The sequence below is a fragment of the Oncorhynchus kisutch genome, linkage group LG14, assembly GCF_002021735.2.
Source record: "Oncorhynchus kisutch isolate 150728-3 linkage group LG14, Okis_V2, whole genome shotgun sequence".
Lineage (NCBI taxonomy): Eukaryota > Metazoa > Chordata > Actinopteri > Salmoniformes > Salmonidae > Oncorhynchus > Oncorhynchus kisutch.
Window position 1 is genome coordinate 28,515,943 of NC_034187.2, and position 61,851 is coordinate 28,577,793.

Genomic DNA, 61,851 nt, shown 5'->3' on the forward strand with positions numbered 1-61,851 from the left:
CCAAAAAAAGTGTAGTAATCATGTAGTAACCAAAAAAATACATTTGAGATTCTTCAAAGTAGTCACCCTTTGCCTTGATGACAGCTTTGCACACTCTTGGCATTCTCTCTGATGCAGCACTCCATCACTTTCCTTCTTGGTCAAATAGCCCATACACAGCCTGGAGGTGTGTTGGGTCATTGTCCTGTTGAAAAATAAATTATAGTCCCACCAAGTACAAACCAGATGGGATGGCGTATCGCTGCATAATGCTGTGGTAGCCATGCTGGTTAAGTGTGCCTTGAATTCTAAATAAATCACTTAGTGTAACCAGCAAAGCACCTGCACACCTGCTTCACGGTGAGAACCACACATGCAGAGATCATCCGTTCATCTACTCTGCGTCTCACAAAGACACGGCAGTTGGAATCAAAAATCTCAAATTTGGACTCAGATTTCCACCGGTCTAATATCCATTGCTCGTGTTTCTTGGCCAGTCTCTTCTTATTATTGGTGTCTTTTAGTAGTGGTTTCTTTGCAGCAATTTGACCATGGAGGCCTGATTCACGATTGGTTGTGATTGGGAGTCCCATAGGGCTTCGCACAATTGGCCCAGCGTCGTCCGAGTTTGGCCAGAGTAGGCAGTCATTGTAAATAAGAATTTGTTCTTTACTGACTTACCTAGTTAAATAAAAATTCACGCAGTCTCCTCTGAACAGTTGATGTTGAGATGTCTGTTACTTGAACTCTGAAGCATTTATTTGGGCTGCAATCTGAGGCACAGCTAACTCTAGTGAACTTATCCTCTGCAGCAGAGTTACCTCTAGGTCCTCCTTTCATGTGGCGGTCCTCATGAGAGCCAGCACTTGATGGTTTTTGCGACTGCACTTGAAGAAACTTCCAAAGGTCTTGAAATGTTCCACATTACTTTAAGACATGAAGGTCAGTCAATGATGGACTGTTGTTTCTCTTTGCTTATTTGAGCTGTTCTTGCCATAATATGGACTTGGTGTTTTACCAAATAGGGATACCTTCTGTATACCACGCTACCTTGTCACAACACAACCGATTGGCTCAAACGCATTAAGTAGGAAATAAATTCCACAATAACTTTTAACAAGGCACACCTGTTAATTGATTTGCATTCCAGGTGACTACCTCATGAAGCTGGTTGAGAAAATGCCAAGAGTATGCAAAGCTGTCATCAAGGCAAAGGATGGCTACTTTGAAGAATCTCAAAATATATGTTATACCTCAGTATACAGTATACATAGGTGTTATTTTATAGTTTTGATGTCTTCACTATAGTAGAAATGTATAATGTAGAAAACAGCAAAAATAAATAAAATGAGTAGGTGTGTCCAAACTTTTGACTGGTTATGTATGTATCTAATATCTATGTAACTGTAAGGGATTTGGTCAAATGTAAAACAGTAGAAAGTAAGTTCCTTCCTTCAGAAATGACTTGAGTAAGAGTACAAATACAGCCCACTGAGAGTAACTATAAAGTACGAGTTCCTGCAAAAAGTCAAAGGGCAGTGGGCTGGATTCAAACCCATGACAACTCTGGCATATGTGTGATGGGGTCAGCAGCTATAACCACTGGACTACACAAGCACAGAGGTAGCTGCTAATTTATTCAGCCTATTTGTTGCCTTGAAAATATAAAAAACAGTTGTTAAAAAAAATCCTAATGACAAATACATCTACCCCCTAGAAATATGTAAATGTACCTACAATTTATACGAATTCACATGAGCTGCACCATAGCCTGCACGTAGTCTACATAGAGACCCAAAGTGGAGGTGTCATAATACCCATAAAACCTAGCGGTCAAACAGAAATGGTTTCAATAGTTTTCCCACAATTTTTTCCCATAGGGGATTTTAGAAACACTTAAAATAAGGGCTGTGTTTCTTGTAGGCTTACCCGGACGTGACGTTAATATAACCACAATCTCTCTTAGACAAGGTGACTTATCAATATACACGTCTATATTTAGTCTCAGATTCGAAAAATGCTAATTAGCATCAAAGACTACAAATCCCTGCAAGCTCCTGCATGTCATTTGTAGCTGACACCTTTGCTAACAGGTACTGTGTCAATTTAAAACTTTCCCAAGACAGGTCACAGAATTGTTCATTAAAGACATTTTGCCAATACATTCTTGACTACATTTAGCTAGAGATTTATTTAGCTAATCCAGAGATTCTTACCTTTGCCTTGATTTGGCAGTCTTGTCCAGATCATGGCATTTGTAGTTCTTTATGATAGTCACATTAGCACTTAATTTTTGGGCTGTAAATACAGGCAAAAATATAGATAAGTCACCTTGTCTTCGAGAGATTTACAGGTATCCAAACGTCACACCAGTGTAAGCCTACACAAAATACAGCCCTTATTTTAAGTGTTTCTAAAAAATGTAAAAACACCATGGGAAATGAATGATGGAAAAACGATTGGAACCATTTCCTTGTTTGACCACTAGGTTTTATGGGTATTATGACTCATAATGTGGTACTCTATTGGCTACTCGAACTGACACCCAATGGACCAGCATTCTTAAAATGTAGACTATGCAGAAACCCCTCTGCCATTTCCTGGTTGCTAAAATTCTAATAGTTTGCCTAATATCAGTTTATGTGAAAAACAAGTACAATGATTATCTACACTATACGCTTCACCACAGAAGACTAATTACCTACAGAGACCTCAGGTCAAATATAAATGCGAACACAGCACTAATTATGAGCAGCAGGCTATTGACCTACAAGGGACACAAAAGATAGGCACCAAATGTACAAACTATCCTCTTGCGAAAGTTCTTTCTTTCGCTTATTATTTACTTATTATTATTATTAATGCCATATAGGTGGTCAATCTCACCTGTTGACTGTAAAGGTGGGGCCTTATTGTTCCATTTACATTTTTGTCATTTAGCAGACACTCTTATCCAGAGCGACTTATAGTAGTGAGTGCATACATTTTCGTACCAAACCTCTGAAGGCGAGGGGGTCTGCCCCTTTAAGAGCAGAACCCCCTGCCCAGGCTACCTTGCTCATGTTCTCTAACATTATGGAAGGACTTTCTTCTTTTCCTGTTAAACTTCCCATTAACCACCAACTGAGGAGGTAATGGCACTGGTTCACAGCTATTCTGATGAGGTTGAATAGAGAATGGCATTTATACAGCAAATAGTATAGTTACTATGAGTGGTGCTTTCTATTTTAGCAAAGTTGACGAAAGCAAAATAAAACTAAACCATCAAATCATTATGAAAGCAGGCAGAGTGGTAGGCTATGCTGATATTCTAGTGGGTTTAGTGACCCCTAGTGGAACTTAGTTCACAGCTACTGTCAGTTCCATACTGTGAAGGTTCCATACAAATGAAGAAAAAATTGACACCCACCGAGTTACAAATCTCACCGAACATGATGAATAGAGAAAATGTCTTTATTATAACATTCATTATGACAGCAATACTGAGAGAGGACATCTTGAGAGAAACTACTGGTACAATGGCACCACAATATATGATATGCTTAGGTTATTTACATGGTATGTCATTGGTGAAACATCGAAAATTATGTTATTTGCTACTATGGACCGCACTGAGCTGATGAAATATACATAAGAACACTGTGGTTGAATGTAGTCTTTTTAGAAAATGTCTTCTTGCACCTACCTACATAAAGACTAAAACAATGATTTATCTATATCTATATCTACCTGTATTGTAGTGTTTTAACAATAAATATTGACAGTGACATTGAAATCACATGGATTTACAATATGCAACCTTGTTATTACTTAAGACAGGATAATAACTACACAGTACACCTGAATGAACTTGGCCAGTGTCCTGGCCATACTGTGTGGAATTCTAATTGTCAGAGTCCCCAACCCAAAGTCACACTGATTGGCTTTGTTCCATAATGGCTGGTACTGTACTTTGACTGGCTGTGTCCTATTCAGGACGGTACTTTCATTGGCTATGCCTCATAACCCCATATTGGCTGCAACTGGTAATTAGAGTGGCTGTATGTACCGCACTGTGAGGTACCCATGGCATAAAACAATGTGAGTAACAGTGTCTCCTCACAGGGACGTTTAGGTCCCTCTGTGTATCTTGATTGTGTGGCGCTGTGGTCCTTTAAGACAAACGGTACTGTCAGTGGCTCTGGAGAAAGAGGGCTGAGCATCACCTGTGATGTCATAGAGTGGGTGTGTCTGACCTGCTGAAGGGTGTTCCTGGCTAGGAGGAGGAGGACGAGTCCTCCACCACAGGGTGCAGGGCGTGCCTCTTCAGAAGTGTCTGCAGGATCTCTACCTCGCGCTGCGTCTCCCTCAGCTTCTTACGCAGCGTTTCGTTGTTCTTCTGAAGCTTCTGGTTCTCCTGAGAATCATTCACCATCATTGTTTATTTATTGGAATGTTTAACCTTGCGTTCAAAACTCTAGAAATTAGAATATAGTGCATTCAATGTACACAATTGAACACATATCAGTAACCCAGAGGTAGTGGTGTCTGAATCTCACCGTTTCCAGAGCATCATAGTTGGGTTTTAAATCTTCATCCGGCTCCCTGGGCTTTAGCACTGTAGAGGTTCTGTTCTCCCACTTGGCATAGGCCCGTTGTTTGCGTTGGGGCACCGGACTGGGGCATGGGGTGAGGGAGGGGGGTACGGGGGCCAAGAGAGAGGAGGGTACAGGGGCCAGGAGAGAGGGCTGTACTGGCTGTAGCCGACTGGACTCTGGCGGGGAGGCAGGGGTGGGAGGGCCCTCTGTCTGGGTGCTACAGTGGACCCCCACAGGCATGGGCAGCTTAGGGGGGAGCCTCAGATGGGAGGGGGGCGCAGAGTCAGGGCTCCAGTCCCTACATTCCTCTGACGGGTAGGGGAAAGGCCCCTCTTCTGAGCCTAGCACAAACAACACCATAAAGATAGGCAGTCAACTCTGATCTGTTCAACCCATTTCAATCAGTTCTCTGGTTTTGAAGTGATATGTTTGCAAACAGTCAATCTCATAAGGTTAAGGAAAAGTCAACTGAGTGTTTGTCTGACCACAGAAAGCACATCCAGTGTTACAGTAAGTGAGGCAGGTCCTTGACTTTAGAGAGCAGTATGACAGTCCACCACATAGGGAAACTACCCAGATGCTGTGCTACTTTTCCATAAACTAGATTAAACCTGCTCTCTCACCTGCAAAGACATACCTTTCAAATAATGATTTGGGACTTTATATTTCCTGTGTATTTGCAATATATGTGACTCCTGTCAATAATGGTTACCACATGGAATGGTATAGTTTAGGACTATCCAAGATTAGGTTTTACTTTGCATACAGGTAGTAAGCACAAGTAGAGGGATATATGGGATGGCAGAGTAGCCTAGAGGTTAGAGTGTTGGACTAGCAACCAAAAGGTTGCAAGATCAAATCCCTGAGCTGACAAGGTAAAAATCTGTCGTTCTGCCCCTGAACAAGGCAGTTAACTCACTGTTCCTAGGCCGTCATTGAAAATAAGAATTTGTTCTTAACTGACCTGCCTAGTTAAATAAAGGTAAAATATTACTTCTAGACCTAGAGTGATGTATTACTTCTAGACCTAGAGTGATGTATTACTTCTAGACCTAGAGTGATGTATTACTTCTAGACCTAGAGTGATGTATTACTTCTAGACCTAGAGTGATGTTTTACTTCTAGACCTAGGGTGATGTATTACTTCTAGACCTAGGGTGATGTATTACTTCTAGACCTAGGGTGATGTATTACTTCTAGACCTAGGGTGATGTATTACTTCTAGACCTAGGGTGATGTATTATTTCTAGACCTAGGGTGATGTATTACTTCTAGACCTAGAGTGATGTATTACTTCTAGACCTAGAGTGATGTATTACTTCTAGACCTAGAGTGATGTATTACTTCTAGACCTAGAGTGATGTATTACTTCTAGACCTAGAGTGATGTATTACTTCTAGACCTAGAGTGATGTATTACTTCTAGACCTAGAGTGATGTATTACTTCTAGACCTAGAGTGATGTATTACTTCTAGACCTAGAGTGATGTATTACTTCTAGACCTAGAGTGATGTATTACTTCTAGACCTAGAGTGATGTATTACTTCTAGACCTAGAGTGATGTATTACTTCTAGACCTAGGGTGATGTATTACTTCTAGACCTAGGGTGATGTATTACTTCTAGACCTAGGGTGATGTATTACTTCTAGACCTAGGGTGATGTATTACTTCTAGACCTAGGGTGATGTATTACTTCTAGACCTAGGGTGATGTATTACTTCTAGACCTAGGGTGATGTATTACTTCTAGACCTAGAGTGATGTATTACTTCTAGACCAGCAGATGGCGACCTTCTGCTGCCTTAGATTTCTAGCACAACTAGCAATCACAACTCTGGTTGGTTACTGTTACACTACATGTGGTTCATCACTATTTTGGTAAATAATTTAGTATGTGTGACTAAAAAAATATATCTTGCTTATATTTGTGCTATTTCACACATGAATACAGTGTAAATTGGAAATGTGTTGTCCACCAGAGACACCCTCAGAGAGTGGGATCGCGGCCCAAGCATATTTACTATGCATTTACTCCCTCCTCACCTTCTGGCCCACCTGTAGTGCCGGGTGTGGAGCCGGGTGTTAGTGGACCTTCAGAGGTGCTGCTGCCTTTGGCATTCTTCTTACACTCAAACGCCACCTGGTCCTTACACAGCCTGTGGCAGTTCATCCCACAGTCTGTGAACAGGCCAAGAGAATGCAGACAACGTGTTAGAGCAGGCAGAGGTGGAAAATATATATATATTTTTTTTATAGATTCTTGTATGGTCATGTTGGGTTGCACAGAGAATGCATGTTTTTGTTTTGTTGTCAATAGCACCCTACTAGATAATGTAACTTCCGTTCCCCTCGGTTGCCTAATGGTGCCTGTGGAACAGAACCGTTTTTAGACCTTTGTGTGCATGTTGCCATGCAAACAGCGTGTTTCTGACTGTTTCAAGGGGAAGAGAGTAAAAAGTTGTTTTGTGGTTGTGACTTTCATGTGCTGCAGGGTTCAGCTAGCAGTCTGCATGATAGAAACCACACAATGCACCTTCTCAAGATAGCTACACATTACCTGCTCCTCGCAGTCTCCCCATTATCAGCAACCTCTGCTAACATTGTATCCTATCAACAATGTACTGAACTGTAAACTACGTGCAGAATAACATTTATGCAAACATGATGGAATATTCTAGTCTAGACGCAGCAACAATAAAAAATAAAAATAATCACCTCTGCATCTGTAGCCTTGTTTTATGACGCCCCACAACTGTTATGGAAAAGAGGAATTTGAAAAGGTTGTTTGGAGATAACAGAAGTAATGCATATTTAAGAATGAGGAATGTGCATGTTTAAATAGTCATTTAAAGCCGTAACAGCATTGCTATTGTTGATGAGCATGCTATAACTAAGCCCCAGAGTCTTTCCTGATCAGGCGACAACTTCAGGAAAAACTCCTGCCCATACTAATGAGACCGACAGCTAAGCTAAAGACAGATCAGGACATAGTGCTGTAATGTACTGTCTTGACTTACGAATCCGGAGCAATTGTCACAGAAGGTGGGCTTCATGTAGGTGGTCTCCTGAAAGTTGTGGACAAAGCCAAGACCCAGCTTGGAGCAGATGACACTAGCGCGCATGAAATAGGCTGTGATCTCCTCTCTACTGATGAGGCCTTCCCTGGAGCAGGACAACACAAAGCATAAGAAAAACATTTTATGTTTGCAATGAAATGTTATGTTTGCAATGTACTGTATGTACTATATTGGGCCTAATTTCATACTTCTATATGTCACATTGAAATAAGAGGAACCAAAACTAGCAGGCTTCCTTACTTCACTTCAACAGTTTCACTCCACCAGCTAACTGGTTAAGAAGTTTGTGATTTAACCACAGTTGACCACAGTGAGAGTTGACTGCTGAGACATATGGCTAGCTGATACTTATGTTGATATTTCTGTTTCCTGTAGCTACATGCCCAGATTCCACTTTAGTTTCCTTTCTCTGCAGTTAAAAATGTGCCCATGCTGTTAGTGTGAACTGTCAAATGTGCCAAAGGAGAGCCCATGCAGCCACAACGGAACCATATACATACTTCTCTTTGTCCATAACACAGAAGGAGAATGGAAAGCTAGCAGCGATTTTCTCAAAGTCTCCTTGAGAGATGTAGCCATTCTCATCATGGTCATAGTTTTTAAACACGGACTGTTGAGGACAAGAGACACAAGACATAGTAATGAGATACACGAAGCACAATAGATCAACTGGAAAGAGTTCTGTTCAGTTTGATCTGGTAGAGTATTAAAACTACAACTTTCAGAGAAATAATGTATGTAGTATACATTAATGGAAATAACATAACGGTAATGACAAAACAATATTTAAAACATGATTTACTGCTTTTATGAAACAGAATACAATGCTTATGTCTATATTCCTTCCCTTGGTATTTTCAACTTACATCCACCATTCTTTGCACATGTTTGCTGATGGTTTTGGGGTCAGGTTTTGGGGCCACTCCTGATGCCCACTCCACAACCACTGGAGGTCTAGATGGGGTGGCTGGCTGATGTAAAACAAAACAGATGATCAGAACATTGTCAGCAGATGTAGAATAGACTGTGCTGATGTTAAATGGGCCAATTAAAGAGCTCCAGTGCTCATTCTCTTTAAATAGGTTTGTTAATGGGATATGCAACATCAGACATGATTCACTGGAGCTAACTGGGTTTTTGTCAGTATTATTAAACATGTTTGAAATTGAAAACACCCCTAGCCATAACACAGTGAACTTGCTATGGCTAGGAGTATTTTCTATTTCAATCATTATGCAAATCGTTTCATTTCCCACTGTTTTTCATGTCCCCTTTTTACTCACGGGTGCTTTGCTGTTCTTGGGCTCCCTGGTGTAAGAGAGCTCATATATCTCATCATCTGTGTAGTAGAGGTCTAGGGACAGCTGAGCAGTAGAGGACAACAGGGTCAGAGACCAGGGTCATTTACCAACAGTCACAGTAGTGTGAATTACTGTGTACTTAGGTGTATACTAACCGTGAGAAGGTGGACCAGGTCTTTATTGGCATCGAGCTGTGGGGTGATCTGCTGTAGCTGGATCAGCTCGTTGATGTGGTTGTACAGAGCCTGGAGCTTCTGAACATTCACCTTGTTGTCCTCTACGTAGTCTGACATGGCCTCGTTGACTGAGATCAGGTCCTTGAGGTGGACCCCCAGGATGGGGATCTTAAAGCCTGCACACCTGCTGTACACCTGACGGTAGTTGTCATAGTTCCTACAGGAGGACAGGAGGTCTGTCATCTCATTCAGCACCTGTGGAGAGAAGAGAGAGTGGAAAATATAGTGTAGATTATTACCTTGTATTGTATTTTAGACATACTGATCAATATAGATCATGTTATGATAATGTTATAGATAAATGTACCTTGGTGACCTCGTGGGACACATGCAAACTGGTCTCTTTAAGTCTGGAGATGGAGCTGTGGCACAGGCCCCCCACCACAGCCATTAGTGTGTTGAAGTTGTGCATAAGATGGAGGCTCTGGGAAACACAAACATTCTAATTGAACCTTAAATCAGTGTCAACCCACAGCACTCTCCACAAGCAGCACTCTAATGTTGGTTGCATTAGGCATTCATAATACTGTTGCTTACAATCTTAGATAATACAGTTGTACAAATCTAGTTGTTTTCTTTTAACCGTTATTTAACTAGGCAAGTCAGTTAAGAACAAATTCTTTTTACAATGACAGCCTAAGAACAGTGGGTTAACTGCCTTGATCGGGAGCAGAACAACCGATTTTTTACGTTGTCCGCCTTGGGATTCAATCTTGCAACATTTCAGTTATTGGCCCAATGCTCTAACCACTTGGCTACCTGTCGCCCCAGTAAATGTTTCACCAACTTTTCTCAGTTCCCTAATTGATCATATGGCCCTGCTGTGGGACACTGGAACCCATTTTATTTTATTTATTTTTATTTTTATTTTACCGTTATTTAACCAGGTAGGCAAGTTGAGAACAAGTTCTCATTTACAATTGCGACCTGGCCAAGATAAAGCAAAGCAGTTCGACAGATACAACGACACAGAGTTACACATGGAGTAAAACAAACATACAGTCAATAATACAGTATAAACAAGTCTATATACAATGTGAGCAAAAGAGGTGAGAAGGGAGGTAAAGGCAAAAAAGACCATGGTGGCAAAGTAAATACAATATAGGAAGTAAAACACTGGAATGGTAGTTTTGCAATGGAAGAATGTGCAAAGTAGAAATAAAAATAATGGGGTGCAAAGGAGCAAAATAAATAAATAAATCAAAATTAAATACAGTTGGGAAAGAGGTAGTTGTTTGGGCTAAATTATAGGTGGGCTATGTACAGGTGCAGTAATCTGTGAGCTGCTCTGACAGTTGGTGCTTAAAGCTAGTGAGGGAGATAAGTGTTTCCAGTTTCAGAGATTTTTGTAGTTCGTTCCAGTCATTGGCAGCAGAGAACTGGAAGGAGAGGCGGCCAAAGAAAGAATTGGTTTTGGGGGTGACTAGAGAGATATACCTGCTGGAGCGTGTGCTACAGGTGGGAGATGCTATGGTGACCAGCGAGCTGAGATAAGGGGGGACTTTACCTAGCAGGGTCTTGTAGATGACATGGAGCCAGTGGGTTTGGCGACGAGTATGAAGCGAGGGCCAGCCAACGAGAGCGTACAGGTCGCAATGGTGGGTAGTATATGGGGCTTTGGTGACAAAACGGATTGCACTGTGATAGACTGCATCCAATTTGTTGAGTAGGGTATTGGAGGCTATTTTGTAAATGACATCGCCAAAGTCGAGGATTGGTAGGATGGTCAGTTTTACAAGGGTATGTTTGGCAGCATGAGTGAAGGATGCTTTGTTGCGAAATAGGAAGCCAATTCTAGATTTAACTTTGGATTGGAGATGTTTGATATGGGTCTGGAAGGAGAGTTTCCAGTCTAACCAGACACCTAAGTATTTGTAGTTGTCCACGTATTCTAAGTCAGAGCCGTCCAGAGTAGTGATGTTGGACAGGCGGGTAGGTGCAGGTAGCGATCGGTTGAAGAGCATGCATTTAGTTTTACTTGTATTTAAGAGCAATTGGAGGCCACGGAAGGAGAGTTGGCGTGGAATGCATTGAGAGGAGTTAGAGGAGCGGCAGCTGACTAGTGCATTAATGTAACCCAGAGAGATTCTCCAGACTGCTGCCTCTTCATCCAACTCTCTCAGCTCCTCATTACTCTTCAGAACACAGCTTTGCATGTGAATAAAGTGATGAAGAGGCATTTGATCAAGTAGAGCCAAGAGTTATTTTGCGACCATGTTGCAACGTCTGGGCACCGCCATGGATCGTGTGCTGCAGACGATGGATCGTTGGGAGAGAGGAGGTCTTCCAGCACCTCCACCAGACCCACTACAGCAGGCCCCACTGTCCACCCCTCCTTCACCCGGTCCCAGCGGGATTCGGCTCGTGCTCCCGAGGGAGTATGATGGGACGGCTGCCGGATATCAGGGGTTCCTACTCCAGCTGGAGCTCTACCTGGAGACCGTCCACCCGGCTCCTTCGGGACATGAGAGCGTGTCCACCCTCGTCTCCTGCCTCCCAGGCAAAGCCCTGGAGTGGGCCATTGGACCATTACGCGATCTGTTCCACCTGAGGCAGGGGACGAAGAGCGCGCAGGATTTCTTCAGGGAGTCGAGGCAGCAGGCAGGGCACTATCGTGTCACCCCAGGTGAGTCGGCACCACGCTCACCCAGAGCCCTCTGTTGCTCACATGTATGCGTTTATTAAATTTCCTGAGCATTTCCAGCATAAGGCGCTCGTAGATTCAGGCGCAGCTGGGAATTTTATCGACCATTCATTTGCCCATAATTTAGGGATCCTCTTGTTCCTGTGGATATGCCCTTCCCTGTACATGCCCTAGATAGTCGACCATTAGGTCAGGGCTGATTAGGGAGGCCACCGCTCCACTAGACATGATTACGCAGGAGGGCCACAAGGAGAGAATCAGTCTCTTCCTTATTGATTCTCCTGCGTTTCCCGTGGTGCTGGGCCTACCCTGGTTGGCCTTTCATGACCCCCCTATTTCGTGGCAACACAGGGCTCTCAAGGGGTGGTCACAAAAGTGCTCAGGAAGGTGTGTAGGGTGCGACTACGGTGGAGAGTCCAGACCAGGTCTCCGCCGTGCGCATCCCCTCAGAATATGCCGATTTGGCTCTCGACTCAATTACACCTCATCAACAGGGGGATAAATCTCCTGGTAGACGCAGCACTTCCCAGGAGTCACGTGTATCCTCTGTCACAGGAGGAGGCGGCGGCTATGGAAACATATGTCTCCAAATCCCTGGGGCAGGGATACATTCGGCACTCCACTTCACCTGCCTCCTCGAGTTTCTTTTATGTGAAGAAGGTCTGCGTCCGTGTATTGACTATCGGGGTATCAATCAGATCACTGTGAGGTACAGCTACCCACTGCCTCATCGCCAGTGCGATCGAGTCAATGCACGGGGCGTGCTTCTTCACAAAATTGGATCTCAGGAGCGCTTACAACCTGGTTCGTATCGGGGTGGAGACGAGTGGAAGACGGAATTTAGTACCACCTCAGGGCACTATGAGTACCTCGTCATGCCGTACGGGTTGATGAATACTCCATCAGTCTTCCAGGCCTTTGTTGACGTCATTTTCCGGCACCTGCACGGGCAGGGTGTAGTGGTGTATATCAACGACATGCTGATATACTCCGCTACACGCGCCGCGCATGCGTCCCTGGTGCGCAGCGTGCTTGGTCGACTTTTGGTGCATGACCTGTACATCAAGGTTGAGAAATGTCTGTTCTTCCAACAGTCAGTCTTCCTAGGGTACCGCATTTCCACCTCAGGGGTGGAGATGGAGAGTGACCGCATTTCAGCCGTGCGTAATTGGCCTACTCCCACCATGGTAAAGGACGTGCAGCGGTTTCTAGGGGTTGTCAACTACTACCGGAGGTTTATCCGGGGTTTTGGTCAGGTAGCGGCTCTCATTACCTCACTGTTGAAGGGGGGACCGGTGCGACTGCAGTGGTCGGCTGAGGCAGACAGGGCTTTTGGTCACCTGAAGGCTCTACCTCAGCTCCCGTGCTGGCTCATCTGGATCCCTCTTTGGCATTCATAGTGGAGTTGGACGCGTCCGAGGCTGGGATAGGAGCTATTCTATCTCAGCGTTCGAGCACGCCACCAAAGCTCCGCCCCTGTGCTTTCTTTTCGAACAAGCTCAGCCAGGCGGAGAGAAACTATGATGATGTGGGGGACCGGGAGCTGTTGGCTGTTGTCAAGGCTCTGAAGGCGTGGAGACATTGGCTTGAGGGGGCTAAACACCCTTTTCTCATCTGGACTGACCACCACAATCTGGAGTACATCCGGGCAGAGGAGTGGTACTTCCGGCCTCTTGCCTGGTGGCACCGGTAGTGTGGGAGCTGGACGTGGACATCGAGCGGGCGTTACGCACAGAGCCCCCTAATCCCCCCCCACCCCCAATGTCCAGCTGGGCGTCTGTACGTTCCGCCTGCTGTCCGCGACCGTTTGATCTATTGTGCCCACACGGCACCCTCCTCTGTTCATCCTGGCATCGGTCGGACAGTGTGTTGCCTTAGTGGGAAGTACTGGTGGTCCACCTTGGCCAAGGACGTAAGGGTTTATGTTTCCTCCTGCTCGGTGTGTGCCCAGTGCAAGGCTCCCAGGCACCTGTCCAGAGGGAAGTTACAACCCCTACCCCTTCCACAATGGCCGTGGTATCGGTGGACTTCCTGACGGATCTTCCTCCCTCACAGGGCAACACCACGATCCTGGTCGTTGAGGATCGGTTTTCTAAGTCCTGCCGTCTCCTCCCTTTGCGCAGTCTCTCTACAGACTGCGGAGGCCCTGTTCACTCACGTCTTCCGGCACTACGGGGTGCCTGAGGACATAGTCCCCAGTTCACGTCCAGGGTCTGGAGGGCGTTCATGGAACATCTGGGGGGTCGCGGTCAGCCTCACCTCAGGTTTTCACCCCGAGAGCAACGGGAAGGTGGAGAGAGTAAACCAGGATGTGGGTAAGTTTCTGAGGTCATATTGCCAGGACCGGCCGGGGGAGTGGGCGGCGTTCATCCCCTGGGCAGAGATGGCCCAAAACTCACTCCGCCACTCATCTACTAACCTCTCCCCCTTCCAGTGCATACTGGGGTATCAGCCGGTTCTGGCACCTTGGCATCAGAGCCAGATCGAAGCTCCTGCGGTGGACGAATGGTTTAAGCGCTCGGAGGAGACCTGGGACGCCGCCCATGTGCACCTGCAATGGGCCGTGAGGCGGCAGAAGGCGAGCACCGTCCGCCACCACAATGAGGTCCCGGTGTTTGCACTGGGGGACCGGGTCTGGCTCTCGACCTGAAACCTGCCCCTCTGTCTGCCCTGCTGGGAAGCTGGGCTTGCGGTTTGTTGGGCCATTCAAAATCCTGAGGAGACTGAACAAGGTATGATACAGGTTACAGCTTCCCCCAGATTACCATATTAATCCCTCGTTCCATGTGTCTCTACTCAGGCCGGTGGTGGCTGGACCTCTCCAGGAGTCTGAGGTGCGGGAGGTTCCTCCTCCCCCTCTGGACAACGAGGGGGCCCCGGCGTATCCTGTTCGAGCCATCCTGGACTCGAGGTGTCGGGCCAGGGGCCTTCAGTACCTCGTGGAGGGGTACGGTCCGGAGGAGATATGCTGGGTGCCGGTGGAGGACGTCTTGGCCCCTTCGTTGCTGCGGGAGTTCCACCGTCTCCATCCGGATCGCCCTGCGCCTCGTCCTCCGGGTCGTCCCCGAGGTCGTTGTCGGCGCACCGCTGGAGCCGCGCCTCAAGGGGGGGTGGGTACTGTCACAACTTCCGCCGAAGTCGGTCCCTCTCCTTGTTTGGGCGGCGGTCGACGTCACCGGCCTTCTAGCCGTCGCCAATCCACTTTTCATTTTCCATTTGTTTTGTCTTACACACCTGATTTCAATCCTCCAATTACTTGTTCATTATTTAACCCTCTGTTCCCCCATGTTTGTTTGTGAGTGATTGTTTCTTGTATTGCTGTCTGTTATGTGTGGCCTTGGATTTATTGACGTGTATTGTATATTTGTTGAGTAAATTGCGTACATTACTCTTATCTGCTGTCCTGCGCCTGACTCATCTACACCAGCTACACACAGACGCATTACAGATGTATTGAAGCAACATCTCAAGACATCAGTCAGGAAGTTAAAGCTTGGTCGCAAATGGGTCTTCCAAATGGACAATGACCCCAAGCATACTTCCAAAGTTGTGGCAAAATGGCTTAAGGACAACAAAGTCAAGGTATTGGAGTGGCCATCACAAAGCCTTGTCCTCAATCCTATAGAAAATGTGTGGGCAGAACTGATAAAGCGTGTGCAAGCAAGGAGGCCTACAAACCTGACAGTTACACCAGCTCTGTCAGGAGGAATGGGCCAAAATTCACCCAACTTACTGTGGGAAGCTTATGGAAGGCAATGCTGCCAAATACTAATTGAGTGTATGTAAACTTCTGACCCACTGGGGATATGATGAAAGAAATAAAAGCTGAAATTAATCACTCTCTACTATTATTCTGACATTTCATATTCTTAAAATAAAGTGGTGATCCTAACTGACCTAAAACAGGGAATCTTTACTAGGGTTAAATGTCAGGAATTGTGAAAAACTTAGTTTAAATGTATTTGGCTAAGGTGTATGTAAACTTCCGACTTCAACTGTGTGTGTGTGTGTGTGTGTGTGTGTGTGTGTGTGTGTGTATTTTAGCATGTGTAAATACAATTTCAACACATAATACAATTAATTAAATACACACGTGTACTTGCATATACAGTACCAAAAAAGGTACAGCAATGCATACAATTAGACACAGAAAAAACCATCAAAAAATTATAATAATAAACATCTCACTCATTATTTATTTGCTCTTATTGCCATGAATTGGATGTGGGAATGCCAGATGTTTTGTAAATGATGTGGTCTGCCTTTGATATTATAGAAGATATTGTTCAAAGGGATGTAGCCAGATATTTCATTTAGCCAGTGTGTTAAAGTAGAGGGACTATCTGATTTCCAGCCTAATGTTATAAAAACATTGGCGCACAGACAGATCAATATATTTTTTTATGATTATTGTTCCATGGATCAAGTTCACTAGACCCAAACAGACACAAGGCGTGAGAGAGATAGACATCTGTTAAAACTTTCTGAAATTGTGTTTACAGATTCCCAAAACATTGAAATAAGATTGCATGTCCAAAACATGTGAATAAAAAGTACCCTTTTGCCTCCAACAAAGAAAAGACATTTCAGCATTCATTTCGTGAAGTTTTTCTGGTGTATAGTTAATTCTGTGAACCTGAGAGAGTTTGTGGTTGTAGGAAAATGTGTGTGCTTTCAAACTGTAGAACATATTATCTCTCTGCTTATTTCAAACTGTCAATCTTGTTCCCATTTCAAATCAAAACGTATTTGTCACATGCGCCGAATACAAGAAGTGTAGACCTTACAGTGAAATGCTTACTTACAAGCCCTTAACCAACAACGCTTTAAGAAGTTAAGAAAAAAATAGATAAGTGAGAAATAGAAAATAAAGGTTACAAATAATTAAAGAGCAGCAGTAAAATAACAAGCGAGGCTATATACAGGGGGTACCGGTACAGAGTCAATGTGAGAGGGGACCGGTTATTTGAGGTAATTGAGGTAATATGTACATGTAGGTAGAGTTAGTGACTATGCATTTATTATAAACAGAGTAGCAGCATCGTTAAAAGAGGGGTCTCGGTAGCCCTTTGATTAGCTGTTCAGGAGTCTTATGGCTTGGCGCTCCGGTATCGTCTGCCATGCGGTACCAGAGAGAACAGTCTATGACTAGGGTGGCTGGAGTCTTAGGCAATTTGCAGGGCCTTCCTCTGACGGTAGTTGTCATAGTTCCTAATCTAGTAACATCTGTGTCTACTAGCATATGATCTAACAACACAAACTTTGGAAATACAGTTGACAATTTGTTTTACTATTATTCAGTAAGACATCACATTTAGATGATTTAGAAATCACAAGAGAACCTTATTCCTCAATTGAACCATATGTCAGACTTGAAAACATTGAAACAAATGGTCAGATAGAATACAGAATGTCTCTCATAGTAGTACCATCCTGGAAGAGGTGGTACATTTTCCTTAAACCCTTGTTTTGCCAGGTTGTAAATGTCTCATAATTAAAAGTGGAGGGGGATGCAATGTAACCCAGTCATTTATGAGTTGCTTTCCATATGTGTATTATTGTATACTATTAAAAATGACAGGGTTATTTGTAACCTTATTTTAACCTTATTTTGCAGGCCAAAATAGTTAAGGTATTTCAGCTCATATAGTAACATGTCATAGGATTCTACCCTTGCCCAAGAACTTAATGGGGGAGAAAACCATTGCTTAACTTGGATGAGTTGGGCTGCCCAATAGTACATTTTTAGGTTTGGTCAATTCAGACCACCCGCCTTATAATGGAAGATACAGGACCTGCAGACAAATTCTGGGTGATTCGTTATTCCAAATAAATGAGGAAAATAGGCTTTGCATGTTTTTGATAAAATGCAGAGGGTGAAATTGGAAGATTCTGAAGCAAATAAAGACATTTTGGTAATATTGACATTTGGATGACATTAACGCTGGCTGTAAGATAAATCGGAAGGAAGTCCATTCTTTTCAAGTCATTAGTAACCTTTTTCAATAACTGGAATATGGTTACAAAATATAGATGTCAATTATCACAGGATAGACAACCCTGCACAAAACCAGTTTGGTCTGTGTGGATGAGATTGGGCACTGACTCTAGGCGCAGAGTTAATATTTTAGCAATCAATTGATAATTAACATTTAAAAGTGACACTGGTCTATGGGAGGAGCACAATGTGTGATCTTTATCTTTCTTTTTCAGTAAAGTAATAGCTGCAAGACGTAAAGTATGAGGAAGCGTTTTCGCCAGACAGGACTTGATCATAGGGAGAAAAAGAGGCATCAACCGCTCAGATAATAGCCAGTAGAATTCTATAGGAAACGCATCTAATCCCGGTACCTACCCATAGCATCTGATAGATCCTCAGTATTAGCACTTAGCACTGATAAATCCATTAGTGCTGAAGGCCTGTACTTTGTTAATATTCAGAGCACACGTTCACTGTTAGCCAGCATCTTTGATGCACTAAAAGCCCATCATGGAGCTCTTGAGAGTCATTAGTAGCCCTCTTTTAATATGCATTATGTAACAACAAATGATGGTGCTTCTGCAGTACAGTAGTAGGTACTGAAGGTCTCACTGTACGATATGGTAGACATGAATTAGTTTAATACGAGGAAAAGGTACCAGATATAGACATTGAACAAACACAATTCATGAGGGTACAAAACATGGGGGCTAAACACCTTGTACGTGGACATTTTGTTATTGTCTAGACATATACTGTAGAGTTAGTCTACAATGGTTCTGGAAGAGGAGGAGAAATAGTTAGGGCCATACCTGAGCCACATGGATGAACTTGGTGAAGACCTCTGCTCTCAGCTGAGCTGTAGGCCGACTCAGAACCATGAGCTGCACCCACTGGGAGATACCATTGCACAATGTAATGGAACGTTCCATCATGGGGTTGTCCTTCATGCAGCAGCTGCGGATATAGTTCTGGTAGTCTGCAAACTGGAAAAAAGAATAAAGCATATGCTGACTCATTTAGCTAAAAGGACAGAAGTTTTGCAGAACACATTTGAATGCATTGAAATACCTACTGTAGAACGCATGTGCTATGACAATCTTCAGAATGTCATAGTGTTTATAGCGATCACATATAGGCGGATTGGGACTCTACTCACTGATATTCTACAGAAGGACTTGAACTCCAGGTAGGTGAGGTGCTCAGCCAGCTCAATGGGCTCCAGATGATCAAACAGCAGAGACACTTTCCTCTTCTTACTGCTGTTAGCCTTGATCCTCTGACTGGGCTTCTGAGACCAGTGTCTATCATTTCTGGGACACAACATGGTGAACAACACAGACCAGAAACACACAGGTGTTACACAGGCATCATTTGAAACCATTATCATGAAACCATTTTCAGGTCATTCTAGATGCTTTCCTCAAGAGAGACATGAATTCTGTTCAGTAATATACCGGGAATACTTACATCCATTTAGTCTGCAAGAGAGGGCACAGCCTTTCCTGGCCCTGATCCCTGACCAGATCTTGGAACTGCTCCATTGAGTCTGACAGGCTGCTGTGTAACCGGAACATCGTCCAGAACTCCTGGATCCAATACCTGAAATATATGGACAATAAGACTGTGTTTACCACAATTAAATACTATACCCCGAGTCAATATTCACATAAGAAGGAATTCCCCTTGACCACGCCCACAAATTGTGGAAAACAAACATTATTTCTCATTGACCACCATTGTAAAAGAGCCAACTTTGTTGTAGATTTTGTGTCATACATAAATAACAAAGTATGCTGAAAAGCTGCTGTGTTGTGCATGTAACCAGGTCAAAAATCTTGACCTACGGTTTGGAATGCTCCCACATAGGGAAATAGAGCCCTTGAGAAGAGCCATGTAGCTTCGGGCTATGCAGTGTGGGAACCTGGTGTCCAAGTAGGGTACATGTAGCTATGTGTGTGAAAAACATTTCATCACGGGTAAGACCTTTAACTTGTTCAGTATAGTCAGTTTGTAACTCCACTCACTACTTGTAGCTATATAGTGTGTTTGTTTGTGTTGTTGGTCTTGGCTAGCTTAACGTTCTGGTCGGTAGCAACTCACTCACTCACATCTTTGCCAGCACCGCATAAAAAGGGGAGTGAGGGAAGCTCTACAATATTGTGTTTTTCTAAGTAGTGAGAATGCACGGAAGCAGGAAATGTTGAAAAGTACTTTTCTTAAATGCAGTTTTATAATTGACTAAAACAAGCAGACAACAAGGAAATTGCATTTGAAAAAAAGTCCCGTTTTTGCAGGGAGCTAATGGGGTAACCTAGGTAACTACGGGTTGTTTTCCCCTAAGGCGGGTGGAGCAGCGACATTCTATCTAATACCGACTGGGAGTATACTTCAAACACTAAACCCTAGTTGTTTATTGTCTAACATGAAATCAACACTATAGGCTCTTGCAAATGCACTAATAGCATTGCCTAAACCATCTACCCAGTTATAGAATATTGTATTATTAGGTGTTATGTGGATAAGCCCTTTAATGTCCTTTCATAAGAATGATTGAATAGTGAGTTATTGTGTGGAGGCCTTAGTGGACCCCAGTGGTAGTGGCATGATTAGGACGACTGCAGGGGGAACACACACTTACCTAATGAAGTAACAGATCCTCTTACACTCCGTGGACTGCTTATTCTCCAGGGCGCTTTTAAATGTAACACCTCAAGTTAAGGATACATTATGATTCACTGGTATAGTAAAATGTGCACATTGTTTAGAGTCTGGGAAGAGACCAGGATCTGTATGTGGGATTTATCAGGGAATAAACGATCTGGATCACTGTGCAGGACAAAGTGTCTATTCAAATGTCTATTCATCTAAGTAAACAATTACTAACTGGTGTTTAATGTATTTAGCGCAGGAAACTCATCAATAGGAAAACTGAAAGGCGAACAGATGTGACATTTGGTGGTGTGGGAGGAGGCGACCACAAAAAAGAGAACTGGTTAGGAGCATCAGCAAGTGAATCATTCTGGTGTTGTGTAGTTCCAATGGCTCAGTTGGTTGAAGCATGTTGTTTACAGGGCTATGGGCTGGATTCCTTGGTTGCTTTGGATAAAAGTGTCAGTTAAAACATGCACAACAGACAATCCTTATTCCTGTAGAAGATGTGCTGGCAGAGGACCCTTTTAGTGAGTAAAAACATGTTCTCTCAACCAGGTAAAAACACAGCCAACATAAGGTTACTTTTTACATTTCAATGGCTGTGAGAACAGTTTATTAGCTAAGCTGCTGTGCCATATGTTCGGTAGGTACAGAGTACCTAACTCAAAAAACATCTCCATTCTTCTTATTATATAAAACCGGGGTAAAAAAAAAAATGCCTGACACTGTGAGCCTTCCTGCACTCTGTTGGCAGAAATCAGCTTGAAGTGATGCACATAAAAAGGCTAATTGCGTCATGGGAGATGAAGAGCCACCCACACTATCGCAAAGCCAGATTGTTTTTACGATAAATGGCATTAATGGCTCCAGTGCTTTCACTTGTTCCTAAGCCACTCTTAACCATATTTGATGCTTCTGGGTCTTCAGCTCAGAACGAGCTTAGGGGTTGAAAATAGAGGGCAGGACGCACAGTGCATCTTGAGGTGTGACGTGGGTTTTGGTGAGCGATCCTCCTTGGGCAGCTGAGAGGCTGTGTTTAAATAGAACTGAAGAGGGCTTCAGTCTGGGAAGAGGTAATTAACACCTGAAGCCCCTAGCCTTAGTACCCTCCTCACTGTGCCAGTACTGCCGCTCCTCTGGGCTTTGTGACGTCAGAGCTCTTTGTTGAATGGAGCCCTAGATTACAGACTGCTCATTCAGAACAGAAAATAGGCAACTACAGTGGCCTTTTTACACCAGACCTGAAGAGGGGGAATTAAATTGGGATGAATCGTGCTTTTTGTGTAGCTAAGATGGTAATAGAAAAAGACTGTAAAGTACCTGGAAGACACTGGATTGGAAACAGAACATGGTGATGTGTACTGGAGCTAACAAAGACATTTAGAGGCTCTATAGTACAGCAATACAGAATTGGGGTGCACACATATTGATAGTCACATTGCTGGTAGGAGAGAGGAGTCGATGGCATGGCACCTTGTCAGCCAAGTTGGATCTTAATTGGCCGTTGCTACTGACAACCAGATCACAAAACAGCGCTGCACAGGCGGTAAAGATCCCATGTTTGGCACAACAGATTGGTCAGGTCCTGGTGCCAACTCTATAATAGTTTTTGCTGTAGTGGAACAGCCATGGAGCATTGGGTCTGCTTGGTAAAGGATATAGGGAGATGAGTTTCTCCAGGAGGTCACTGGAGGACATGAGGAGTCGGTGCATGGTTAGGGTGATGTTCATCAGGTGGCTGCTCCCACATACACAGCCCTCCGCATCTGAAAGAGAGCACAACACATGGAGCACGTCAACAGACATGCTGTTGCCTATCACAATGCCAATAATGTACTGTAGATGGTTGAGATTTCATATGGACAAGAAAATCATTTCTGCATATCAATGTCCAATGCTACCTTAGCTCTCTGATAACCAAATCCAGCAGTCATGTCATGCTACAGAATGTCAACAAAACAATTGGTTTAACCATTAAAACTTCCTGATTCCATTCAGCCCCAAGTCTGCAGTCAAATTATGATACAAATCAACCTCAAAAGAGCATACCTTATTTTTTTTATTTTAATGTGTGCTTCGCAACCATGAACACAATAACATGCCAGTTTTGTGTCAACTGCAAATCTAAGTGTATTCACCATCTCTGAATGTCTTTTCCTGTGGTGGTATTGTGAATTTTCTGTGGTCTACTTTTCTCTGTCGTATCTCACTTCCTGTCTTTGTGACCGCCTCCCTATATCTCTGCCAACACTTATGGCATCACAGGAACCTTCAGCCACCATCTCTGTCATCTACTCAAACAGCTTTGTCCCTAGAGGCACTGGAGATAAAAGGATATGACGTTGTGGAAAACATCTCAAGGAATACATTGTTAGCTGTATCCACACAGTAGCAATTGCAGATTCCATTTCTAACTACATTAGCCTCTCTCTTACAAATGATCTGACTTGAGTAAAGTGGACATTTTGCTGGTCCTCTGTAACATGTTGTTTATAAACAAGTGGTTCACTATCATGTTTGTCTATTGGATAGCAAATGACAACCTCTTTGCTATGCTTCTGATCTCTTCCATTGCAGGTAAACAATCTGCCAGTGATTTTCTGGAAATCGTAGCTAAGAAAGCACCTTGACGAATCCATGAAAATGGTGTTTAACTTTTGAACCTAAGCAGCTGGTATTGTCTTAATGCCACACAAGGATGACAGTTTCCATGGGTCTCCACATATCCCATATTGACTTGAAATACCTCAGACACGATGGCAACATAGATAACAAACATTAGAAAGGACTATCTCACTGGGCCAACTTCAGCAGGCAGCTAATCCTTCTCTCATATCCTGCACCACTGGTACGGCAGTGTTCCATTTACCGGTCCCAACAAGGGCTACAACGCCCCAATGATCAATGTCAATGAAAAGTCGCCTTCCCAGCAATGACACAGACATAATCTTACTGTAAGAAAAATTGTCATGAGTGAAAAGAAATATCTAGAAAATCATATACATGATTAGACTGTTCTGAGGGGAAACTGTTGTAATAGGTTTGACGCTTTATACTGTCACTATATGTTGAAGGACTGTGATGCAAAACAACTCAACTCTATCCTTCCTCTACTTATACAAACTTTATGTTTTTTTTTATTGCTGCAATCATATAAGCAAGTTCTGCTCTAAAATCATCTAAAATAACAAGGAAGAGCTTTTGATTCACTACCAGGTAAACAATTACTTCATCATTTTACAACACCTCCCTACCAACCCAGACGGGGCTAATTGCTGAGGAAATCCCCTCTGTCTTACTCACTGTGGAAAGTTAGGAAAGAAGCAGCAGGCTGCACTGGGATAGGACAAGGGATGTGATGACAAACAAGGCAAAATTCAGGGAGCGTTGCCTTACTTTGCGGTGTTTTATTATCATAGGCATTCATCAGCAAAGCCGTGGTGAAAGGAGTCTTTCCTTGTTTTGACAGATGTAAAGTAACTGGGCAAATGTTTTTATTTTTTATTTCACCTTTATTTAACCAGGTAGGCAAGTTGAGAACAAGTTCTCATTTACAACTGCTACCTGGCCAAGATAAAGCAAAGCAGTTCGACACATACAACAACACAGAGTTACACATGGAGAAAAACAAACATATTGTCACGTTCTGACCTTAGTTCCTTTATTTTGTCTTTGTGTTAGTATGGTCAGGGCGTGAGTTGGGGTGGGCAGTCCGTTTTTTTTGTTCATTTTTCAAGGTTGTGTTTACAGTGGGGCAAAAAAGTATTTAGTCAGCCACCAATTGTGCAAGTTCTTGCACTTAAAAACATGAGAGAGGCCTGTAACTTTCATCACAGGTACACTTCAACTATGACAGACAAAATGAGAAGAAAAAAATCCAGAAAATCACATTGTAGGATTTTTTATGAATTTATTTGCAAATTATGGTGGAAAATAAGTATTTGGTCACCTACAAACAAGCAAGATTTCTGGCTCTCACAGACCTGTAACTTCTTCTTTAAGAGGCTCCTCTGTCCTCCACTCATTACCTGTATTAATGGCACTTGTTTGAACTTGTTATCAGTATAAAAGACACCTGTCCACAACCTCAAGCAGTCACACTCCAAACTCCACTATGGCCAAGACCAAAGAGCTGTCAAAGGACACCAGAAACAAAATTGTAGACCTGCACCAGGCTGGAAAGACTGAATCTGCAATAGGTAAGCAGCTTGGTTTGAAGAAATCAACTGTGGGAGCAATTATTAGGAAATGGAAGACATACAAGACCACTGATAATCTCCCTCGATCTGGGGCTCCACGCAAGATCTCACCCCGTGGGGTCAAAATGATCACAAGAACGGTGAGCAAAAATCCCAGAACCACACAGGGGGACCTAGTGAATGACCTGCAGAGAGCTGGGACCAAAGTAACAAAGCCTACCATCAGTAGCACACTACGCCGCCAGGGACTAAAATCCTGCAGTGCCAGACGTGTCCCCCTGCTTAAGCCAGTACATGTCCAGGCCCGTCTGAAGTTTGCTAGAGAGCATTTGTATGATCCAGAAGAAGATTGGGAGAATGTCATATGGTCAGATGAAACCAAAATACAACTTTTTGGTAAAAACTCAACTCGTCATGTTTGGAGGACAAAGAATGCAGAGTTGCATCCAAAGAACACCATACCTACTGTGAAGAATGTGGGTGTAAACATCATGCTTTGGGGCTGTTTTTCTGCAAAGGGACCAGGATGACTGATCCATGTACAGGAAAGAATGAATGGGGCCATGTATCGTGAGATTTTGAGTGAAAACCTACTTCCATCAGCAAGGGCATTGAAGATGAAACGTGGCTGGGTCTTTCAGCATGACAATGATCTCAAACACACCGCCCGGGCAACGAAGGAGTGGCTTCGTAAGAAGCATTTCAAGGTCCTGGAGTGGCCTAGCCAGTCTCCAGATCTCAACCCCATAGGAAATCTTTGAAGGGAGTTGAAAGTCCGTGTTGCCCAGCATCTGCATGGAGGAATGGGCCAAAATACCAGCAACAGTGTGTGAAAACCTTGTGAAGACTTACAGAAAACGTTTGACCTCTGTTATTGCCAACAAAGTGTATATAACAAAGTATTGAGATAAACTTTTGTTATTGACCAAATACTTATTTTCCACCATAATTTGCAAATTATCTGACAAAATCTCATTTTGTCATAGTTGAATGAAAATTATGATGAAAATTACAGGCCTCTCTCATCTTTTTAAGTGGGAGAACTTGAACAATTGGTGGCTGACTAAATACTTTTTTGCCCCACTGTATGTGTTTGGCCTGGTATGGTTCTCAATCAGAGGCAGGTGTCGTTCGTTGTCTGTGATTGAGAATCATACTTAGGTAGCCTTTTCCCCACCTGTGTTTTGTGGGTGAATGTTTTCTGTTTAGTGTATGTCACCTTTCAGAACTGTTTCGTTTCATTCTCCGTTGTTATTTTGTTTAGTGTTCTGTTGAATAAATTAACATGGACACGTACCACGCTGCATATTGGTCCGATCTCTCCTACTCCTCCTCAGACGAGGACGACGAACGTTACACATACAGTCAATAATACAGTAGAAAAATAAGTCCATATAATATGTGAGCAAGTGAGGTGAGATAAGGGAGGTAAAGGCAAAAAAAGGCCATGGTGGCGAAGTAAATACAATGTAGAAAGTAAAACACTGGAATGGTTGATTTGCAGTGGAAAAATGTACAAAGTAGAGAGAAATAATGGGGTGCAAAAGAGCTAAATAAATAAATAAATAAATACAGGAGAGAAAGAGGCAGTTGTTTGGGCTAAATTATAGATGGGCTATGTACAGGTGCAGTAATCTGTGAGTTTCTCTGACAGCTGGTGCTTAAAGCTAGTGAAGGAGATAAGTGTTTCCAGTTTGAGATTTTTGTAGTTCGTTCCAGTCATTGGCAGCAGAGAACTGGAAGGAGAGGCAGCCAAAGGAAGAATTGGTTTTGGGGGTGACCAGAGAAATATGCCTGCTGGAGTGCGTGCTACAGGTGGGTGCTGCTATGGTGACCAGCGAGCTGAGATAAGGGGGGACTTTACCAAGCAGGGTCTTGTAGATGAACTCGAGCTAGTGGGTTTGGCGACGAGTATGAAGCGAGGGCCAGCCAACGAGAGAGTACAGATCGTAGTGGTGGGTATTATATGTGGATTTGGTGACAAAACAGATGGCACTGTGATAGACTGCATCCAATTTATTGAGTAGGGTATTGGAGGCTATTTTTTAAATGACATCGCCGAAGTCGAGGATTGGTAGGATGGTCAGTTTTACAAGGGTATGTTTGGCAGCATGAGTGAAGGATGCTTTGTTGCAAAATAGGAAGCCAATTCTAGATTTAACTTTGGATTGGAGATGTTTGGAAGGAGAGTTTACAGGATAACCAGACACCCAGGTATTTGTAGTTGTCCACATATTCTAAGTCAGAGCCGTCCAGAGTAGTGATGTTGGACAGGCGGGCAGGTGCAGGCAGGTGCAGGCAGCGATCGGTTGAAGAGCATGCATTTAGTTTTACTTGTATTTAAGAGCAATTGGAGGCCGCGGAAGGAGAGTTGTGTGGCATTGAAGCTCGCCTGGAGGGTTGTTAACACAGTGTCCAAAGAAGGGCCAGAAGTATACAGAATGGTGTCGTCTGCGTAGAGGTGGATCAGAGACTCACCAGCAGCACGAGCGACATCATTGATGTATACAGAGAAGAGAGTCGGTCAGAGAATTGAACCCTGTGGCACCCCCATAGAGACTGCCAGAGGCAACTTTTTTGAGTTTGTGTTGCAGGAAGCAAATTTCTGCTTGAAACAGCTAGCCTTGGCTTTTCGAACTGCCTGTGTATATTGGTTTCTAGCGTCCCTGAAAAGTTGCATATCACGGGGGCAGTTCGATGCTAATGCAGAACGCCATAGGATGTTTTTGTGTTGGTTAAGGGCAGTCAGGTCTGGAGAGAACCAAGGGCTATATCTGTTCCTGGTTCTAAATGTCTTGAAGGGGGCATGCTTATTTAAGATGGTGAGGAATTTGCCTGGTTATTAAAAAAAATAACCAGGCATCCTCTACTGACGGGATGAGATCAATATCCTTCCAGGATACCCCGGCCAGGTCGATTAGAAAGGCCTGCTCGCTGAAGTGATTCAGGGAGCATTTGACAGTGATGAGCGGAGGTCGTTTGACCTCCTTCATTGATCATTTGTGTGAGATTGAGGGCATCAAGCTTAGATATGTGTTAAGCATGTTCCAGTTTAGTTCGCCTAGCAGCACGAGTTCTGAAGATACATGGGGGGCAATCAGTTCACATATGGTGTCCAGAGCACAGCTGGGGGCAGAGGGTGGTCTATAGCAGGCGGCAACGGTGAGAGACTTGTTTTTAGAGAGGTGGATTTTTAAAAGTAGAAGTTCAAATTGTTTAGGTACAGACCTGGATAGTAGGACAGAACTCTGCAGGCTCTCTTTGCAGTAGATTGCAACACCGCCTCCTTTGGCCGTTCTATCTTGTCTGAAAATGTTGTAGTTAGGGATGAATATTTCAGAATTTTTGGTGGTCTAATGGGATGGATGATCATTTTGTTTTGCCTCAGTCAGCCCAATGCTTATCTCTACTGTACACATGAAAGAATCGGTAAGGAACAGTTTAAGAGGCCCCAGAGATTTCCATGTCATTATTAGTTGCACACTCTCTACTGCATGTACCTTATAATGTTGGCCCAACATGCTGTAGGCCTACAGTACATGTAGAACAATGGAGTACAGGAAATTGATTTAATATCCACAAACAGCCATGATGCTCCGTAAGTGTTTAAACATATGTTGACCACCATAGGCACAAAGGTTTTTCACATTAGCGTCTACAGTACATCCGAGCCTGCAGTGGATATCTCTTTGTGAGATTCACAGGTTGTGTGCCTGCATCATACATGATTTACATGGAAAATGAATTTAATTACAAATGGCTTCCACGATTGAGGCTTTCAAATCTCTGCAATGCTTATTGCTGTCCATTAACATTATGCTAGTGTAGAGACTTCGGGCACTGTGGGTGAGTGGAACTGTGGGGCATGGACTTGGGGGTGAATGATGATGTCAAACATTATTGATCCCCACCCCTTGGTGCTCTGCATTTCAAAGAGTGGTCAGCATCTGAGAAGGGCCTTTTGGGTAGCTGACCTTTGCCTTACTGCTGCTAGCCCAATCTTTCAAATGACTCTTACGTGTGCTCTCACATTTGAAAAGGTGCCGGAGCCCCAGGAGCCCCAGGACCTGGGGGGTCAGCCTCTGATGTGAGACAGCAGCCGCTGGGGAACGCTCCGCCCTGTTTGACCTCTCTGTACTACAGTAGGTCCATTTTGTACCCTCGTATTAACTTGGATTCAAAACACTTGCATGTTAATCTCCTTACTGTAGACTAGATTTCCTTGAAAGGATCGGAATTTCTCTCAATGACGTGTGAAGTCTGATTTGGAAATTCAATGACAATTTCAGTCATTCAACACATATAGTTAGTAAACCATATGGGTGAATTCTCCTAAAAAGACATAAAAGGAGCTTTAGAAGAGCACACACTTGATTAACATATTTTTTTTATAAATCCTAAATGAACAGCCAGCTATTATTCTGCCATTATTTTCCTTGACAGATAACTGTAAGTAAGGGATGTCACTCTCTGTATTCAGTCCACTGTACCACCTCCTCATCACTCACTCTTCACTCCATTTGTGTCTCCAAGCAACAGCAATCAGAATGCTTGCCTCTTCCAATAGATAATCACGATAACTTTGAGAGCACTCCAGACAACTTAGTAGGGCACATTATTCTCATTTAACAGGGTATCTTGATAGGGTTTTGACAGCTTCCATATTGCAGCCAATATACAGAATATATAAATACATGTAAATAGACAAAGTCAATGTATTGCTAATGTGATATCCTTAAATCACATTCCACGTCTACTGAATCAATACTTCACAATTGGTGAATGATTTTGTTATGCTGTATCATATTCAGAGCAGGCAGAGTTGCAGTAGATCCACATACAACAATATACAACGGGTGGGGTCTAATCCTGAATGCTGATTGGGTAAAACCGCAATCCAGCCGGTGTCTATTCCATAAGTTACCAACGGCTAAATCTATGACGTTAAAATGCCTATTTACTCTGTTCCATCTGACTGCGCAATCCACTGTCTCATCAGCCCAGCGAGGCAACTTATAAACTTGATCTCCACTATAAAATGCATCTAGACATCTCACTTTTCTTTTAGACTAACATTTTGTTTTCAACAGCAGAGATTTGTAAAAACCTTCCTGTCTGTCTCTTCAACATTTGCAAAATTGTTTCAAAATTGAAATTCAATATCCTGCTGTACAGAGCACAGAGAGATCCTTGATGAAAACCTGCTCCAGAACACTCAGGACCGCTGACTGGGGTAAATGTTCACCTTCCAACAGGACAATGACACTAAGCAGACAGCCAAGACAACTCAGGAGTGTTTTCTGAATGTCCTTCAGTGGCCCAGCCAGAGCCCGGACTTGAACCCAATCTAACATCTCTGGAGAGACCTGAAAATAGCTGTAGAGCAACGCTCCCCATTGAATCTGACATAGCTTGAGAGGATCTGCAGAGAAGATTGGGAGAAACTTCCCAAATACAGGTGTGGCAAGTTTGTAGATGCATACCCAAGAAGACTTGATGCTGTAATCACTGGCAAAGATGCTTCACCAAAGTACTGAGTAAAGGGTCTGAACACTTATGTAAATGTCAAATTGCAGTTTTTGAAAAGTTTTTTTATACATTTGCAAAAAAAAATGTTTTAAACTCTTTTTGCTTTGTTATTATGGGGTATTGTGTGTGTAGATTGATGAAGGAAAAATTAATCAACTTTAGAATAAGGCTGTAACGTAACAAACTGCGGAAAAGGTCAAGGCTCTGTATACAAAAAAAGGTCAATTGAAAAAAGGTCAAACAACACAGCTAATTTTCAGTCTTTCCAGCTTCTGTTTGAATTGATTGTGTTACAGTAGCTGTGTTGTTGTTGTCCTGACAAGTGAGCACATTTTCTATGCCAGGTGAAATTACACCATTAGCTCATTGTTATGAATGTATCCAAATAAATGTCACTAGAAAACAGCTTAAACAAATGCAAAGGCAGCTACTCATTCTGGCTGCACTTTTTGACGTGACTGTAAGTTAGCCGTAGTTGGCTAGCTAGCAAGCAAGGGATAAGAACGTTGCCAGCTAGTATGGCAATGGAACATTTAGAACGAAGGACTGGGTTGCGTCCATAGATACAGAACAAAGACTGAACGACTGGGTTGTTGGTAACCCGTTGTATAAAAGTGATAATGCCCTTCGAAGCCGGTGTTTTGAGGATATATCAACTTCGTCTCGAGCCTAACAACACCAGTGACAATATATCCTCCAAACACCGGTTTATCGGGCATTATCATTTAAATATAGTCTTAGAGAAATTGAATAGTCCATTGCCCTGCGCAAGTGACATGAGCAGTCGCGCAAGTTGAGCCTGCTCTGAGGTTGCCCCATTGGGCAGATGATTTGTTTTTTACTGATAACAACCAAAATGCAAAGAATTCTAGTAGTCTGGTCTTTCTGGTTCCTCCCCTGTGTGTAGGTGAAAATATATACTTAACATTTTTGTGAAAGTGATCGTAATATTCTAATAAAACTAAATCTGGTGCAACGCATCATATCTCAGTGCTCTGAGATGTATATTTTGTTGTGTATTGTCCCTGTCAAATAAACGTAAATAAATAAAAAATAAATCCCTGTCTCATCTCAAATGCAAAGACTGACAACCATATTGTTAGACAACAAATAGAGGCTAGTTCATAGAAGGGAAAAGTCTTTAAATGCGGTCTGTTTTTGTCAACCTAGCCCTATAGGCTAATTAGAGATACCTTGTAAATGGTAACAGTTTCATGGAGACAGGGTCTCTTAACATCAAACAGCTAAAGGCCGAGAGAAACAGGTGCTTCCAGGAAACATTCACCCTACTGATTTAAAAACAACTGAGGCTCAGCGTTCAACGTCACTTAAAAAGGGAAATGAAGCAGATGCTATAAACTGACAACATAACTAATGACAATGATCTTGACCTGCACAACCATTTTGTACAGCTAAACAACAAACTCATGCAACAAAAAACAATCCTTTTTTCATACAAAAAAGGAAAGTATGCAGCGTATATTCAGTATTGTGAAATCATATAAAGTCAGTATTATCATTCAGTTACCAATAGTATTACTGGCAGAAACACAAGAGCAGCCCAGAACACAGTGACTCACCGAAGGACTGGACACAGGCCTGGATCAGCTCTGCCCAGCTGGCCCCCTTGGTATAGTGTCCCAGAGACATCATGACCTTGCCCTGGGTCATCTGGGCCAGATTGGGCCTGTTGAACCGCTGAGGCCGAGTAGGCACAGGCGGGCAGACCTTAGAGAGAGAGGGCCTTCTGGAGGGGCAGTGGAGGAGAGAGGGCATGAGGTGGAGGGAGGTGTAGAGGGCACAGCTGTGTGTGTGTGCAGCCATTTATAGCATGCAGTGCATACAATATTGAAGTAGACAACACAATGAAAATGCTACATGTTAATCCTAAAGAAATCACACAGGCAAATATAACACAACACTTTTCATGTCATTATACTACACTCCAAAGTGTTTCATACCTGGTGTTTTAGAGTAAAGGTAGCTTTGCTATTTTTCATTGTTCTCATTTCCTTCCTTTTGGGGAAATCATTGTTGATTGCCGACTTCTATTATAGGAACCACTGAATAAACAGTTGGCTGATAAACAGAGAGGATGCCATGCATGCCATTTGTTCTATACTCTTTCCAATCTATAGGCTAACTATGGAATGACATTCGAAAGAGAGAAGACAGTCTATAGAGAATATGTTTTGAGAGTGCATCAGTTGTACGTCCTGGTCGATGCTTTTATAAATCGCAGGGTACGGAATTGTTGCACTCATAAAGTTATTGTATGACTAAGAACCACCAAAAGTTGGATTTACATTCTAAATCAACAAGATCATAATGTTTATTCGGTGTCAATAAAGGTTTTATAATTGCGTATGTTTCAAATTGACAAAACGATATTTGCTGTAGGCTATTTCAAATGTCTGCGTAATGCGCTTCATAAACCTATTCAGTTCATTCACAAATACAGGAGTTTGTTAAAAAAAAATAACTTACGGATGTTCTTTTTCCTTTCCATTTGATCCCACATTTTCATTTTGCCCATTTTCTTTGGATTGGCATCCCATAGCGAGATACTGGGCAACAAGTGGTTGAACGAGACTATCCATCTGTGTCCGTTTCGATGAGAGCATTTTCATTGCGTGCCTTGTTCAGTGTGCGGCCGCGCGCCGGTGGGGAGCTCACCATTGTTTTGACTTGTCAATGAGGATGGCACAAATTAAGATGCATCGTGCTGTGTCTGTGTGGGCGTAAACGCACTTGAACAAAAGTTGTTTTGGTGATGCGACTCACTCCTCAGTAATTTATGCGCAAGAGCTCAAATTAGTAGAATGAGTAGGCCGCCTAAACCATTTCTTTATGAACCTATTGCCATTGTTTAGTGATTTGTCGTCATTAAAGCATGAGTCATGATTAAATTGTTTTTACATTAAGCCTATGTCCAATTAGATATGAGATATCTGTTTTTACATTGATTATTTAAAATCTTATATCACTTTCATCACAATTAAGTTAAGTGTGCAATAGGCTGTGTGCAATATCTGTTCTTACATTGATTATTTTGAATTTAAAAAAACTTAATTGTGATAAAAGTGATTTAATTAAGTGTGCAATAACTACATGAATTCCAGCAATAGGTGTGTGTCATTTTGTTAATCAGAGTTGGCAGGTTTATTCACAGTATCCTGAACCTTTATGTCCATCATCCCATGACTAGTAGTTTCAGGCTCCCTGGAATTTGCCACCACAACTTCATATATTGCTGCATTGCTGTGCCTGCAGCAGAGGAAAGGTGGGGCCTTCCTTTTAGTCATAGCTCTCTACTAGACATTGGCCCCCTATGAGGATGTTTCTGTAAGCCTGCTGTGTTGGGACTAATCATACATGTCCAGACATGGAGCTAGATAAACTGTATGTTAGAAATGTTCCCATGGAGTAGACAACATGTCACTCACTCTCTGACTTAAAGGGGTAGTTAACCCAAATTATGCATTGGTTTCCTTACACTGTAAGCAGTCTAAGGACAAGGTATCCCACTGGGCACAGACACAATTTCAATGTTTTGATTTACATTTGGTTGAGTTGTCAACTAATGGGAATTCAACATGAAATCAACAGAAAATGTCACCATGTCATTGGGTTTTGGTTCAAAGTTGGCTTTAAAAAAAAACGAAATTCCCTTATGTTGATGACTTTTTGCAAATCCAAATCAGGTTTCCACATTGATTCAACATCACTTTTTTTGTTTTGTTGAAATGACATTGGAAAACAACGTTGATTTAACCAGTTTTTGCCCAGTGGGATGACAGCAATCTGTGGTTTGGTTTTATTTCCCGGGTACTGTTTCCAAATGCTAACATTTTAGAATGATTTTGACAATATCGGTACCAGGATTTGAAAACAGTGCCAGGTAAACTAAACCAAAGCATGGATTGCTGTCAAATATTGTCAATAGACTGCTTACAGGGTAAAGAAACCAATGTGTCATTTTGTAATTTGGGTGAACTATACATTTAAATACATACAGTCAGGTCCATTCATAATTATTGGCATCCCTGATAAAGATAAGCAAAAAAAAAGAACTGCTAAGAGGTTAATTAGGATCTATGCTTGTTTTAATATATAGTTATCCAATAAGTTTATTTCTATCTTCATGGAGACATTGAATGAGTAGGTTGTGGAGAAGCTGTCAAACATGACACCATCAGGTCCTGATGTTGACACCAGCACTAGTCATAGTATTGTGTTGTTATAGACTGAAAAAAAAAAACTCCTGATACTCCTGTTTTCTGTCTTCACTCCTCTGTCCTACTCCCCTCACTCAGATACTTCTTTCCCCCTTCTACCCTTAACTGAGTGATAAGTGACCTGATATGGATGGAAATACTGTACTTCCCTTTCTGCCTGAGGCAAGATGGACAAAGGGTTGATATCTAGTATAATTGCTAACACTGCTGCTTGCACTTCCGTGAAATCACTTATTTGTTCATGAATGAACATCATTCAACCATATGCTCTCTGACTTTTAACAATGGATTTTATTAACTGTTTACTTTTCTCAAAGGGCTACGGTATCTAATTGAGTGATTGAACTATGGCCCAAAATGCCTTAAGTCTGCCCCCATGTGGTTGAAGTCAACATTCACTTAATTATTTACCAGGACAGACAAACATTTACATAGCAGAAACTTCATAGGAAAATGTTTGAAAGTTCAATAACCCACTATTATTTTAACTTTGAGGTAGCATGTTTGTCATACATTCTAAATAGTACTGAGTATATTCCATCTATAAAGTTCATCTTTAACTTATCAGCACTCAGCAGATAGCTTAATCAAACCTAAGTGCATGTTCTCAACATCTGATGTCTTCTCTAGATCAAGATTCAATAAACACACAAAACACCCGTGAGAATGTGATACTTTCTTATCTTCTGAGTAAACTGTTCTATTTTATGTGAGGTGAAGTCATCACATTGAATGGTTATGAAAGTGAATAACTCTTTACAGCTATAATAGTTCCCTCTGTGCAGTCTAACCCCACACCCCAGAATGCTTTGTGATGTTTGATGTAGATTCGATTTGACTGTGCTTTAAAGCGATTCTCTGGTAATTTCGTATACTTTTTAACCAGTAGTTCTGAAAGTAGCGCTCACGAGCCAAATGTGGTGCCCACGTGGGACCCTTATGTCACATATGTGCAACGCATCATTGCTCTCTCTCTCTTTTGTTTTACTATATGTGTGCATCTTGCTAGCTGTCACTCAAACGGCGATGGGCTGAAGCTCGAATTGCTAGGGGGCTGGCCCACGTGGGAAAAAATGTAGGGAAAATGGCGCCGCTCGGCTTCCAGAGAACAGTCGCTTTCAAACTAGAGATTTCGTGGCTAATTGAGATAGAACATTAATTCTGCTCATAGATTATGTGTGTATGAACTACACATCGTCACATCCAGCCCAAAGCGGGAGTTTCAAAAAGACTTACTAGTCGCCAAAGTTCCAGCGCATGTTTTTTAGTTTGTGATACATTGTTCGGGAATCTGTACTACTGTTGCAACACAGTAACTTCCTTCTGTGGACAAGGCTTTATGAAATAGAAAAAACATTATGAAAATAACCCAAAGCAACTCCATGCAAACCACAATGCCGCAGTGCACTTTTTCAGCTATCCACTGTCTAAAACTTACAAAACCATTACTCTGAAGAAAAAAAATGAAATGGAACAACCACAATAACAATATACTTTTCAAGACTCAATCCATTTAGGAAAATAGGAGGAGTACCTGACATTAATATAATTTCATTTTAAAAGGCTGTGGAAGCTTACCAGATAATTTACTAGATTTGAAAAAAATCTTAATTATTTTATTTACCTTTATTTAACCAGGTAGGCAAGTTGAGAACAAGTTCTCATTTACAATTGCGACCTGGCCAAGATAAAGCAAAGCAGTTCGACAGATACAACGACACAGAGTTACACATGGAGTAAAACAGACATACAGTCAATAATACAGTATAAACAAGTCTATATACAATGTGAGCAAATGAGGTGGGAAGGGAGGTAAAGGCAAAAAAGGCCATGGTGGCAAAGTAAATACAATATAGCAAGTAAAACACTTGGAATGGTAGATTTTTTTTTTGCAATGGAAGAATGTGCAAAATAGAAATAAAAATAATGGGGTGCAAAGGAGCAAAATAAATAAATCAATAAAAATTAAATACAGTTGGGAAAGAGGTAGTTGTTTGGGCTAAATTATAGGTGGGCTATGTACAGGTGCAGTAATCTGTGAGCTGCTCTGACAGTTGGTGCTTAAAGCTAGGGAGGGAGATAAGTGTTTCCAGTTTCAGAGATTTTTGTAGTTCGTTCCAGTCATTGGCAGCAGAGAACTGGAAGGAGAGGCGGCCAAAAAAAGAATTGGTTCTGGGGGTGACTAGAGAGATATACCTGCTGGAGCGTGTGCCACAGGTGGGAGATGCTATGGTGACCAGCGAGCTGAGATAAGGGGGGACTTTGCCTAGCAGGGTCTTATAGATGACATGGAGCCAGTGGGTTTGGCGACGAGTATGAAGCGAGGGCCAGCCAACGAGAGCGTACAGGTCGCAATGGTGGGTAGTATATGGGGCTTTGGTGACAAAACGGATTGCACTGTGATAGACTGCATCCAATTTGTTGAGTAGGGTATTGGAGGCTATTTTGTAAATGACATCGCCAAAGTCGAGGATTGGTAGGATGGTCAGTTTTACAAGGGTATGTTTGGCAGCATGAGTGAAGGATGCTTTGTTGCGAAATAGGAAGCCAATTCTAGATTTAACTTTGGATTGGAGATGTTTGATATGGGTCTGGAAGGAGAGTTTACAGTCTAACCAGACACCTAAGTATTTGTAGTTGTCCACGTATTCTAAGTCAGAGCCGTCCAGAGTAGTGATGTTGGACAGGCGGGTAGGTGCAGGTAGCGATCGGTTGAAGAGCATGCATTTAGTTTTACTTGTATTTAAGAGCAATTGGAGGCCACGGAAGGAGAGTTGTATGGCATTGAAGCTTGCCTGGAGGGTTGTTAACACAGTGTCCAAAGAAGGGCCGGAAGTATACAGAATGGTGTCGTCTGCGTAGAGGTGGATCAGAGACTCACCAGCAGCAAGAGCGACCTCATTGATGTATACAGAGAAGAGAGTCGGTCCAAGAATTGAACCCTGTGTCACCCCCATAGAGACTGCCAGAGGTCCGGACAGCAGACCCTCCGATTTGACACACTGAACTCTATCAGAGAAGTAGTTGGTGAACCAGGCGAGGCAATCATTTGAGAAACCAAGGCTGTCGAGTCTGCCGATGAGGATGTGGTGATTGACAGAGTCGAAAGCCTTGGCCAGATCAATGAATACGGCTGCACAGTAATGTTTCTTATCGATGGCGGTTAAGATATCGTTTAGGACCTTGAGTGTGGCTGAGGTGCACCCATGACCAGCTCTGAAACCAGATTGCATAGCAGAGAAGGTATGGTGAGATTCGAAATGGTCGGTAATCTGTTTGTTGACTTGGCTTTCGAAGACCTTAGAAAGGCACGGTAGGATAGATATAGGTCTGTAGCAGTTTGGGTCAAGAGTATCCCCCCCTTTGAAGAGGGGGATGACCGCAGCTGCTTTCCAATCTTTGGGAATCTCAGACGACACGAAAGAGAGGTTGAACAGGCTAGTAATAGGGGTGGCAACAATTTCGGCAGATAATTTTAGAAAGAAAGGGTCCAGATTGTCTAGCCCGGCTGATTTGTAGGGGTCCAGATTTTGCAGCTCTTTCAGAACATCTGCTGAATGGATTTGGGAGAAGGAGAAATGGGGAAGGCTTGGGTGAGTTGCTGTTGGGGGTGCAGTGCTGTTGTCCGGGGTAGGAGTAGCCAGGTGGAAAGCATGGCCAGCCGTAGAAAAATGCTTATTGAAATTCTCAATTATGGTGGATTTATCAGTGGTGACACTGTTTCCTATCTTCAGTGCAGTGGGCAGCTGGGAGGAGGTGTTCTTATTCTCCGTGGACTTTACAGTGTCCCAGAACTTTTTTGAGTTAGTGTTGCAGGAAGCAAATTTCTGCTTGAAAAAGCTAGCCTTGGCTTTTCTAACTGCCTGTGTATAATGGTTTCTAGCTTCCCTGAACAGCTGCATATCACGGGGGCTGTTCGATGCTAATGCAGAACGCCATAGGATGTTTTTGTGTTGGTTAAGGGCAGTCAGGTCTGGGGAGAACCAAGGGCTATATCTGTTCCTCGTTCTAAATTTCTTGAATGGGGCATGTTTATTTAAGATGGTTAGGAAGGCATTTTAAAAAAATATCCAGGCATCCTCTACTGACGGGATGAGATCAATATTCTTCCAGGATACCCCGGCCAGGTCGATTAGAAAGGCCTGCTCGCAGAAGTGTTTCAGGGAGCGTTTTACAGTGATGAGTGGAGGTCGTTTGACCGCTGACCCATTACGGATGCAGGCAATGAGGCAGTGATCGCTGAGATCTTGGTTGAAGACAGCAGAGGTGTATTTAGAGGGCAAGTTGGTTAGGATGATATCTATGAGGGTGCCCGTGTTTAAGGCTTTGGGGAGGTACCTGGTAGGTTCATTGATCATTTGTGTGAGATTGAGGGCATCAAGTTTAGATTTTAGGATGGCTGGGGTGTTAAGCATGTTCCAGTTTAGGTCGCCTAGCAGCACGAACTCTGAAGATAGATGGGGGGCAATCAGTTCACATATGGTGTCCAGAGCACAGCTGGGGGCAGAGGGTGGTCTATAGCAGGCGGCAACGGTGAGAGACTTGTTTTTAGAGAGGTGGATTTTTAAAAGTAGAAGTTCAAATTGTTTGGGTACAGACCTGGATAGTAGGACAGAACTCTGCAGGCTATCTTTGCAGTAGATTGCAACACCGCCCCCTTTGGCAGTTCTATCTTGTCTGAAAATGTTGTAGTTTGGAATAAAAATGTCAGAATTTTTGGTGGTCTTCCTAAGCCAGGATTCAGACACAGCTAGAACATCCGGGTTGGCAGAGTGTGCTAAAGCAGTGAATAGAACAAACTTAGGGAGGAGGCTTCTAATGTTAACATGCATGAAACCAAGGCTATTATGGTTACAGAAGTCGTCAAAAGAGAGCGCCTGGGGAATAGGAGTGGAGCTAGGCACTGCAGGGCCTGGATTCACCTCTACATCGCCAGAGGAACATAGGAGGAGTAGAATAAGGGTACGGCTAAAAGCTATGAGAATTGGTCGTCTAGAACGTCTGGAACATAGAGTAAAAGGAGGTTTCTGGGGGCGATAAAATAGCATAAAGGTATAATGTACAGACAAAGGTATGGTAGGATGTGAATACAGTGGAGGTAAACCTAGGTATTGAGTGATGAAGAGAGAGATATTGTCTCTAGAAACATCATTGAAACCAGGAGATGTCATTGCATGTGTGGGTGGTGGAACTAATAGGTTGGATAAGGTATAGTGAGCAGGACTAGAGGCTCTACAGTGAAATAAGCCAATAAACACTAACCAGAACAGCAATGGACAAGACATATTGACATTAAGGAGAGGCATGCTTAGTCGAGTGATCAAAAGGGTCCAGTGAGTGGAGAGGTTGGTTGGGGATCACAGTGATTTAGACAGCTAGCCAGGCCATCGGTAGCAAGCTAGCATAGGATGGAGGTCTGTTGTTAGCCACCTCTTGCGTTCAGTCAGTAGATTAGTGTGGTTCCGTGTGGTAGAGGGGATTAATCCAAATCACACAACAACAACAAAAATAAAAACAATAGATATAGTTATAGAGGCCCAAGAAGAAAACATAATAATAATAAAAATAAATAAATTGTCCGATTGTCTATTCAGATAGCAGCCGGTAAGAGAGCTAACGGTTAGCAGGCCGCAGATGGGCGTTCAGGTAACGTCGCGACGGAGGAGCCAGCCGGATAACTCCTTCGGGTAGATAACGTCGGCAGTCCAGTTGTGAAGGCCCGGTGGGGCTCCGCGTAGGCAGTAAAACGGGTCCGGATAGGTGACTGCAGCCCAGGAGTGATTGATGGAACTCAGGAGTGATTGACGGAGCTGGCTAGCTCCGGAATAATTTATGTTTGCTCCGGAATCGACGAAGGCCGATAGTCACACGGATAGCAGCTAGCTAGCTGTGAGATCCGGGTATGAATGTCCAGAGAGCAGTCGAAATCCAGGGACATGGAGAGAAAAATTGGTCCGGTATGTTCCGTTCCGAGCCGCGCTGCGCCGTACAGAACTGGCGATAGATTTTCGAGCTAAAGGATAGCTGATGACCACAAACCGTGGTTAGCTGAATACTAACGATTTGCCAGTAAAGAAGCTAACTAGCTTCTGATTAGCTTCTGGCTAGTTTCAGGCTAGCTTCTTGGAGTTTCTGGCTAGCTTCTGGCTAGTTTCAGGCTAGCTTCTGGCTAGTTTCAGGCTAGCTTCTTGGAGGATTACAGATTTGAGGTAAATAATACTTTTTTATAAATATAAATTGGTGAGGCGGGTTGCAGGAGAGTGTTTTGAAGATGAGTTGATGGAAAATAAAAATAAAATGTATGTGAAAACAGTTGTAAATATATATATATACAGGACACGACAAGACGAGGACAAAAGACGTCTGAACTGCTATGCCACCTTGGTGCAATAATTTTTTGAAGGGCCAGAAGTATACAGAATGGTATCGTCTGCATAGAGGTGGATCAGAGAGTCACCAGCAGCAAGAGCGATATCATTGATGTATAGAGAGAAAAGAGTCAGCCCGAGAATTGAACCCTGTGGCACCCCCATAGAGACTGCCAGAGGTCCGGACAACAGGCCCTCCGATTTGACACATTGAACTCTGTCTGAGAAGTAGTTGTTGAACCAGACGAGGCTGTCATTTGAGAAATCAAGGCTGTTGAGTCTGCCATTAAGAATGTGGTGATTGACAGAGTCGAAAGGCTTGGCCAGGTCCATGAATACAGCTGCACAGTATTGGCTCTCATCAATGGAGGTTATGATATCGTTTAGGACCTTGGAAAGGCAGGGTAGGATAGATATAGGTCTGTAGCAGTTTGGGTCTAGAGTGTCTCCCCCTTTGAAGAGGGGGATGACCGCAGCAGCATTCCAATCTTTAGGTATCTCAGACGATACGAAAGAGAGGTTGAACAGGCTAGTGATAGGGGTTGCAACAATTTCGGCAGATTATTTTAGAAAGAGAGGGTCCAGATTGTCTATCCCTGCTGATTTGTAGGGGTCCACATTTTGCAGCTCTTTCAGAACATCAGCTCTCTGGATTTGGGTGAAGGAGAAATGGGGGAGGCTTGGGCAAGTTGCTGTGGGGGGTGCAAGGCTGTTGACCAGGGTAGGGGTGGCCAGGTGGAAAGCGTGGCCAGCCGTAGAAGAATGCTTATTGAAATTCTCAATTATCGTGGATTTATCAGTGGTGACAGTGTTTCCTAGCCTCAGTGCAGTGGGCAGCTGGAAGGAGATGCTCTTATTCTCCATGGACTTTACAGTGTCCCAGAAGATTTTGGAGTTTGTGCTGCAGGATTCAAATTTCTAGCCTTTGAAAGCTAGCCTTTGCTTTCCTAACTGCCTATGTATATTGGTTCTTAACTTCCCTGAAAAGTTGTATATTGCGGGGGCTATTCGATGTACGTAATAGTATAGCAAGCAACATAGCAACATACTGTAGGCTAACAAATACAGTGTTATACTAGCCTATTTCATTACATGCATAATATTATACTCATAAAGAGATGACATAGCTGCAAACTATATTTTGCGCGTTTCTCCGCTTTTTCCTAAACTGGGCACTTGATGGCTTAGACCTTTAGTTATCCATTTGTGTTGATTTGGCACTCAAGCAACAATACATTACCTATCCTCCAACACTGTCAACCAAGAGTCAAGACTAAACCAATTCACCTTGGTGGTGTACTGGTTTTATATTATTCTTAATGATTTAGTACAAAGCTGAAAAAAATGCAACAATTCACAGTATTATGAATTACTTGTGGTTTATTTGGTAGCATTTCGTAGTGTGACTAATTTGACTAATTGCATTAGTACTGTACAAAGTTAGAGGTGCGCTATTTTAAAATTCCCCCGCTACCCCTTCCTCAGGCTTCCAGTGGGAAGACCTGAGGTCAACGTACCCCAGCCCCCCTCCCCATCTCGTACCTCTGAGTGGGACACCTTCCCAGGCAGTAGCCTGACTAGCTCACAAACTAGAATCAGGGCACCCACTCCGACAAGGTTAATTGACCCACAGTCCCACAGGGTGACATGATATCCTTGACGTGACGTGCAAATGAGCGATAGATAACCGATCGTGCAAGTGTCACCATTCCACATTTTTTTTGTGTGGACGCCCTGTGCCGCCCCTGGCAAGATGCTGCCCATGTCGCCTATACCCAAATCCGCCATTGTGCAGGGCCTATAGGTTGGCATGCTTTCTCTCTATATGCAGCTATTAATAGGCTATATTTGGTTATTATGCTATGTCGAGAGCTTGGAACTATAAGGTTCAAATAAAATCTTATTAGTCACATGCGCCAAATACAACAGGTGTAGACCTTACACCGGTTAGTTGAGGAATTTTGTACATGTAGGTAGAGTTATTAAAGTGACTATGCATAGATGATAACAACAGAGAGTAACAGCGCTGTAAAAGATGGGGGGGGGGGCAACGCAAATAGTCTGGGTAGCCATTTGATTAGGTGTTCAGGAGTCTTATGGCTTGGGGGTAGAAGCTGTTTAGAAGCCTCTTGGACCTTGACTTGGTGCTCCGGTACCGCTTGCCATGCGGTAGCAGAGAGAACAGCCTACGACTAGGGTGACTGGAGTCAGACAATTTTTAGGGCCTTCCTCTGACACCGCCTGGTATAGAGGTCCTGGATGGCAGGAAGCTTGGCCCCAGTGAAGTGCTGGGCTGAGCGCACTACCCTCTGCAGTGCCTTGCAGTCGGAGGCCGAGCAGTTGCCATACCAGGCAGTGATGCAACCAGTCAGGATGCTCTCAATGGTGCAGCTATAGAACCTTTTGAGGATCTGACGACCAATGCCAAATCTTTTCAGTCTCCTGAATAGGAATAGGTTTTGTCATGGTTTTGTCATGCCCTCTTCACGACTTGGTGTGCTTGGACCATGATAGTTTGTTGGTGATGTGGACACCAAGGAACTTGAAGCTCTCAACCTGCTCCACTGCAGTCCCGTCGATGAGGATGAGGGCGTGCCTGGTCCTCTTTTTCCTGTAGTCCACAATCATCTACCTTTACCACCTGGGGGCGGCCCGTCAGGAAGTCCAGGATTCAGTTGCAGAGGGAGGTGTTTAGTGCCAGGGTCCTTAGCTTATTGATGAGCTTTGAGGGCACTATCGTGTTGAACGCTGAGCTGTAGTCAATGAATAGCATTCTCACATAGGTGATCCTATGTGAGAAGGCCACCAAAAATTCTGAGATTTCCATACCCAACTATAACATTTTCCATCAAGATAGGACTGCCAAAGGGGGAGGAGTTGCAGTCTACTGCAGAGATAGCAGTAATAGCAGTAATGTCATACTTTCCAGGTCCATACCCAAACAGTTCGAACTTCTAATTTTTAAAATTAATCTCCAGAAATAAGTCTCTCACTGTTGCCGCCTGCTACCGACCCCCCTCAGCTCCCAGCTGTGCCCTGGACACCATTTGTGAATTGATCGCCCCGCATCTAGCTTCAGAGTTTGTTCTGCTAGGTAACCTAAACTGGGATATGCTTAACACCCCGGCAGTCCTACAATCTAAGCTAGATGTCCTCAATCTCACACAAATCATTAAGGAACCCACCAGGTACAACCCTAAATCTGTAAACAAGGGCACCCTCAGACGTTATCCTGACCAACTGGCCCTCCAAATACACCTCCGCTGTCTTCATTCAGGATCTCAGCGATCACTGCCTCATTGCCTGTATCCGCTATGGGTCCGCAGTCAAATGACCACCCCTAATCACTGTCAAACGCTCCCTAAAACACTTCTGCGAGCAGGCCTTTCTAATCGACCTGGCCCGGGTATCCTGGAAGGACATTGACCTCATCCTGCGTCAGTTGAGGATGCCTGGTCATTCTTTAAAAGTAACTTCCTCACCATCTTAGATAAGCATGCTCCGTTCAAAAAATGCAGAACTAAGAACAGATATAGCCCCTGGTTCACTCCAGACCTGACTGCTCTCGACCAGCACAAAAACATCCCGTGGCGGACTGCAATAGCATCGAATAGTCCCCGCAATATGCAACTGTTCAGGGAAGTCAGGAACCAATACACGCAGTCAGTCAGGAAAGCAAAGGCCAGCTTTTTCAAGCAGAAATTTGCATCCTGTAGCTCTAACTCCAAAACGTTCTGAGACACTGTAAAGTCCAAGGAGAACAAGAGCACCTCCTCCCAGCTGCCCACTGCACTGAGGCTAGGAAACACGGTCACCACCGATAAATCCATGATAATCGAAAACTTCAACAAGCATTTCTCAACGGCTGGCCATGCCTTCTTCCTGGCTACTCCAACCTTGGCCAACAGCTCCACTCCCCCCCCCGCAGCTACTCGCCCAAGCCTCCCCAGCTTCTCCTTTACCCAAATCCAGATAGCAGATGTTCTGAAAGAGTTGCAAAACCTGGACCCGTACAAATCAGCTGGGCTTGACAATCTGGACCCTCGATTTCTGAAACTATCCGCCGCCATTGTCGCAACCCCTATTACCAGCCTGTTCAACCTCTCTTTCATATCATCTGAGATCCCCAAGGACTGGAAAGCTGCCGCGGTCATCCCCCTCTTCAAAGGGGGAGAAACCCTGGACCCAAACAGACCTATATCCATCCTGCCCTGCCTATCTAAGGTCTTCGAAAGCCAAGTCAACAAACAGATCACTGACCATCTCGAATCCCACCGTACCTTCTCCGCTGTGCAATCTGGTTTCCGAGCTGGTCACGGGTGCACCTTAGCCACGCTCAAGGTACTAAACGATATCATAACCTTCATCGATAAAAGACAGTACTGTGCAGCCGTCTTCATCGACCTGGCCAAGGCTTTCGACTCTGTCAATCACCATATTCTTATCGGCAGACTCAGTAGCCTCGGTTTTTCTAATGACTGCCTTGCCTGGTTCACCAACTACTTTGCAGACAGAGTTCAGTGTGTCAAATCAGAGGGCATGTTGTCCGGTCCTCTGGCAGTCTCTATGGGGGTGCCACAGGGTTCAATTCTCAGGCCGACTCTTTTCTCTGTATATATCAATGATGTTGCTCTTACTGCGGGCGATTCCCTGGTCCACCTCTACGCAGACGACACCATTCTGTATACTTCCGGCCCTTCCTTGGACACTGTGCTAACTAACCTCCAAATGAGCTTCAATGCCATACAACACTCCTTCCATGGCCTCTGACTGCTCTTAAACGCTAGTAAAACCAAAATGCATGCTTTTCAACCGTTCGCTGCCTGCACCCGCACGCCAGACTAGCATCACCACCCTGGATGGTTCCGACCTAGAATATGTGGACATCTATAAGTACCTAGGTGTCTGGCTAGACTGTAAACTCTCCTTCCAGACTCATATCAAACATCTCCAATCCAAAATCAAATCTAGAATCGGCTTTCTATTTCGCAACAAAGCCTCCTTCACTCACGCCGCCAAACTTACCCTAGTAAAACTGACTATCCTACCGATCCTCGACTTCGGCGATGTCATCTACAAAATGGCTTCCAATACTCTACTCAGCAAACTGGATGCAGTTTATCACAGTGCCATCCGCTTTGTTACTAAAGCACCTTATACCACCCACCTGTATGCTATAGTCGGCTGGCTCTCGCTACATATTCGTCGCCAGACCCACTGGCTCCAGGTCATCTACAAGTATATACTAGGTAAAGCTCCGCCTTATCTCAGTTCACTGGTCACGATGGCAACACCCATCCGTAGCACGCGCTCCAGCAGGTGTATCTCACTGATCATACCTAAAGCCAACACCTCATTTGGCCGCCTTTCCTTCCAGTTCTCTGCTGCCTGTGACTGGAACGAATTGCAAAAATCGTTGAAGTTGGAGACTTTTATCTCCCTCACCAACTTTAAACATCTGCTATCTGAGCAGCTAAGCAATCGCTGCAGCTGTACATAGTTCATCGGTAAATAGCCCATCCAATTTACTTACCTCATCCCCATACTGTTTTTATTTATTTACTTTTCTGCTCTTTTGCACACCAGTATCTCTACCTGCACATGACCAGCTGATCATTTATCACTCCAGTGTTAATCTGCTAAATTGTAATTATTCGCCTACCTCCTCATGCCTTTTGCACACAATGAATATAGACTCTTTAAAAAAAATTATACTGTGTTATTGACTTGTTTATTGTTTACTCCATATGATATGCTTTATCTTGGCCAGGTCGCAGTTGTAAATGAGACCATGTTCTCAACTAGCCTACCTGGTGAAAAAAAAAATTATTTTTTAAATCCTTTTGTCCGGGTGGTTAAAGGGCAGTGTGGAGTGCAATAGAGATTGCATCATCTGTGGATTTGTTGGGGCAGTATGCAAATTGGAGTGGGTCTAGGGTTTCTGGGATATTGGTGTTGATGTGAGCCATGACAAGCCTTTTGAAGCACTTCATGGCTACAGACGTGAGTCGTTTAGGCAGGTTACCTTGCACAGGCACTATGGTGGTCTGCTTAAAACATTTTGGTATTACAGACTAGGACAGAGAGAGGTTGAAAATGTCAGTGAAGACACTTGCCAGTTGGTCAACGCATGCTCGCAGTACACGTCCTGGTAATCCGTCTGGCCCTGCGGCCTTGTGAATGTTGACCTGTTTAAAGGTCTTACTCACATCGGCTGAGGAGAGTGTGATCACACACTCTTCCAGAACAGCTGGTGCATGAGAGCTGGTGCTCATGCATGTTTCAGTGTTATTTGCCTCGAAGCGAGCATAGAAGTAGTTTAGCTCATCTGGTAGGCTCGTGTCACTGGGCAGCTCTCGGCTGTGCTTCCCTTTGTAGTCTGTAATGGTTTGCAAGTCCTGCCACATCCTACGAGCGTCAGAGTCAGTGTAGTATGATTCGATCTTAGTCCTGTATTGACACCATTCAAACCAATCAGGGTTCAGAACTTTAAAGGTAATTATCTCAGAATCATCTTTTGCATATAGGAACTTATAGTATCAAATTCTCAATGTATTAAAAAGCTGTTTCATATTATTTCATTATTCTATTCCGTAGATTTGCATTGTATTAATTTCAGTAATTTTTGTTTCTAATGTCATTTTGATAATAGGACGCTGCCCCTCTAAGACAATTGCGTTTGAAAATATATATTGACCTGGCTACACAGCCTGGTCTCGTAGACTAGACGTAACATAGTAAATGTAAATCCGGGACACTCAAATTAGCATGATATGTTACGTTTGGTGCGGTTACATAAGACAGAAGGTTACTTAAGGCAAAAAACTAAAGGAGGGTGATTGGTGAGGGTGGATCAGCCTGGTCTCATAGACTAGCCAAGACGAATGCTAAAATGTATTTTTTTGTATCTTTATTTTTGCAGACTATCAACAGTCATCAGAAATGTATAATATGTTCACTATTGAAGGTTTACTTTTGTAAATCACTTTCCCTAAAATAAATAAGCTCAGCGAGTTGATTGATGGGTGCTTCTTTTTTTGCTCAAGACAGCTCCTATGTACTGTGTGAACGTAGCTACCCACTGGGCACACACTGGTTGAATCAATGTTATTTCCATGTCATTTCAATTAAATTACATTGAACCAACATGAAATAGATGTTGAATTGACGTCTGTGCCTTCTGTACTGCTCGAGTGCTGGAGAAGTTGTGACTATCAGGAGTGTAGTAGTGCTTGAATGAACTGCCAATCTTATTGCTCAAATACAAATAGCACAACTGTTCATTGTGTAGTCTTCAATGGTGTAGTCTTCAAAATCAAATCAAATGTTATTGGTCACATACACATGTTTTGCAGATGTTATTGCGGGTGTAGCTAAATGCTTGTGTTTCTAGCTCCAACAGTGCAGTAATATCTAACAAGTAATATCTAACAATTTCACAACAATACACACAAATCTAAGTAAGGAATGGAATTAAGAATATATAAATATATATATAAACATATAAATATGTGGACGAGCAATGTCAGAGCGGCATAGAGTAAGGTATAGGAGATTAGAATACAGCATTACATATGAGATGAGTGATGCAATTCAATGGCATTTATTTATTTATTTATTTGTCCGTTATTTTACCAGGTATGTTGACTGAGAACACGTTCTCATTTGCAGCAACGACCTGGGAAATAGTTACGGGGAGAGGAGGGGGATGAATGAGCCAATTGTAAACTGGGGATTATTTGGTGACCGTGATGGTTTGAGGGCCAGATTGGGAATTTAGCCAGGACACCGGGGTTAACACCCCTACTCTTACGATAAGTGCCATGGGATCTTTAATGACCTCAGAGAGTCAGGACACACGTTTAACGTCCCATCCGAAAGACGGCACCCTACACAGGACACCCTACACAATCACTGCCCTGGGGGCATTGGGATATTGTTTTATTTTTTATTTTTTTAGACCAGAGGAAAGAGTGCCTCCTACTGGCCCTCCAACACCACTTCCAGCAGCATCTGGTCTCCCATCCAGGAACTGACCAGGACCAACCCTGCTTAGCTTCAGAAGCATTCAATGACGTGCTGAGAAATAACTGTCCCGGTCGGTGCTGCTGCTTTGAAAGTGGTGTGAAAAGTACTGGGGCAAATGCCACACGTTTTCCGGTGGCGCTGAGTGACACTAGCTAGGTTTCCATCCAATTGGTACAAGATTTTCATGCAAATATTCTAGAATCCGCATTAAGAAAATATGCATATTTTCCCACCAGTGGTAGGTTTCCACCAACTGAACTTGTTCCAGATAAAAAATCTGTGCGTTATGACAGTGTACACAAAATGTACTTTTCGCTTAAGTTCTCATGTACCAAATAAAAATCTGAAGTTCAATGTGTTTCCATTGTATTTTCAACTCTACCGATAGTTTTGTTAAATAGCAAATGTCCCTACTCTGGTCTTGGCACCTGCACATATACAGTGCAGGTAGGCTGTGCCTGGTTGGCTAGTCTACATGATGAAATGATTATGGATAAGAGCGAGAATATTTTTATTTGTCAAACGGAGAGACCCTCGATATTTATTGGAAAGCTCATCAAGTGCACTTTCACCACCCTGTGAAGTTCATCATAATATATGTAATCTGTAGTTTAATAAACTGCATGGTTTCCTGAGGGGTATGATGGTGATTATATCAATATTTGCGCATAAAGGCATTCCCGGCGACATTTCAAGCATTAATTAATTTTACCTACACACAATGGTGTAAAGTACACTGCTCAAAAAAATAAAGGGAACACTTAAACAACACAATGTAACTTCAAGTCAATCACACTTCTGTGAAATCAAACTGTCCACTTAGGAAGCAACACTGATTGACAATACATTTCAAATGCTGTTGTGCAAATGGAATAGACAACAGGTGGAAATTATAGGCAATTAGCAAGACACCCCCAATAAAGGAGTGGTTCTGCAGGTGGTGACCACAGACCACTTCTCAGTTCCTATGCTTCCTGGCTGATGTTTTGGTCACTTTTGAATGCTGGCAGTGCTTTCACTCTAGTGGTAGCATGAGACGGAGTCTACAACCCACACAAGTGGCTCAGATAGAGCAGCTCATCCAGGATGGCACATCAATGCGAGCTGTGGCAAGAAGGTTTGCTGTGTCTGTCAGCGTAGTGTCCAGAGCATGGAGGCGCTACCAGGAGACAGGCCAGTACATCAGGAGACGTGGAGGAGGCCGTAGGAGGGCAACAACCCAGCAGCAGGACCGCTACCTCCGCCTTTGTGCAAGGAGGAGCAGGAGGAGCACTGCCAGAGCCCTGCAAAATGACCTCCAGCAGGCCACAAATGTGCATGTGTCTGCTCAAATGGTCAGAAACAGACTCCATGAGGGTGGTATGAGGGCCCGACGTTGCCAGAGAACACCAAGATTGGCAAATTCGCCACTGGCGCCCTGTGCTCTTCACAGATGAAAGCAGGTTCACACTGAGCACGTGACAGACGTGACAGAGTCTGGAGACGCCGTGGAGAACGTTCTGCTGCCTGCAACATCCTCCAGCATGACCAGTTTGGTGGTGGGTCAGTCATGGTGTGGGGTGGCATTTCCTTGGGGGGCCGCACAGCCCTCCATGTGCTCGCCAGAGGTAGCCTGACTGCCATTAGGTACCGAGATGAGATCCTCAGACCCCTTGTGAGACCATATGCTGGTGCGGTTGGCCCTGGGTTCCTCCTAATGCAAGACAATGCTGGACCTCATGTGGCTGGAGTGTGTCAGCAGTTCCTGCAAGAGGAAGGCATTGATGCTATGGACTGGCCCGCCCGTTCCCCAGACCTGAATCCAATTCAGCACATCTGGGACATCATGTCTCGCTCCATCCACCAACGCCACGTTGCACCACAGACTGTCCAGGAGTTGGCTCCTCATCAGGAGCATGCCCAGGCATTGTAGGGAGGTCATACAGGCACGTGGAGGCCACACACACTACTGAGCCTTATTTGGACTTGTTTTAAGGACATTACATCAAAGTTGGATCAGCCTGTAGTGTGGTTTTCCACTTTAATTTTGAGTGTGACTCCAAATCCAGACCTCCATGGGTTGATAAATTTGATTTCCATTGATCATTTTTGTGTGATTTTGCTGTCAGCACATTCAACTATGTAAAGAAAAAAGTATTTAATAAGAATATTTCATTCATTCAGATCTAGGATGTGTTATTTTAGTGTTCCCTTTATTATTTTGAGCAGTGTACTTAAGTAAAAATACTTTAAAGTACTACTTAAGTAGTTTCTGGGGGTATCTGTACTTTACTTTGCTATTTATGTTTTTGCCATCTTCTACTTCACTACATTCCAAAGTAGTGAAAGTAGTAAATTACAAAGTAATGTAATTTTTACTTCATACATTTTCCCTGAAACCCAAAAGCATACTATGAATTTTTTAAGAAAAATTGTCAAATTAACTCACTTATCAAGATAACATCCCTGGTCATCCCTACTGCCTCTGATTTGGCGGATTCACTAAACACAAATTCCTTCGTTTGTAAATGATGTATTGGAGTGTGCCTCTGGCTATCCGTCAATAAAAAAATAAGAAATAAAATTGTGCAGTCTGGTTTGCTTAATATATTTGCTTAATATATTTGAAATGATTTATACTTTTACTTTTGATACTTAAAAACTTCTTAGGGCTGAAATCCCGTTAACGGGATCGATATGACAACAGCCAGTGAAAGTGCAGGCCGCCAAATTCAAAACATCAAAAATCTCAATTAAAATTCCTCAAAAATACATGTATTTTATAAAATTTGAAAGGTTATCCTGTTGTTAATCCCACCACAGTGTCCGATTTCAAATATGCTTTACAGCAAAAGTCCCACAAAACAATTATGTTAGGTCACCACCAAACAACAATAAACACAGCCATTTTATCCAGCCAAAGGTAGCAGTCACAAAAAGCACAAATAGAGATAAAATGAATCACTAACCTTTGATGATCTTCATCAGATGACACTCATAGGACTTCATGTTACACAATACATGTATGTTTTGTTTGATGAAGTTCATATTTATCAAAATATGAGTTTACATTGGCGCGTTACATTCACTAGTTCCAAAAACATCCAGTGATTTTGCATAGCCACATCATTCAACAGAAATACTCATCATAAATGTAGATGATAATACAAGTTATACACATGGAATTATAGATATACCTCTCCTTAATGCAACTGCTGTGTCTGATTTCAAAAAAACTTTTCAGAAGTAAACAATAGCCGCCATGTTGGCGTCAACATAAACAAGAAATGACATGATAAATATTCCCTTACCTTTGATGATCTTCATCAGAAAGCACTCTAGGAATCCCAGGTCCACAATAAATGTTTGTTTTGTTCGATAATGTCCGTTTGGTATACATATCCAAACGCTCATTCTGGTCAGCGTTATGTCGGACAAAAACTTCAACAAGTTATATTACAGGTCGAAGAAACATTTCAAACTAAGTACAAAATCAATCATTATGATGTTTTTAACATATAGCTTCAATAAAGTTCCAACCGGAGTATTACTTTGTGTCTTGATGAGCAATGGAACATAAGTGGATACCATGAGGAATGCGCGTGATCAGAAAATGGCTGACTGCCAGTCACCTGATAGATTCTGCTCTCATTCAGTCCCACAACACAGTAGAAGTCTCATTCAAATTACTATAGACGGTTGACATCTGGTGGAAGCCCTAGGAAGTGTAACATCCTTAATATCTAAAGGGGATTTCAATGGGAACTATGGTGAATACATACCAAGCTCAGATTTCTCACTTCCTGTTTTGATTTCTTCTCAGGATTTTGCCTGCCATATGAGTTCTGTTATACTCACAGACATCATTCAAACAGTTTTAGAAACGTTAGAGTGTTTTCTATCCAATACTAATAATAATATGCATATATTAGCAACTGAGACTGAGGAGCAGGCCGTTTACTTTGGGCAACTTATTCATCCAAGCTACTCAATACTGCCCCCCAGCAATTCCATTTACTTTTGATACTTAAGCATATTTAAAACCAAAATCATGTTATACTTTTACTCAAGTAGTATTTTACTGGGTGACTTTTACTTAAGCCATTTTCTATGAAGGTATCTTTACTTTTACTCAAGTCTGACAATTTAGTACTTTTTCCACCACTGTCTACACAAAAACATCCCACCATGTCAAACAAACAAATGATCTGTCAGCATTTATACAATTACACAGAAACTTCCTGTTTTCATCACAGCTGTGGTTATTTTTTACATTTTTATATATGACTTTACTCACATAAAAACTGTAGACGGAAGCATGGTTATGGACAACAATCAATATTGAAAGGAGTATTTATTGTCAAGCATCATGCAAGGTCGAGCTGAAACAATAGGTAGTGGCATGCACCTTAAATGTTTGTTTGTGGCCCGCCATTATATAGAAGAAGAAGGTTGCCTGATGATGCCTGACCACAGAGATAGAGCACTCTAGGGCCCAAAAGTCTGTTTTTAGCATGAGCAGCTCCATTGAGGTCTTTCCCCATTTTTAAGTAGTCAACTAGGTGGGACTTCCTATGGGTTAAGGAAGGATCACATAATTCCATCCAGGTCATCAGGAGGGATCAGCCAATGAATTATACTCATGAGAAAACGGTCCATAACTGAAAGTGGCAGTAAATCGCCAGGCATGGCATCATACCTGTTCAAACAACACACTATAGGTGGCAGTTTGGAACCTTTCAGTTTGTTTACCAACTCAAGTAGTCGCGGAAGAAAATTGACTACTTTAGAATGGAGATGGCGCTGCCCATTTTCTCACGGTTTCCACTTGTTACCACAGCCACGAATTCAAATGGGCTATATCGTAATGTGATGTTAAGGTTATAAAATGAAGGGGGGGGAAATCGCTAGGTTAGGCATAAGGTTAGCAGCGTGGCTAAGGTTGGGTTTAAATAAATAAAAATAGGCGGAGTTTGTAACTGTGGCTGTGGTAACTACATCTGCTCTCGCAGACGCCATATGGGACATGTACAATGTTGCGTTCTCTAGCTACTCATCTCTATGCGACTGTATGGCCTGACCCCTCACACGCTCCACCCCCTGGCCGTCAATCAATCACGTTCACGTAGTTGATTCCTCGCACCTGCTTTGGTCAAGGCACATGTTGGTTAAAAAAAAAGTATCGACAGAGATTGATTCGCTGTCATTAGCTTTAACTTTGCTTGATACATTGAACAACAAGCATAGCAATTGTTGTTTAGAAAGAAGACCATGGACGACTTTCAATTCATGGATAGCTTCAAGAGAAAGCGCATCAAATTGACCCTCAAGACAGCGACTTTCCTTGGAATTGTTCAGCGGATAAACGCTAATAAAACTGTGATTTTAGAGGACGGTAAGATATAAAATTAATGTACTGACTTACATTATCTTGATTGAACTGTTTTACATGGTCATATTTTTTGCAAAGAATCTCCACTGTATCTGATCACATTCAGCTCAGCAAGTTTGCTATGGTAGCTAACGTTAGTTAGCCAGCAAAGGCGTTTTTTCCAGAAAGGTGTGCGCGTGTACTAGACTGCCCTGGACCCCGTTTCCCAAAAGCATCTCCAAGTCAAATGTATTTATAAAGCCATTTTTACATCAGCAGATGTCAAAGTGCTTATACAGAACCCAGCCTAAAACCCCACAGATTTAGAAGCACAGTGGCTAGGAAAAACTCGACAGAGAGCATGACCCTAGGACCAGGCTCTGAAGGGTGACCAGTCCCCTTCTGGCTCTGCCTGGTGGAGAACCAGGTCGTTCTTCAAGATGTTTACACGTTCATAGATCACCAGCAGGGTCAAGTAATAATAACAGTGGTTATAGAGCAGTCGTCACCAACCTTTTTGGAGTCAAAATGCAAAACGAGAGCCACTACTCAGTTTTTCTTTACATTACTTAATAAACGTAAGCCTATGCAACATTAAGCAATTAAAAACTTTCCAGGCCTACTTGGCCCTATCACTGCATATTGGCTATGCTGTAATTGCCCAATGTTCTTTTCAGACCTTTTTCAATATGTATAATATTAGTTTTTTACTGGACTGACTGCCTGCTTCCGATGGCCAGTCTGAGGGGAGGGATGGAGCAGCGGTGAGGCTGCCTCTCACCTGACTCATAGTCCCTCCTCTCCCTCCATCCGCTGAGAAAAGGGGAGTCTTCCAGCTGTTGGCGAAACTTGTCCTACTGCATTATTTCTGCCTCATGCACCAATTCATGTTACTCCTTGACGTTAAAAGATGAGATGAAAATAATAACGCTTATCAAAGCACGTTGTTATACTCCTTCATTGCAGTGCTGGTTGTAGCATGAGTGGAAGTCAGGCGAATGTGCATTTTATTGCTTATAAAACTGTTGAACAAAGGGTTGACAGTGCTGAATAACTGCATGAACTTACTCATAAAACAGCAGCTATTCGCTGTATTCATTGAGTCTCACTAGTCATGGTTATAAGTGTTAATCTCACATTATCAACTTTGCTGTGCGTTCAAGGTTTCTTTTTAGTCTATGGCTTGAGGAAGCTCAGATCACGGTGTCTGCAGTTATCTAATTAGCCAGCCTATAGGTGCACTTGATTTGCTCTCTGGGCCTGCCCGGTAGGCATCGTTTTATCTTCAGATACATAAAATGGGAACACTGCCTACCCGGCGCTAGGGCTGCTGAATCAAGTGCACCTACCACCAACATTGCAAAACAAATGGGAACGCAAGGCTTTATTTTTTTACATAAATATTTGAACGACTAGGAATGGCTTGGAGATCGACCAGTGGATTGAATCAAATTGTATTTATCAAATGTGCCTAATACAACAGGTGTAGACCTTACTGTGAAATTATTACTTACAATCCCTTAATTAACCAACAATGCAGTTAACATTTTCTTAAGTAAATATTTAAATTGATGAAAGGGGGAAGGAAAAAAACATGTCAATAACGAGGCTGTATACAGGGGGTACCGGGACCGAGTTATAGAGGATGCACCAGGTCAGCACCTCAGAAGTCAAATGTTAGTTGGCTTTTCGTAGCCAAGTGTAACGGTATAACTTTACGTCTGTCCCCTCGCCCATACCCGGGCTCCTCTGCACACATCAACAACTGACACCCACAAAGCATTGTTACCCATCGCTCCACAAAAGCCGTGGCCCTTGCAGAGCAAGGGGAACCACTACTTCAAGGTCTCAGAGCAAGTGACGTCACCGATTGAAACGCTATTAGCGCGCACCACAGCTAACTAGTTGGCCATTTCACATCCGTTACACAAGCATTGAGGTCGAGACAGCAGGTGTGGGAGAGGGGGTCGAAACATTAGGTCCGGGACAAGTTAGCACGTCCGGTGAACAGGTCAGGGTTCCATAGCCGCAGGCAGAGCAGCAGAAACTGGATCAGCAGCACGATCAGGTGGGACGGGGACAGCCAGGAATTGTCAGGCCAGGTAGTCCTGAGGCATGGTCCTAGGGCTCAGGTTCTCCGGGAGGGGAGAGAGATGGAAAATTAGAGGGAGCATATGTGTAGCCTGATGTGTGCAGTAATGTGCCAAATCGGTGATTTTAGAGCTTTAAAAAATTGCATTAGAATAATACGCCTTAATATTTGCAGCCATAGATGGTAATATCTCTATAGGAGCTAATCCATCAGTATTGTGAAATAATTTTAATGCCTCAAGTCTTCAACTGGCAGCTTCATTAAATAGTACCCGTAAAACACCAGTCTCAAAATCAACAGTGAAGAGGCGAGCCCGGGATGCTGGCCTTCTAGACAGTTCTTCTGTCCAGTGTGTTCTTTTGCTCATCTTAATCTTTTTATTGACTAGTCTGAGATATGTCCTTGTCTTTGCAACTCTGCTTAGAAGGCCAGCATCCCAGAGTCGCCTCTTCACTGTTGACGTTGACTGGTGTTTTGCGGGTACTATTTAATGAAGCTGCCAGTTGAGGACTTGTGAGGCCGTCTGTTTCTCAAACTAGACACTCCAATGTACTTGTCCTCTTGCTCAGTTGTGCACCGGAGCATCCCGCTCCACTTTCTATTCTGGTTAGAGCCAGTTTGTGTTCTGGAATCTTCAGTTTCTTGGCAATTTCTCACATGGAATGGCCTTCATTTCTCAGAACAAGAATAGACTAACGTGTTTCAGATGAAAGATCTTTGTTTCTGGCCATTTTGAGCCTGTAAATGAACCCACAAATGCTTATTCTCCAGATATTCAACTAGTCTAAAGAAGGCCAGTTTTTTTATATATATATATATATATTTTTTTTTTTGTATTTCTGCTTTAATCAAAACAATAGTTTACAGCTGTGCTAACATAATTGCAAATGGGTTTTCTAATGATCAATTAGCCTTTTAAGATGAAAAACTTGGATTAGCTAACACATTGTGCCATTGGAACACCGGCGTGATGGTTGCTGATAATGAGCCTTTGTACGTCTACAGTTGAAGTCAGTTTCACAATTCCTGACATTTAATCCTTGTAATAATTCCCTGTCTTAAGTCAGTTAGGATCACCACTTTATTTTAAGAATGTGAAATGTCAGAATAATAGTAGAGAATGATTTATTTCAGATTTTATTTCATCACATTCCCAGTGGGTCAGAAGTTTACATACACTCAATTAGTATTTGGTAGCATTGCCTTTAAATTGTTTAACTTGCGTCAAATGTTTCAGGTAGCCTTCCACAAGCTTCCCACAATATGTTGGGTGAATTTTGGCCCATTCCTCCTGACAGAGCTGGTGTAACTGAGTCAGGTGTGTAGGCACCTTGCTCTCACATGCTTTTTCAGTTCTGCCCACACATTTTCTATAGGATTGAGGTCAGGGCTTTGTGATCGCCACTCCAATACCTTGACATTGTTGTCCTTAAGCCATTTTGCCACAACTTTGGGATTATGCTTGGGGTCATTGTCCATTTGTAATGAAGCTTTAACTTCCTGACTGATGTCTTGCTTCAATATATCCACATCATTTTCCTACCTCATGATGCCATTTATTTTGTGAAGTGCACCAGTCCCTCCTGCAGCAAAGCATCCCCACAACATGATGATGCCACCCCGTGCTTCACGGTTGAGATGGTGTTCTTCGGTTTACAAGCCTCCCCCTTTTTCCTCCAAACATAATGATGGTCATTATGGCCAAACAGTTCTATTTTTGTTTCATCAGACCAGAGGACATTTCTCCAAAAGTGTGATATTTGCCCCCATGTGCAGTTGCAAACCATAGTCTGGCTTTTTTATGGTGGTTTTGGAGCAGTGGATTCTTCCTTGCTGAGCGCCCTTTCAGGTTATGTGGATATAGAAACTTTTGTACCTGTTTCCTCCAGCATCTTCACAAGGTCCTTTGCTCTTGTTCTGGGATTGATTTGCACTTTTCACACCACAGTACGTTCATTTCTAGGAGACAGAACGCGTCTCCTTCCTGAGCGGTATGATGGCTGCATGGTCCCATGGTGTTTATACATATGAACGTGGTACCTTCAGGTGTTTGGAAATTGCTCCCAAGGATGAACCAGACTTGTGGAGGTCTACAATTTTGGCTGATTTGATTTTCCCATAATGTCAAGCAAAGAGGCACTGAGTTTGAAGGTAGGCCTTGAAATGCATCCACAGGTACACCTCCAATTGAATCAAATAATGTCCATTAGCCTATCAGAAGCTTCTAAAGCCATGACATCATATTCTAGAATTTTCTAAGCTGTTTAAAGGCAGTCAACTTAGTGTATGTAATCTTCTGACCCACTGGAATTGTGATTTAAGTGAAATAATCTGTCTGTATACAATTGTTGGAAAAATGATTTGTCATGCACAAAGTAGATGTCTGAACCGACTTGCCAAAACTATAGTTTGTTAACAAGAAATTTGTGGAGTGGTTGAAAAACAAGTTTTAATGACTCCAACCTAAGTGTATGTAAACTTCTGACTTCAACTCTATGTAGATATTCCATTAAAAATCAGCCATTTCCAGCTACAATAGTCATTTACAACATTAACAATGTTTACACTATTTCTGATCAATTTTATGTTATTTTAAAGGACACTTCTTGGGGGAAATTTCTAAGTGACCCCAAACTTTTGAACAGTAGTGTAGCTAGCTAGTATTTGACTGTTGCATGAAGCTAGTAGTCTGCAATGTATGGCTTTAATCTTTTTCAGTTGTGGATGTCAAGAATGGAAGGAAATTCCCTGGCGTGAAACTATTCTTTGGACATGAAATTCTCAATGGTAGGCAGCCAGAATCGTGCACTTTTATTTCTGTCATTATTACTAGCTACTTTTACAAGTTGAATCTAATCATCTCTGGTCTTCTGCTATGTATAACTATTACTTACCCTTCTATCTTTCAGTGGAATTCCCAAATGTAACAAAGTCTGACCGGTATGTCCGATATTGACGTCATTAGTGAATGGATGAAAGATTATCTAACCATGGAATCATTCTTTGTATGCATCTGTCATATTTTACAATAGTTGACTTTGCTCACGGATAAATGAATGTGTCATTAGTATTGCATGCAATAATACCAAAAGACTGTCTGCTCAGAGATAACACCAGTGACCACAGACCTGAAGGTCACCTGACAGTGGCAGAGTTCCAGCCTTACAGGAAGGGTCTCATACTGAGTGAGTTGACCTCAGGTTAAATACTATATTGTACACGTTTAGCTAGTAGAAGCCATAGATTTGCATCATTAGTTTTTGTCATTAGTTGGTTTATATGATCTATGTAGTACTACAAATAGATATCTGCCATCCTCAGATGACGATGATGAGAGCCATGTCAACTTTGTGGTCATTGATGAGTTCCATGAGAAGTTTGGTCCTGCTGTGAGTACCTAACCCTCACAATCAGTTTCATATCACCTAGCCCTGGGTGTAAGCTTCACATTACATAGCCTATTGGCATACAAAGGTGGATAATGAATCTATTGGGAGCCTAAGGAGGTGTGTGTCCTGTCCTGTGGGTGTACGGATTGAACTCTCTAGCACCTTGCTTGGTCATGCTCTCTCCACCTAGATGATGCACATCCGGAAGCAGCAGGTGATCGGGATAGGAGCTGACGGGGTTGGGACGTTCCAGCACGAGAGACTCTGTTGGCTGCAGGTGAGGAAAGAGACTGTTCCTACCTAGGCTTTTACATATGCGTGTCTTATTTCACACAATCTATTATCTTTTCATTGTTGTAAATTTGAACTGAACTATGTCTCTTTGTAGATTGCCACTAAGAACAAGGTGTACCTCTTTGACATCCTGTTGCTTGGAGCCCGGGCCTTCAAGAACGGCCTGTCCATGATCCTAGAAAATAACCACATATTAAAGGTGAGTAATATAGATGGGAGAGTTTGACATATTATCCCATTTCACTTCCACCTCATGCAATTTCTGTCTGTATATATTTGTTGTTCAGGTCACTCATGACTGCCGGAGCCTCGCCGGATGTTTGATGGCTCAGTTTGGAGTAAATCTCACCAACGTCTTTGACACTCAGGTAGAATACTGTAGAGTGTGCAGCCTAAATGATGTTGTTCTATGAATGGATTCTTACTTACCTGTAGGCATCATACCAGGTTTTGTCCTACCTGCCTTATCACAGCAATGTAGTCATGTTATTTCTCCATAGGTGGCAGATATCCTGTGCTTCTACACAGAGACTGGTGGCTTCCTGCCAGACAGGGTCAGTACCCTACCGAAGGTGGTGAGCCTACATTTGAAGATGTCCTCGTCACAACTCTCCTCTCTCAACATCAAGTCTCTGCTCACCAAGGTACGGAACCCTAAAGGAGGGAACATAGCACAGCATTATGGATGTGGTGTTTGTGTCTTTGTCTCAGTGGAACAGAACTGTTGAAAGACTTGTAAACCTTTTAACACACACAAATACAAGGTGTCTGTACTAAACTGTATCTGTGTGTCTGTACTAAACCTATAGGAGGACAAAGAGGTGTGGTACGTGCGTCCCTGCCCTTTATCCCTGCTGAAGGTCATGGCACTGTCGGTGATCCACCTTCAGCCTCTGAGACTGGTGCTGCTGGATGCCCTCATGGCTGACTACACAGGCCTGGTGGACTCCTACCTCAGCGGCAGCCGAGAGGAACCTGTCCACATGCAGAACATCGGCTCGGTGAGCCACTGAGCTTCACACACACGACCCAACACAACCACGCAGATATAGTATTTACATCCTCAAACGTCCAGAGCCACTTACTCATTACTGTACATATGGCAATGTTGAGAGAATATTTAGTGACATAAAAATGAATAGATCTCCATGGCAGTAATGGTCTGAGATATAAATGTCTGTTGTGATGATACAGAAGCTAATGGGCAGCTGTGTGTCTGTCTACAGAGCAGTGTTCTGGAGCTGCCCAGGGAGCTGCGGGAGTTGGAGCACACGCGTCAGAAGCGCCAGAAGTGGGCCGTCGACCGCTACCCTGTCACTGAGCAGGGCCTGCTGGAGCGCTCCAACCCCAGACCCCTACCCCCATCACAGAATGGGCAGGGCCAGGACACAGCCACCCAAAGACAACCAGACCCTCCTGTCCCCACAGCAGTGGCGCCTGTAGTCCCAGCACCAGGGCAGGGCCCAGCAGAGACACCCTGTCCCAGCAATACCCTGGGGGCCTCTGACCTCCATGCTATGACCAGTGCCCTGACACAAGAGGCCCAGCAGAGCTACAGGAAACAGCCGTCTGGAGTCGTCAGCCCAGTGGCTAAATCAGGAGCACCAGGACTCTTGGAGATAGTGATGGACACAATGGCAGGCAGAGGGAGGTCCCTGTTGAAAGACCCAACACCACCCATTCTCCCTGTGTTCCCCTCCCTGGGAAGAGGCCTGGCTCTCCCGATACCAGCAGCCCAGGTCCCCAAGGAGAGCCCCGGAGCCTTGAAGACCCATGCCCCAGTGGGGAGGGTGGAGGTGCCTGTCCCCCCAGGCCCAAGACCCAGCCCAGTACAGCCATCTGAAAACATTCCTGGTGCAGGGAGAGGCCTCATTCAGAAACCCCAAGGTCTCACCTCTCCTCTCAGTCTCTCCTT

At 43.2% G+C, this 61,851-nt stretch overlaps 2 protein-coding genes across 5 annotated transcripts in view; one reads left to right on the forward strand and one right to left on the reverse strand.

Moving 5' to 3' along the window:
* Positions 1-3,414: 3,414 nt before the first annotated feature.
* Positions 3,415-32,881, reverse strand: LOC109904039 (RAS guanyl-releasing protein 1-like). Of its 3 annotated transcripts, none has more exons than XM_020501109.2 (17): positions 32,665-32,826; positions 31,758-31,924; positions 22,110-22,215; positions 20,436-20,498; positions 19,265-19,396; positions 18,954-19,107; positions 18,607-18,780; positions 9,478-9,594; positions 9,090-9,365; positions 8,917-8,997; positions 8,500-8,604; positions 8,134-8,243; positions 7,574-7,718; positions 7,272-7,308; positions 6,612-6,734; positions 4,518-4,897; positions 3,415-4,375 (listed from the first exon to the last, which is right to left on the reverse strand). In XM_020501109.2, exons 1-17 carry the CDS (start codon positions 32,805-32,807, stop codon positions 4,235-4,237), a joined length of 2,454 nt encoding a protein of 817 aa, XP_020356698.1. In that variant the 5' UTR covers positions 32,808-32,826; the 3' UTR covers positions 3,415-4,234. The 3 variants fall into 3 exon arrangements, with proteins under 3 accessions (XP_020356698.1, XP_020356697.1, XP_020356696.1); XM_020501108.2 differs by having other exon boundaries at positions 3,419-4,375; positions 6,600-6,734; positions 31,758-31,921; positions 32,665-32,881; XM_020501107.2 differs by having other exon boundaries at positions 3,419-4,375; positions 6,600-6,734; positions 32,665-32,881.
* A 20,940-nt stretch (positions 32,882-53,821) lies between these two features.
* The window catches only part of exd1 (exonuclease 3'-5' domain containing 1), a 14,021-nt gene continuing 5,991 nt past the window's right edge, over positions 53,822-61,851 (forward strand). For both annotated transcript variants that reach the window (XM_031788195.1, XM_020501106.2), the window contains exons 1-11: positions 53,822-54,185; positions 58,972-59,040; positions 59,163-59,193; positions 59,359-59,438; positions 59,575-59,642; positions 59,833-59,919; positions 60,031-60,135; positions 60,224-60,304; positions 60,437-60,580; positions 60,746-60,937; positions 61,163-61,851. The exon at positions 61,163-61,851 is cut by the window's right edge and continues 2,324 nt beyond it. In XM_031788195.1, the coding sequence (XP_031644055.1) occupies positions 54,062-54,185; positions 58,972-59,040; positions 59,163-59,193; positions 59,359-59,438; positions 59,575-59,642; positions 59,833-59,919; positions 60,031-60,135; positions 60,224-60,304; positions 60,437-60,580; positions 60,746-60,937; positions 61,163-61,851 (1,670 nt within the window). In that variant the 5' untranslated portion in view covers positions 53,822-54,061. The remainder of the gene's footprint in view (positions 54,186-58,971; positions 59,041-59,162; positions 59,194-59,358; positions 59,439-59,574; positions 59,643-59,832; positions 59,920-60,030; positions 60,136-60,223; positions 60,305-60,436; positions 60,581-60,745; positions 60,938-61,162) is intronic.

What these genes read in the sequence shown, in the direction of transcription:
- LOC109904039 (XM_020501107.2), bottom strand. Translation starts at nt 32,807, where the DNA reads ATGAAAATGCTCTCATCGAAACGGACACAGATGGATAGTCTCGTTCAA. An exon ending in GGAAAGGAAAAAGAACATCC is followed by an intron (nt 31,925 to 32,664) that starts GTAAGTTATTTT and finishes CTGCCCCTCCAG; the next exon opens with AAGGCCCTCTCTCTCTAAGG. An exon ending in ACTATGATGCTCTGGAAACG is followed by an intron (nt 4,376 to 4,517) that starts GTGAGATTCAGA and finishes AATGATTCTCAG; the next exon opens with GAGAACCAGAAGCTTCAGAA.